This window comes from Neolamprologus brichardi, chromosome 7 (assembly GCF_056152115.1).
Source record: "Neolamprologus brichardi isolate AB-2024 chromosome 7, ASM5615211v1, whole genome shotgun sequence".
Classification (NCBI taxonomy): domain Eukaryota; kingdom Metazoa; phylum Chordata; class Actinopteri; order Cichliformes; family Cichlidae; genus Neolamprologus; species Neolamprologus brichardi.
In genome coordinates this window covers 35,944,012-36,014,402 of record NC_142110.1, presented here as the reverse complement: position 1 = coordinate 36,014,402, position 70,391 = coordinate 35,944,012, and the positions used below count along the sequence as shown (strand labels likewise).

General features: G+C 42.8%; 4 protein-coding genes and 1 pseudogene across 6 annotated transcripts in view; 4 read left to right on the top strand and 1 right to left on the bottom strand.

The window, feature by feature from the left end:
- Nucleotides 1-4,620, top strand: part of LOC102800264 (uncharacterized) — an 18,625-nt gene extending 14,005 nt beyond the window's left edge. Inside the window, exons 19-28 of the mRNA XM_087842697.1 lie at nt 48-212; nt 321-455; nt 1,167-1,205; nt 1,287-1,427; nt 2,016-2,095; nt 2,220-2,243; nt 2,474-2,736; nt 3,744-3,860; nt 3,935-4,056; nt 4,148-4,620. Coding sequence (XP_087698823.1) covers nt 48-212; nt 321-455; nt 1,167-1,205; nt 1,287-1,427; nt 2,016-2,095; nt 2,220-2,243; nt 2,474-2,736; nt 3,744-3,860; nt 3,935-4,056; nt 4,148-4,222 — 1,161 coding nt within the window. The 3' untranslated portion in view covers nt 4,223-4,620. The remainder of the gene's footprint in view (nt 1-47; nt 213-320; nt 456-1,166; nt 1,206-1,286; nt 1,428-2,015; nt 2,096-2,219; nt 2,244-2,473; nt 2,737-3,743; nt 3,861-3,934; nt 4,057-4,147) is intronic.
- A 40,463-nt stretch (nt 4,621-45,083) lies between these two features.
- On the top strand, nt 45,084-48,549 carry LOC148102114 (uncharacterized). Its single transcript, XM_087844396.1, has 6 exons — nt 45,084-45,663; nt 45,748-46,406; nt 46,653-46,731; nt 46,951-47,491; nt 47,627-47,838; nt 48,524-48,549. Exons 1-6 carry the CDS (start codon nt 45,084-45,086, stop codon nt 48,547-48,549), a joined length of 2,097 nt encoding a protein of 698 aa, XP_087700522.1.
- Nucleotides 48,550-48,724: 175 nt separating this feature from the next.
- Nucleotides 48,725-56,593, bottom strand: LOC102800143 (uromodulin-like). Its single transcript, XM_087843556.1, has 11 exons — nt 56,412-56,593; nt 56,197-56,284; nt 56,023-56,085; nt 55,611-55,786; nt 55,349-55,480; nt 55,068-55,255; nt 53,342-53,493; nt 52,995-53,240; nt 52,750-52,912; nt 51,052-51,138; nt 48,725-49,917 (listed from the first exon to the last, which is right to left on the bottom strand). Exons 1-10 carry the CDS (start codon nt 56,572-56,574, stop codon nt 51,052-51,054), a joined length of 1,458 nt encoding a protein of 485 aa, XP_087699682.1. The 5' UTR covers nt 56,575-56,593; the 3' UTR covers nt 48,725-49,917.
- A 42-nt stretch (nt 56,594-56,635) lies between these two features.
- LOC148102113 (uncharacterized) lies at nt 56,636-57,282 on the top strand (annotated as a pseudogene).
- Nucleotides 57,283-58,782: 1,500 nt separating this feature from the next.
- LOC148102112 (uncharacterized) lies at nt 58,783-63,498 on the top strand. Of its 3 annotated transcripts, none has more exons than XM_087843559.1 (9): nt 58,783-59,354; nt 60,032-60,070; nt 60,152-60,292; nt 60,877-60,956; nt 61,081-61,104; nt 61,335-61,597; nt 62,605-62,721; nt 62,796-62,917; nt 63,009-63,498. In XM_087843559.1, the coding sequence occupies exons 2-9, from the start codon at nt 60,038-60,040 to the stop codon at nt 63,081-63,083; spliced, it is 855 nt and encodes a 284-aa protein (XP_087699685.1). In that variant the 5' UTR covers nt 58,783-59,354; nt 60,032-60,037; the 3' UTR covers nt 63,084-63,498. The 3 variants fall into 3 exon arrangements, with proteins under 3 accessions (XP_087699685.1, XP_087699684.1, XP_087699686.1); XM_087843558.1 differs by having other exon boundaries at nt 58,831-58,864; XM_087843560.1 differs by lacking the exons at nt 58,783-59,354; nt 63,009-63,498 and adding an exon at nt 59,483-59,886 and having other exon boundaries at nt 62,605-62,896.
- Nucleotides 63,499-70,391: the final 6,893 nt, after the last annotated feature.

Below are 70,391 nucleotides of genomic sequence, written 5' to 3'. Positions count from 1 at the left end.
AGTTTCTCTTCAAATAAACTTTGGTTCTTGAACCTTGTGTCTTGTAGAAAGCCCAATCTCAAGGTTCTACGTTCTCCACGATCATGTTGACCGGTTTGCCAGAAGGAAACTACAGTCAGGAGGATGTCACCAAGCTGGTGTGGCGTTACGTCCCTGATCAGACTGTTCAGACTCTGTACTACAAAATAATCGTTTTATCACTGCAGAGGAGGGTGAGGAGTAGACCCAGCAGGCCGATACAGAGAAATTTGCATTTGCAAATTTAATTCAATTTAATGATTAATATTGAATGTTTCCTCTGCATCATTTTTCCCCTCCAGGCCTTTGTGTTTTTTAACAGCTGGGATGCGTGCTGCGATTTCGCCAGGGATTACCTTAAAAATCCAGTTACTGTTGGAGAGTGGACGCTCAGAATCCACATTGTTTTACAAGACATGCTTCCTGGTACAAGTGAGGTATGAAAATGGAGCAATCGGGGGCTGTTAAATCAGGGGCATGCTCCTGTTTCACTCAAACTATTCAGATCCCAATCAAAACAGATTTCTCCTCTAAGGAGTGAGCACAGCATCATCCTTCTCTGGGCTAATATTAATAGAATGAGACTCAGAATACTTTATTGATCCCTAGGGGAAATATATTGGTTACAGTACAAACAGTAACAAAGACAGATACAAGAAGTAAGGAATAGGACAATATATACAATATATACATACATATAAGTCACTTATTGATAAATATCTGAATAAGAAATGGAAAAACTAAAAATATGCATGAATTTCAAATCAACTATTTATTGTTACTTTGTCTGTATTTGTTCCTTCCTTTTTGCAACAGCAGCACAAAAGCTGCATGAACTTTATCCACTTTTCTGTTCATAGGCGACAACCCACGTCATTCCGCCACCACTTTAAATTTCCACAGAGCTCCTTGTGAAGTCAGCCCCGTGTAAACTTTAAAGACCCAGACATAGGTTATAGAGTGTTTTACTGACTATTAAGTAATGCCCTTACTTATTTTGAAAATAATTTATCTTATTTATCTTATTAAATGTGGTCAATAGAAGATTAAAAACACTCTAACCAGGAGGAGAGTTCTTCAATATTTATTGTACAAACAGAGGATCAGTGATTGATGTAATCCCCTTTCATCTTCTACTCTTTTCACAGGAGAGCATGTATAGAAGCATGATGAAATGGAGCACCACTGTAAGTCAGCAGTCACATAAATCTGTCTTGTAAAAGCAGCAGGCTCGGGTCTCCCTGATCTTAACGCTGGTTGTTTTTCAGCATGTTCCAGAGTCGGAGTCTCTGGAGGACCGGCTGCTGAGTGTGGAGGTCTCCGAGGTGAATGTGGACCTTGTCGTGATGATCGTGGAAGTGGTGGCGTCCATTGCTGCTTTTGTCAGATTCTTGCCGCTTGCCAACAGGGTACGATTTCATAAACACGTGCAACTTTTTTATGTTTTACAGAAGGCTGCAAGGCTTGTCATGGTGTCTGCTGTTCTTTTCATATTGACAAACATTTTAAATGAGTCTGAAGGAGACTTTGTGGGGGGTTTTTTAACACTAGTTGAGCAAGTTTAAATATTCCCTGCGGCAGGCAATCTGAATTTGACATGCCTTTGCAAACACTGGTGAAGAAGGACTGCCTGAAATGCACCAAGTTCTCAACCAAGTAGTAATCTTATGACCTGTTCAGCCTTTTGTCCTGGCCCATCGAGCAGGGGAGATCCCTGCAGTTTGAGGCAGCGCTAAGTTATTCTTTTAGTGTTTCTTGCTCAGTGGTTTTATTGTTCAATCAAAAACTTTGCAAAAGTATAGAAATATGTTTGCACTTATTTCCCATTTGCAAGTTTAAAACCCCAAGATTTTCTTTCTTTGCCTTGTACTATCGTACAGGGCAGTAAAGAAACTCACCAGGACAAATTCTTTATGGCCCTGTACAATACAAATCGTGCCTGTAGCACACCCATTGAGTACCACTGTGTTGCTCAAATATCCTTTCTGTTTTCTCAGATATGCATTGAGATGGCCGAACCTGGTGGATTAACACAGGTGATGGAGAGCAAAGTCACCAAGGACTATTTATCTGCTTGGTAAGTGTGTCCCACAATCAGAAGTGAGAAAAAGAGGAAATTTCTTTTACACTGTGTTTTTTCATTTTCTTTAAAGTGTCTTCATGTCTGTCTGACCTTGTGCTTTTTTCTCTCCTCTTCATAGGAGTAAAGCTGGACGTATTGAGTCGTGAGTATCTTTCTTTTTCAGGTTTAGTGGCAGAGTCAAATGTACCATACGCTCCTCAAGGTCGTCTATAGTAAACAGTTCCCAAAGATGCAAAAAGAGAAGAATGTGATTTAGATATAAGCAACTCTAGATTAGGAATTTGAAATGGAATTTCTTCTTTCACATGAACATTTTGTGACAACAAACCTCTTTTCATGGTAACCTACTGGCATCTTTGCTTTTAAATTCAGTTTGAAGAGCCTGAAACAGCGTCTGCAAGACTCTGGTGACAACAAAGTTAACCTCAAAATGAAAACCAAGAAGACCGCAGAATCGACTGATGCAGTGACCAAAGGTGACTGCCAGGCGGAGAGCCAGAGGACCGAGGAGGAAGCAGTGACCCAGCCCGATGCTGCAGCCGCCCCTGCTGGACAGCAGCCAGAGCCCAAGTGTCCTGACGACGAGACGCAGGAGGGAGAGGAGAATGATGGATGGAGCATGGCCGACATTAAAGGTACAAAGAGCTGCTTTAAATCAGCAAAATACACCGCTCTGACAGCCAAAACACAGTAAACTGAATATAAAGAGAAAAGTTGTGATATTTTATGGCTCTGATCTCATATTTGTGCTCCTCACTGTGCTACAGACATTCAGCCTGGTGGTACTAATATATTTTACATATGTGGTGTTTAAAAAATGCTCCGTTGGTGCGATGACTATATCCCACACCATCACCAGCCTGAAATTTGGATACAAGGCAGGATGGATCCAAGATTTCTGACCCTACCATCCTAATGTCACAGCAGAAACTGAGATTCAACAGACCAGGCAGCGTTTTTATTTTACAGCGTTGCTGAGCCTGTGTGAATTGTACCCTCAGCTTTGCGTTCTTAGCTTAGAGAAGTGGAACCCAGTGTGGTCTTCTGCTGCTGTAGCTCATCTGCTTCAGTGTTGGATGTGCTGTGCGTTCAGAGATACTCTTGTGCATTGTAATAAGTGGTTGTTTGGCTTGCTCTGGCCTTCCGCTCAGCATGAAGCAGTTATTTCATTCTCCTCTAAACTCAAAAATGCATTTCCTCCAGGGAACTGCCACTCACTGGATATTTTCTGTTTCAGACGATTTGATGTAAACCCTAGAGATGCTTCTGTGGGAAAATCCCAGCAGATCAGCAGTTTTTGAAATGCTAAGATCAGCAAACATGCCACGTTTAAGTGACTTCAATTATTTTTCTTCTTCATTCTGATGCTCAGTTTGAATTTCAGCAGGTCATCTGACCATGTCTACATACCTAAATCACTAAGTTGCTGCCATGTGATTGGCTGATTAGAGAGTCACATTAATGAGCAGTCAAACAGGTGTACCTAATAAAGTGGCCGATGAATGTTTCAGCTTTTCAAGTAAATCGAAATCATTTGTTCAATTATTATTGAGTTATAATTGAATGTTTAAATATTTTATAAAGCCAGTGGCTCCTGTAGCAGATTTGTTGATGATTAACGTGTCGCTCTTTTCATTTTCAGTTGTGGGTAAACGCAGGAGGGAGCTTGTCGGACCTGAGGCAAAGCGATCTCGCTCTCAGTCTCCGTGTGTTGTAGCAGATTTCAGACTGCCTCAGTTCAACCCTAACAGCCCCATCGGTCAGACACACACACTCTAAATTCAAATTTGTTGTTAATACTTGTCTAATCCTCCTGTTTCTGCTTCTCTGCAGGTCAGGAGTTTGTGGTCCCTAAATCAGGATTTTTCTGTAACATCTGCTCTGTTTTCTGCCTGAATGAGAAGACCGCCAAGGAACTCCACTGCTGCAGCCAGAAACACTACGACAACCTGCAGGTACGCACGCACATACATATACACGATTCAGCACACAAAATCACACTGTTGGCCTAACGATGTTTGTTTTCTGGCTTTTCCCTTTGTTTAGAAATATTATGAGGAACGTCGACAGAGAGCTACAAAAACTTTGTCTCAGACGTCTCCAGGCTCCGTTTCTGACTGATGGACCTGATCTACTGTATTTTTAACACATAACTGTGGAGAGTGTATATATATGTATATGTGTGTGTATGTGTGTGCTGGATGACTGTGTATATGTTTGCGGTTTTGTGATTTGTTTCTTATTTCCTGTTTTACTTTGAAAGTTCATGTCTTATGTCAGTGTGTTCAGTTTTACCTCTCCCCTGTCTCGTTAGCCTAATTTCTCCCAGCTGTGTCTCCCTCCTGTTGCCCATTCCCTAATTACTCCCCTGTGTATTTAAGCCCTGTGTTTTCCTGTGCTCCCTGTCGCGTCGTACCCTCAACCTGCTGTGTGTTTGTAATGTCCAGTCCTCCAGCACCTCGCTTTAGAGTATTGTTTTCAATCGTTCGTCCAGCAATAAAGCTGCGTTTTCAGCTTATTCCCGTCTCCAAGAGTCCTGCATTTTTGGGTCCACCGCTTCTGCTTGCCTGCCACACAGCCAACCATGACAATAGCAGAATCTAGTATAACATGGAAACACCTACCTGAAACACAGACTTTATGTATTTTAAGTACTTGAGGAAATGTTCCCACTACTGTCTGCACTCACGTCTGAAGATATTTAGACTAGTGAGAGAACTCTGAGCTCCTCAGCTTCATGTGAGATTCACTTTCCACTCTTTCTTTTCTTTCTTTCTTTTTTTTAAATCCCTTTCCATTGCATTAATGTCTTGAAATACCAGGAAACCAAGCATCTGCCTCTGGAGACTTTTGACTCAAAAGGCAATAAAAACCAAAACAAATGTAAAAGGAAAAAAAAAAGATGAATACAGGAAAAATTACATTTTCACAAATGTCAAAACATTTTTTAATTAAAATTCCTCTTTTTTCCTATTAAAAAGTTGTAAAAGTGAGTCCAAGGCCATGATGCCAAAACAGAGGATGTACTTCCACCTACAAGCAAGAAGCAGAAAACAGAAAAGTATGTTTTGTTTTGTTGTTTTTATTGAAGATGTGTTCACATGTACTTAGCAAGAGTGAATACACAGCGTTAAAAAACTGTACTTAGTGTAGTGAGAAAGAAAGGCGAAAAGCAAAGAGAGCGAATGAAGGTAATATTGAAGTAGGCGCAGTTTTGAAGTGGTGAAAGGCAAAGGCATGAGTGTAAGCGTGATTGTGATTTTCTTCGGGTAATAAAAGGTAATAAGAGAGATGTAGAGCGGGCGGAGGACTTGGCGAGAGCAGGAAAAAGCAAAAAGGGAGCGGGAGTGCGCGTCTCCCCGCCACCCCAAGCGAGGGTCGTGGCACTGAGTTCGTGGGGGGGGTTCGAACGGGCGGTGCTCTGTACCAGAGGCTTCCGCCACATGTCATAGGCCAAACGGCCGGCCGAGAGAAGGCTAGAAAAAAAGGCCATTTATCTTTTCTTCTTCAGCCAGCTTTTTTTCTCATCGTTTTTACAAAGTACACATTAAGCTTCTCAGTCCGCATGTTCACGGTGCCAGCATTTGTTATGGAATATGTTGAGCAAACCTGGAGAAGCGTCAGCTCAACATATTATTGTCATTGCTGTGGATCTTTACCTGATACACTGACTTGGTGAGTAAATGTTTACTCTTATTCAAACTGATTTTGTGGCTTCTCTTAGTTTAGCACCAGGATTATAATCTTGCTAGCTAGTTAGTGTTAGCCTAGCGTTGCTGCTGCCGCTGGGCTCATGTTACTTCAAAATTAACAGCACAGCCTTAAAAACCTTACATAAAACTATGTCTGTGAAATTTTCTGTTGATTGTTTGAAATAAAAAAGTGAGATAAGAGCCCAGACAAAATTCTTCGGGAGGTGTAGGAGACGTCCATTTGTTGTTCATGCTTTGTGGCAGCTTTTGAACATCTGTGGCATCTATTAATGTCAAATCTAGGCTTTATTTAACAACACAAGCAATCTCTATGTTACAATGATTGCACAGCCATTAAGGATCAAATCAGTTTCTGAAAACTGTTCTGCTTTTTCTCCCTCTGCTTGCTTCTTCCTGTCTTTGAGGCTCGGGACCAGCACTCCTGTTGTTGGACAGAAAGACATCAGTAAGTATTTTGCTTTTCCAATATATTAGCAACTGTCAGTGACATTTCTATAAATGAGGCTGAACTTTAATCATACTTTAGAACAGCCTGTTTTACTTATTGTTTTATTTGTGCTTTGGTTTGGGGAAGTTGTTTGGAGAAGTAGTGGATGCCCTCCTCCTCTGGCACAATGATAACTCACAAAAGCTCCTTGGAGTAAGGAGATCAGGCTCAGAAGTGGTTCTTTCTAAGAACGTATATCTGTATTCATAAATGACATACTAAGGATGAGTAATGCTTAAATAATGAGGAAAGTAAGCAGTGACCAATGACACGTTTAACAATGTGTCATTTGTATCCACTATTCTATGTTTGTTTATGAGTACAAGATCCTTTTTTCTATCAAATAACCTAAAAATGACTGACTTCACCTTTAAAAATACTAACTTAAATAAACCAAGATAACCCAGCAGTCCATAGGAAATAATGTGTGCACTATGTCACTAAAGTTATTGTCACTGCAAATGTAAAAGTAAACATAAATGAACCACAGAGGAAGTGACGTGACTTTGAGGACAGACGTGATCAGGTGGAAAGTGCAGAAAGCTGACTGATGTCCATCTGTGGCTGCATTAACTGTTGGCCTGTCCTGTATTAGGCATTCAGGGTTTTCTTTGATGGCCATTTAGCTGTTATGGCATGAACGTGCTCGGTGCATTATTATTGGCTTTTCTACAGCCTGATATTTGTTTAATAATTGATTGATACAGTGTATTAAATAAGTTGATAAATAAGATGTTAAAAACGTCATCATCATATCAAACATGATCGATTTGGGGGGAGTTTGTTTGGCACATGCTGACTGCATTCTAATTGTAACTGTAATTGTAATATTATTGACTATAACATATAGTCAATAATATTAAAAAGCTGCTGTTACTGAGTGAAACAAAGATTTCAGGTGTGGATTTAGCCCCAGCGTTTTAAGATCCCAGCAGCGCTCGTATTTATGGCCACATTTTTCAAAGAGACGAGCTTTCTGGGTGCTGACTCAGAGGGACCACTTTAGTTCATTGAAGCTTTAATGCCAGTTTAAGACAATAAACTGGACACGTTTGAATCAAATTGATAATAACAGAGCGATGCTGGACATAAGCAGCTGTGTTAGTGTGACGCCCTGCATATTTGAAGGAATAAACTTCTGTTCTTACTGAATCTGTAACATTGCCTTGATCTGCCTGCATCATTTTTTTAATAGTTTATGTTGTTAAATGAGTTTTGTGTCACTGTGCACAGAGAAAAACTCACCTGATGTAGTGGTAAAGCAATGTTCACCACTAGATGGAGCCAACCTGGCACAGGTATTTTCTCTACACGCTAAATTTCACACTGAAAAGCCTTGGTGGGAATTTTTGTTTACATAGAAGGTAAAGGAAAAATGTCTTGAGGTCTTTCCAGTGTTTTCAAAATTGTGCTTTTCAGATACACATCAAAACTTCACACAGACAAACACACACACAAAACAACAAAACAACAACAAATTACATCACGTCTCATTCGATTTTTGAGAATTTCACCACTTTTACTTTTCATGGAAAATAACTTGTGTTATTCATGACATGATATCATTTAAAATAACTTTGTCAGGCCAGTGAATAGCTGCCACATAAGTCTAAATCTAAATCATACATGTGGGTAGGGGTGCATAGTCAGTAAGTCACCAAGACTCTGCAGAGCTCCAAACCTCCTCTGCCACAGACAGAAGCATCAAAAATGTGCGCTGGGAGCTTCATGGCAGGATTTCTACAGCCAAGTATATCTATATGTATGTGGCCAAGAACCTTGTAGGGCATCTTAGCACAGTTGTGTCAGCTAGGTCAGCTAGTGGGAGGGCAGAGAGGGCAGCCTTTACATTATTTGATTGTAGAGTGACAGGAAGTGCCTATGAGCTTCTGATCAGGCAGAAATATTGACAGAAAAATACACTGATGAAAATCAAAGAAGAGAAAATGTATGTGATGTTCCATTTTCCTGAGAGCTGATTGGCTGTGATGACTCCTTCAAGTACTACATGCTACTTTGTCCTGTTAAGCCTGCTGTCTGTTCTCAGGCCTCCTCCTGTTTCACTGGCATAAATCCATCACCAGAGGGCTCCACTGACCTGCCTGCTGACATCAGACCACACCCCTGTGTCATGTGACCTGGCAAAGCTGGACTCAGACCTGGCCCAGGCAAGTTCAAAGGCAGAGAGCAGAGTATAGTAGAGCACTGGAAGGATGAGGTGGAAACAGGAAGCGTGTAGATTCAGTGGATTTGGATCCTCCATCTGTCTCCATGCTCTCTTTACTGGCCTTCTAAAAATCACTTCTAAAAACTGTAGCTGTGATTTTTTTGTTTAAATGTTTAGGATTTAGAATTCCACTTTACTGTCATACATGTCTAAATACAGGGTAACAAAATACAGTTTGCATCTTATCAGTAAGTGCAATAAGAGCAAATATACAGATGTACTGATATATCTGATATATAAAAAGAATGTGATGTCTACGGTGACCTGTCCAAGATGGCGCCGGTGTGTGTGGCTTGCCGTCTGTCACTGCCAGTGTTATGTTTGTTTGTTTTGATTTTATTGACTATTGTACTAAATGCCAACTCTCTCTTGGTGCATGATCGCCAAACCCTACTGGATCTCCGACCTTCTGCCAAAGGCTGGGCAAAGTGGAACCAAGCTGGATATAAAACTTTGCCCCCGCTAAATTCGGAGATCCCGGCTCACCTGTGCCGTGTTCCAGATCCACCACTCCGGCAAAAGTGCCGTCGCCGGGGTCGAAGGGCTGGCTTCCTGGTGAAGCTGAAAGCTTCGTTAAGGTATTCTCTTAAGCCCTTATCCAGAAAACAAGGAGCGGTGCCAAACTTCTGTTTCTCTCGGCGATCGTTGGAACCTGTCTGTGCCTGGCTGGTACCTGTCATCGGCCTGGATGGGATGTTCCAGTCCCGAAAACCCTGCTCTCCTCGCCCCCGTCGGCGTGGTGTGAATCTGCGGAACCTGCGGCCTCTGTGTCGGGCTTCTAGGACGGCTAGCGACGGGGATCCGCCGCTTACCGCCAGGATTGGCCTGGTAAATGCTAGGTCCCTAGCGAACAAAACTTTTATCCTGAAGGATTTTTTCACATCCCGAGGACTGGATTTTCTCTGTTTGTGCGAGACGTGGCTGAGCGCCGGTGAGTGCAGCATCTTCTCAGATCTTCTACCTGGCGATTGCTGCTATTTTAATTCCCCACGTATGTTGGGCCGAGGAGGAGGAATAGCTACGATCTTTAAAAGTCATTTTAAATGTAAGCAGCTATCAACCCCGTCGTTCACCAGCTTTGAACTGTCTGTGTTTGAGCTGGGCTGCTCTCACACAGTGTTGTGTGCGGTGGTTTATCGGCCTCCAAAATACAATAAGGACTTTGTGAGTGACTTTGCTGACTTCTTGGCTGAATTCATGCCAAAATATGATCGTGTTCTTATTGTTGGGGATTTTAATATTCACGTGTGTTGTCCTGATATGCCCATGGCAAAGGGCTTTTTAAACCTTATTGATTCGTTTAATCTGGTGCAATGTGTGACAGGTCCCACACATGAACGTGGACACACACTTGATCTTGTTTTATCTCATGGTTTTTCTGTTTTTAACATAGATATTTGTGATGCTGTGTTTTCTGACCACAGTCCTGTGATGTTTGAAGTTCCTCTTGCCTGTGCCTCAGTTAAACCTCGCGCTGCTGCTCTGCGCCGTCGTGTTTTTAACTCCTCCACTGCTGAACACTTTTCAACAGTCTTTGACCAGATCTGTAAGATCCCGGATTTTTTATGCAGCCAGACTGAGGAACTGAGCTCATGGTTTTATTCTACCTGTCAGACTGCTTTGGACACTGTGGCTCCATTAAAAACCAGACGGCCTAAAACTAAATCTGAGCCCTGGCTGAACGACATGACCCGAGTTGTCAGACGCGACTGTCGTCGAGCTGAGCGCAAGTGGAAAAAGGACAAACTAGAAGTGTCGTTCCAGATGCTGAAGGATTGTTGGCGCCAATATCAAAGAACTGTAAAAGATGCCAAAAGAAAACACTTATCTGACATTATTTTGTCAAACTGTCACAACCCGCGTGTTTTATTTAAAACTATTGACTCTGTTCTTAATGCACCTTATACTGACTGTATCGAGCCCTCATCAGATGCCTGTGAAAAGTTTTTACACTTTTTTATTGAGAAGGTCTCCTCCACAAGGGCTAAAATCTCTCCCTGTGCTCATGACCTCTCAGTCTCTGTTTCCTGCTCTGCTGTCTTTGACAGGTTTGAGCCTGTGACTCTGTCCTTTTTAAAGGAGACTGTTGGTCATCTTAAGCCTGCAGGGTCTCCAAATGATGCTGTCCCTCCTCGACTTTTAAAAGAGGTGTTACCTACAGTTGGTCCTTTGGTTCTTGAGCTGGTAAACCATAGTCTGATGTCAGGTGTTGTCCCTAAAGATTTTAAACATGCAGTAGTCAAACCCCTGATTAAAAAACCTGCTCTTGATCCTACGGTTCTTGCAAATTACAGACCTATCTCCAAACTACCTTTTATTTCCAAGATTCTTGAAAAGGTAGTTTACAGCCAAATAACGGCCTTCCTGGAAAAGCAAAATGTTTTAGAGGTTTTCCAATCTGGTTTTAAACCCTTTCATAACACTGAATCAGCCCTTTTAAAAGTTTTTAATGACATATTTTTAGCGACTGATGCTGGGGACTGTGTTGTTCTTGTGCTTTTAGATTTGACAGCTGCGTTTGATACAGTGGATTATGCCATTTTATTCTCTCGTTTGGAGCACTGGGTGGGCATTAGGGGCACAGCACTGGAGTGGCTCAGGTCCTACTTGGCGGGGCGAACTTTTTGTGTCAGCCTTGGTGACTATGTGTCGTCCTCCGCTCCCCTCTTGTGTGGTGTCCCACAGGGCTCAGTTCTAGGCCCCCTCCTCTTCTCTTTATATCTGCTTCCTCTTGGTTCTGTACTGAGAAAGCACGGCATTGCTTTCCACTTGTATGCTGATGACTGTCAGATCTATGTCCCTCTAAAGAAAAAAGGCAGATACCTCACACAGCCATTACTTCAGTGTCTTGATGATATTAAGACTTGGATGTCTGTTAACTTTTTAAAATTCAATGATAAAAAGACAGAGGTGATGGTTTTTGGTAGCCCCACTGAGACCCCCAATGTGTATGTAGATTCCCTGGCACAGTATGTTAAGCCAACTGTCACAAACCTGGGGGTCAAAGTGGACTGTGATCTGAAGTTTGATAATCAGATAAAAGCAGTGGTAAAATCAAGCTTCTTTCACCTCAGGCAGCTGCAAAAATAAAGCCAATTCTTTCACGGCAGCACTTTGAGACAGTGATCCACGCCTTTGTTAGCACTCGGCTGGATTACTGTAATGCACTTTATATTGGGGTCAGCACATTATATATTAGTCATCTACAGAGGGTGCAAAATGCCGCAGCTCGTCTTTTAACTGGCACTCGAAAGTTTGAGCACATTTCCCCTGTTTTAGCTTCACGTCACTGGCTGCCCATTTCTTTTAGGATTCATTTTAAAATTCTTTTATTTGCTTTTAAAGCTCTCCATGGCCTAGCCCCATCTTATCTCTCTGAGCTGCCTTATACACCCACCCGCTCTCTCAGGTCAGCTGATCAGCTGCTCCTGCATGTACCCAGGACTGGGCGTAAACTTAGAGGTGATCGTGCTTTTGCTGTAGCAGCTCCCAAACTGTGGAACGAGCTTCCTTTAGAGATCAGACAGGCCAGTTCTTTATCTGTTTTTAAGTCACTCTTGAAAACCCACCTTTTTACCCTGGCCTTTGACACCACGTGAGATGTTGGTTTTTATTTTTATTTTTATTTTTTTTATTTCAGTTGTTTTTAGGTGATTCGATGCTGTTTTATCTTGTTTTTGTTTTAATAAAGGGCTGTTTTAATTTTACGTTCTATGTGTTTTATTTATTTATTTTGCTGTTTTCTGTTATTCTATTGTTTTAACTTATTTTCTGTACAGCACTTTGTTCCTGTGCTGGGTATTTTAAAGTGCTTTATAAATAAAATTGGATTGGATTGGATTGGATTGGATAAACCCATATGGCTGGCACTACTTTCAAGATGTAAGCTAAAGGGATGTGTTTTAAAAAGGTGCAAGGACCTAACTCAGTGAGCGATGTGTGTTCAGTGTACAGTAAGCTGTCACTTATGTTGTGCATTTGAACTAGCAGACTGTACTGTTGTTGTTTAGGGGCTACGAGCACACACGGGCTGTGTCCCAATCCAGCGACCGCACGTACGGCGCGTAATACAAAGTACGAGAAGCGCGGAGGTGAGAGGCTCGTGAAACGAGACGGTCCAGCCGTCGTCGCGCTGCTCAGGTTGCCTAGCAACCATGATACTAAGCGCGAGAAACGTTTCATACAGCTGTGTTTGACAGAAATGAAGGAGAAAAATGTTTTGTTGTTCATTCATTTTTATGACATCACTTTGATTAGTTGAGGCTGAGACCACAGGACTGTAAAACCTGGTTGTTGGGCTTCATTTCTGTACTGAACAGTCATTTAAGATTAGCTAGTAAATAACAATTAGCTGATGTTGTTCATGAGACTAAAGTCATCTCACTGTGGTAATGTAAATATAATATGGCCAATATTATAGTTATTATTATTATATGTATCATGATTAGTTATTACAGCAGTGAGCCTGAACTCTGTGTCAAACACTCAGTTCAGTTCAGAAAAGATTCAAGTTGCAGTTATTTATATTTCCTGTCACCTTAAATCTTCACTCAAAGACAAGTATCTGTGACAGTGTATATATAGATGTATTATGTAACAAATGTTGTTCGTTTAATATGTTGGCATTACTAAATTTGGCTCAATGCTTACATATATGTGTAAAAAGCAAATGTACGAGCTGTGATAACTGTGTCTGATAGAATGAAGAGTAGACTGATATATGAAATATTCCTTTATTGGGTGAGAAAATCAGACCATGTCATAACTGCTTTAAGTCACACAGAATAGATATCAGAGCCTTAAACAGGCTGACTTCTGCTAAATGGGTCAAACTGGGCAGAAAGTCTACAAACACATAACATCCTTATAGAATATGATGTAACACTATAGATCAACTTACCTCAGAATATATAAAGCATATAAACAATTACAGCAATATGATGCAACAAACACAGCACTGCTACTGATCCAAAATACTCAGCTTCATAGAACTGAAACAAACATTTATTTTTAGCTCCATTCTGCTGCTGATACATACTTTAGGTTTCTGAACATTAAACTTGTTGCTGCCTTTCATAGTGTGTAACTTGAAGGCCCTGAGTACTTTCTCCCACACTGAAAACACTGGATGATAACATTATTTGAACATTACCTAATAAGACTGATTCAGGACAGACAGTTAGTGATGTTAAACTTTCCTAGCAGTCCTTCACAAACAGGGAACAGTCTGTCTATTCTCTCCATCTGTCAGCTGCTGCTGGCTCTTCCTCCTCCTCTTCCTCACACACTGCTGAGTTTGTCCTGGTGGATCATCAGGGCTGCAAAGCCTCACAGATGATGTGCAGCAGTGGGTCCCTCAGTCTGTCCTCACTCTGGACACTTGCAGTCGTCACACATGGAAATCAAATGCGTGATAAGCTGCAGGATTCAAACACAAGTGTAACTTATAAACACATGTTCATACTTTTATTCCACAATCAGAGAGAAAGAAACAGAGAGAGAGTGCAGGACAGACAGGTGACAGTCTCAGGTGTACACACTGCTACAAACAGGAGGATTTAGTGTTATTACGAGTGCTGAACAAGAAGAGTTCCAGATGGTACAGCGGACACATGTGTGACTCCTGTGATTAAAGCATCTTTCTTTCAGCTTAACGAGTGAACCGTCAGCTCGTTCAAACACACGTTAAAGTCTGTTTGGCTCGACACCACCGAACAGAGGCAGCAATATAACAGAGCTAACATTAACAGTGCAGTGAATCCTGCTTGTGCCGTGATATTCAGGACTGCAAACCGAGCAGCATCACTGACTTTCAGCTTGTTGTGTTTGTGGATATATGACTGACTTTAATTATCCACAAAATCATCACATTTTCTGTAGGATTAAGGTCAACTATCGAACGGCGTAAAGTAAAGGCTTTAAAACAAAGTTAGTACAAACATCTCTAATGTCACATAACTCTGCTGACATGTGGCCAACAATAATGTTTTAATGTTCTTCATTATTAAACATTCGCACATAAATAAGTGTGAAAGTTCACTCTTCGGCCGCTCCGCTTCAGCCCTCTACCGTATTTTTCGGCAAAATTATCCACACCCACCACTGCGCTATGAATTGTGGGTTAATTGGGACCACGAAATGTACAGCGGACCACGCTTGACATTTGGGGAAGTCGACAGTGCATTTGGAGTACACTTAGAATTGGGACAGCTGTCGTCGTGTCGCTGTGACGTAATAGCTCTCAAAATGCGTACTCAGGAGCGTGCGGTCGCTGGATTGGGACACAGCCAAGGTCTGTAGCTGTGTCAGAGCAAGCTTGTGTGAGCCAGCGGTGATATCTGTACACGCAGTACCTTTAATATACTCATGTTTCTCCTGCTAGCAGTGGAGGAGACTTCTGCTGAGGAAGAGGCCCTGCTGTCCTGCCGTCTTACTGGTGCCATTGAGGGATCAGCGGTTGCTATATATTCTTCTCGACCTCGAGTATTTGGACCGAAGGACTCACAGACACGTTTCATATTTAGCTCTATACATTTTTACATTTAAAAATATATATATTTTCCTGGCCAGCCATTTTCTTATTCACAAAGGCTGTATGGAGACATTTTGGTTATTGCCACAGACACTTTCTCTTACTACGGATGGAGGATGTTGTGGTTTTACAACCCGTGGACTGAGAAAGGACTCAATAAGTAATCTGTTCACATATTCCAGTGTTGAACACAAGTGAGTCTCAATTGAGTGAAGTGTTGGTAACTGATGCCAACATTTTTCTTCTTTCTCCCTGTTTAAATCCCATCATATAAGGGAGCCTAATGTTATCCTGCTACAAACATATTCAGCCAGTGTTATTGAAGTTTCCTGTAAACTACACATGTGAAGATGTGAGAGAGGCTGTGATGAAGTCCTGGAGTTTTTAACGATGTACGTGCTCCAGTCCAGAAATGTGTATGATATGTTGGACACAGGTGGTAAAGTGCTGTCACACCCTGAATAAACTGTCCTCTGTTCTTTGGTAAGCTGACATATTTGTTACATGATCATGTGGTTTATCAGAGGGGAAGTGCCAGTTTTAGAATACTGGAGCCTAAGGTTAGGTTAATATTCAGCCGTAATATTAGTTTTTAACTAGGTCTTGTCAGTTAGCTGGTGTTGTGTCAAAAAGTCATATCTGCCATAAACTCATTTCTGGTATTTGTCAAAAACCAGTTGATCATATTTAAACTGCTATAGACAACTTTTTGGTCTCTAATATGTGAAACATGTCACATGTATCCCTCATGAGTGATATCGAGTCATCTTGTGCCACAAACAACATTCCTGTCACAAGGTAGAAGCTGCAATCACGTTTTGGCTTTTTTTACTTCTTATTCATTCATTTGACATTAAAATGACTTTTTAAAGAGTAATCTGGCCAAGAGGAGCAGAAACTGCAACAAATATAATAATAGTTCTCTAAACATATTTTAAATGTCCCAAAAGGACTGGGTTGGTTTTGATATAGTTACAATAACACAGAGTTATAAATATACTTGAAAAAATGGGTGGTTATTAAACTTGATATAAACCCTTTTGTAAATCATGTTCACTAAAGTCTATTTACCAACATAAGTAAAGACATTGGAAATCAGTTTTTGTCAGACGATGACTTTTTGGCACAACACTGGAGGTAAAACAGGTATGATCCTTCATATCTGGAGTGTGAAGGTGCAGACATAAATTCAGACATCTCTGGATGTTTAAGAGTTCACAATTTCTCTGGTTCATTAGCTTTAGTCAGATAACTCAGTAATCACTCAAGATTAGTTCACTAGTCCTCCTGAATTCAAAGAAATAGTCAGGGGATTCAGCGCTGTGCTTTCCCACAGGTGAACTCAGGTAACATGAAAGAAGTAGTGGATGCCTTCCTCCTCTGGCACAATGATAACTCACAAAAGCTCCTTGGAGTAAGGAGATCAGGCTCAGAAGTGGTTCTTTCTAAGAACGTATATCTGTATTCATAAATGACATACTAAGGATGAGTAATGCTTAAATAATGAGGAAAGTAAGCAGTGACCAATGACACGTTTAACAATGTGTCATTTGTATCCACTATTCTGTTTGTTTATGAGTACAAGATCCTTTTTTTCTATCAAATAACCTAAAAATGACTGACTTCACCTTTAAAAATACTAACTTAAATAAACCAAGATAACCCAGCAGTCCATAGGAAATAATGTGTGCACTATGTCACTAAAGTTATTGTCACTGCAAATGTAAAAGTAAACATAAATGAACCACAGAGGAAGTGACGTGACTTTGAGGACAGATGTGATCAGGTGGAAAGTGCAGAAAGCTGACTGATGTCCATCTGTGGCTGCATTAACTGTTGGCCTGTCCTGTATTAGACATTCAGGGTTTTCTTTGATGGCCATTTAGCTGTTATGGCATGAACGTGCTCGGTGCATTATTATTGGCTTTTCTACAGCCTGATATTTGTTTAATAATTGATTGATACAGTGTATTAAATAAGCTGATAAATAAGATGTTAAAAACGTCATCATCATATCAAACATGATCGATTTGGGGGGAGTTTGTTTGGCACATGCTGACTGCATTCTAATTGTAACTGTAATTGTAATATTATTGACTATAACATATAGTCAATAATATTAAAAAGCTGCTGTTACTGAGTGAAACAAAGATTTCAGGTGTGGATTTAGCCCCAGCGTTTTAAGATCCCAGCAGCGCTCGTATTTATGGCCACATTTTTCAAAGAGACGAGCTTTCTGGGTGCTGACTCAGAGGGACCACTTTAGTTCATTGAAGCTTTAATGCCAGTTTAAGACAATAAACTGGACACGTTTGAATCAAATTGATAATAACAGAGCGATGCTGGACATAAGCAGCTGTGTTAGTGTGACGCCCTGCATATTTGAAGGAATAAACTTCTGTTCTTACTGAATCTGTAACATTGCCTTGATCTGCCTGCATCATTTTTTTAATAGTTTATGTTGTTAAATGAGTTTTGTGTCACTGTGCACAGAGAAAAACTCACCTGATGTAGTGGTAAAGCAATGTTCACCACTAGATGGAGCCAACTTGGCACAGGTATTTTCTCTACACGCTAAATTTCACACTGAAAAGCCTTGGTGGGAATTTTTGTTTACATAGAAGGTAAAGGAAAAATGTCTTGAGGTCTTTCCAGTGTTTTCAAAATTGTGCTTTTCAGATACACATCAAAACTTCACACAGACGAACACACACACAAAACAACAAAACAACAACAAATTACATCACGTCTCATTCGATTTTTGAGAATTTCACCACTTTTACTTTTCATGGAAAATAACTTGTGTTATTCATGACATGATATCATTTAAAATAACTTTGTCAGGCCAGTGAATAGCTGCCACATAAGTATAAATCTAAATCATACATGAGGGTAGGGGTGCATAGTCAGTAAGTCACCAAGACTCTGCAGAGCTCCAAACCTCCTCTGCCACAGACAGAAGCATCAAAAATGTGCGCTGGGAGCTTCATGGCAGGATTTCTACAGCCAAGTATATCTATATGTATGTGGCCAAGAACCTTGTAGGGCATCTTAGCACAGTTGTGTCAGCTAGGTCAGCTAGTGGGAGGGCAGAGAGGGCAGCCTTTACATTATTTGATTGTAGAGTGACAGGAAGTGCCTATGAGCTTCTGATCAGGCAGAAATATTGACAGAAAAATACACTGATGAAAATCAAAGAAGAGAAAATGTATGTGATGTTCCATTTTCCTGAGAGCTGATTGGCTGTGATGACTCCTTCAAGTACTACATGCTACTTTGTCCTGTTAAGCCTGCTGTCTGTTCTCAGGCCTCCTCCTGTTTCACTGGCATAAATCCATCACCAGAGGGCTCCACTGACCTGCCTGCTGACATCAGACCACACCCCTGTGTCATGTGACCTGGCAAAGCTGGACTCAGACCTGGCCCAGGCAAGTTCAAAGGCAGAGAGCAGAGTATAGTAGAGCACTGGAAGGATGAGGTGGAAACAGGAAGCGTGTAGATTCAGTGGATTTGGATCCTCCATCTGTCTCCATGCTCTCTTTACTGGCCTTCTAAAAATCACTTCTAAAAACTGTAGCTGTGATTTTTTTGTTGAAATGTTTAGGATTTAGAATTCCACTTTACTGTCATACATGTCTAAATACAGGGTAACAAAATACAGTTTGCATCTTATCAGTAAGTGCAATAAGAGCAAATATACAGATGTACTGATATATACAGATAAGGGTAGTATAAATGGTGAAATAGGTATGAACAGAGAGACCAAACATACAGCTGAACTACAGACAAATGTACAGCATACAGATGTTCTATATTGCTGTACAGGTGGGCAGATATACAGGTGTACTGTGAACAAATATACAGATGTGCTACATATATACAGATGTAGCGGTGTGAGGTAAACAGATCTACAGAGTGCTATGAATATATCTACAGCAGTGGAAGCGTAGCTCTCTGAACAGACTATAATAGTCACTATAACAGAGACTCTGTCAGTGTCCTAAAACTACAGCAGTAACCGATGTGAGCATGTGGTGAATGTTGAGAATGATCATGGTCACTGGGAGGAGGAGTGTAGAAGGGTTCAGTGAGTGTGGATGGAAAGGCTCAGCGGGGGCTGAGGTCAGTAGGGTGACAGCTGTGGGGGAGGAGCTCTTCCTAAACCTGCTGGCTTTAGTCTGAAGGCTCCTGTAGCACCTTCTGGAGGAGACAAGAGTTTATTGGCAGGATGAGAGGAGTCCCCGGGAATGATGCGTGCTCGGCATAGACATCTCTTCCTGTGGACATCCTCAATGGCAGGAAGCGGAGTCCCCGTGATGCGTTGGGCGGCTTTCACCACCCGCTGCTGTGCCTTGCGGTCAGCAACAGAGCAGTTCCCACACCAGACTGTGACACAGTTGGTCAGGATGCTCTCTATCACACAGTGGTAGAAGTTAACCAGTATGTCAGCAGACAGGTGGTTCTTCTTCAGGGTCCTAAAGAAAAAGAGGCGCTGATGGGCCTTCTTGACCAGGCTGGAGGTGTTAGTTGACCAGGACAGATTCTCAGAGATGTGGATCCCCAAGAACTTGAAGCTGGAGACCCGTTCAACAGCTGTGCCATTTATGTAGATGGGGACATGGGGGTCTCTGTTCTCCCTCCTGAAGTCCACAGTGAGCTCTTTGGTTTTGCTGGCACTCAGGAGCAGGTTATTGTCAGACCACACAGCTAGGTGCTTTACCTGTAGCAGACTCATCGTTGTCTCTGATGAGACGGTCACCGTGGTGTCATCTGCAGACTGGATGATGGAGTTGGATCCATACCCAGGTCTGCAGTCATAGAGGAACTCAGCACACAGCCTGTGGAGTGCAGTGTTGAGTGTGATGGTGGTAGAGCAGTTATGACCTAACATGCTGGGGTCTGTTGGTCAGAAAGTCCATGATCCAGATGGAGTTGCTGAGTCTAAGAGCCCAATGTTTGGTGATCAGCTTGGAGGGAATGACTGCACTGAATGCTGAGCTGAAGTCAACAAACAGCATTCTTACATAAGTATTGCAGGAATATCTGAGTACACGTTGCAAGAAACTACATTCCCAGATCACATCCAGTGTGTGCTGGAAGATTTGCAACGATTCTACAAAAATGTTCCACGTGGTTGTTTTTTCTTCCTACTGGTGATGATCCAGTGGGGCTCCAGTCACTACAGGCTCCCTTTTGGTGCCACAAAACAAACAAACTCGTGCGTCCATGACTGATCCTGCTGCTTCTAGGGCTGGGCCATATCATACCGTTCACGGTAATACCGGTATAATGTTGGGCAACGATAAGAAAATGAGATATGGTGATAGAATATGGGTAAAACGTGCATGCGCAGTGCCTTTGTTTTCATACGCACACGGCGGAAAAAGCATGGCAGCGACGGAGAATGAGAAGAGCGAAAGCAGATCGTTGAATGAAACAGATGAACCGGAACTGGTTTGTAAAAATGCTGCAGCTTCACTGGTGTGGAACTGGTTTGTAAAAATGCTGCAGCTTCACTGGTGTGGAACTGGTTTGTAAAAATGCTGCAGCTTCACTGGTGTGGAACTGGTTTAGCTTTCGTCCGTCAGATACACAACAAAGCTCTATTTTTGGTAGAGCATGCTAGCGGGCCGTCGTTATTACCGTGTTGTTTGGAAAATACGGCACACTTAAAATCAATCCTTTGATTTTTCTGAAAGTCGACAGAGCCCCTTATAATCCCGTGTGCCTCATGTATGAACTCTGGTTGTGTTTACTGACCTCGAGACGATTTTATGTGCACGGCGCTCGAAAATCTGTCAAATGTTTCAGGACGACTTTGCTAAACTACGAAGCCGCACCGCTTGATGGATTGTTGGAGCATTACGGCTATCGTAGGCGGAGCCTCGCGGAGTGATACGTACTGTGCTTCAACATAATATTACCGTATTGTGTGTGTATAACCTCTTTTTAAGTTTTGTGGATATTATACATGGTTATGCTGAGGATATGTCGGCCAGTTTCCACTGGAAATGCCTTTTGGTTAAACTGTCAGCGAGGAATTTGCACTGTTACATGTTTATGTAACTTTAATGCAGATAAAAACAGCTGCTTGTTGAAGTGAAAATACATTGATGGTTTTTTACACGAATAAAGTTGTGGAGTTGTAAAGTATTTTGTCTCATGTCAGTTATATCGTTATCACAAATTTTCAAATGTATATCATGATAAATACTTTTGGTCACCCTGCTCTAGCTGCTTCCACTGCACTTCACTTCTGTATGAATTGATCTTTTCATCACGGTTCACTTTGGACAAGCAGGAAACAGAGGTGACGCTGACTTGTGGCTTCGCAGGATGATTCCCTTTAACAACAGGAGCACACAGTTTGTTTAGGCCACCATGAACAGCTCACATTGTAAATGACAAAGAGCCAGTATCTGATACTGCAGCTTCCACTCACTGTGACAGGATGGCTCGTAGGAGGTGATCACACTCTGCTTCATTGGGTTCCAGTTCAGATTAAGGGACAACACATGGAAAGACAGAAACTGGGAACAAATGTTTGACAAATATTTACTGTTAGAAAACATTCAGTGAAAACATCGATTTTTCTGTTTGGCTTCAAATCTGAGTCTCCAAAAGCCAGTCAGACAGTAGAGTTGGTATAAACAGAGAGAGGAGATGAAGCTTCTTTTAGACAGAGGAAGGGAAAGATTTAGATTCACTTAAAAGGATAATTCTCTATTTTTAGCACTTTCCACTTTTGCTTTCTTGCCATTAAGCTCTAATTAGCTTTAATTTCACTTCAAATACACGAACACAGAAAAGTAAGAGTGCGATTCTGCCAAAGGTAAAAACTAAAATGCAGCATTGTGAAAGGTCCCTGCTCACTCACCCCTCTGTCTCTTCACTGCTGTATATGTGCTGGATTATTTGGACTACATTGCATTGTACAGTTAGACTATGATTGTATCTGTGGGGCTTAAAACAATGACATGTGTTCACTCACAGTGGATTCATTTTCACGTCTTTAGGGCTGGTCTGGAGACATTAACTGGCTCTAGGTGACAGAAAGCGCTGCAAGGACTGAGAACAAACAGGATTAATCCCTTTTTGGTGCACATTATGACAGCTGGGATTTGTGTATATTATGTGTTGAGGTTTTCTCTTTGTGACTGAGGTCCTTCCTGGCGGTGAGATTTGTATTGAGCGTGCAGTGCAGAGTGATCAGACACATATGTGCTGTTCCACAAACAGGATGTTTTTATTGTAGTCACTGCAGCAAGTGAGATCAGTGAGAATAAACCAGAGAGGTGGAAGGAAAAGATCAAAGAACAGATCTTAAGTCCATGATACAATCTGAATGAGGAGAAAAGGCTCACTGTGTGGAAGGCTGAGATACTCTTCTGCAGACGAGCAGCAGAGACAGCTCAACAGGCCACAGAGTATTTTCCCAAAAGTCTCGGGGATCATGGAGATGCTTTCTGGCAGAACTGAGAGCAGCCTTTGTTCCTTTTGCTCAGCAGGGTTTCCATCTCACAGTGTGATTTAGCAGGTGGGGGAAGCTAAAATCAGCTGTAGTGGCTCTTTGTAGAAACTGAAATCAACAAGATGATAATCAGCAGGTATTTCATGAGCTGTCCTGGCTGATTTCCAGCCTCTGATAACGGTCTCCCCAGCTTTTCAGGTGCACCTGTTATTTACGGCCGCGGAATAGCATCTATTTTTTCTAAATTATTTAGATTTGTAACCCCGTTCATAAAGAGGGGTGTGAGCATTGCAAAGCCTCACCTAAAATCTGCTGTCAAAGGCTTTGCTTCAGATATTGTCACATCCTCACTCTCAAATTTGACTCGTTCAAACACACAAGAACAGCAAGAGGGTTCGGGATTGACCCTAATTTCACGCAGACCCTTGAAGCGGCCCCCTGGTCAGAGGTTGGGAGAGTTTAAAAAGCGGAGGAAAACGGTGAAAAAGAGACAGAGTGGGAAAACCATCAGAAGGACAGGACGCAAGCCTAAGACTGATATATTCTAAAAACAAGAACAACTAAGAAGCAAACAGCAATGTCTTTACTTCATGAGAGATCAAGCGAATGCACCTTGAGTGAGTTGGATCTGTTTACAGCTCCACTGACCCAAATGTCAATCGAGGACAAATGTTATTCAGAAATTTTACCAGTAACAGCGATCACAGATCGGGGACCTCTGGAATTTTATGTGCCTGGAAATGGCTTGCATTACTTAGATCTGAATGATACACTGCTGAGTTTAAGGCTGAAAATAACAAACCCTGATGGTAGCGATATTGAAGCAGACGCTAATGTTGGAATTATAAATTACCCTTTAAACACCATTTTCTCCCAATGTGACGTCACATTGGGCGACAGACTGATTTTACAAGCGAGTTCGACACATGCGTGTAGAGCGATAATTGAAACATATTTACATTACTCAGAGGAAAGTCTGAAAACTCAATTTAGTGCAGGTCTTTTTTACAAAGATACTGCTGGTTCACACGACTCCCATGTTGTGAATAACGGCCCGAATAGGGGCTTAGTCCGCAGGGCAGTTTACAGTGCACGCTCGCGAGAGTTCCATGTGATGGGCCCGCTACATTCAGACATATTTTTCTGCGAAAGACTCTTATTAAGTAATGTGGATCTACGGATTAAACTCACAAGAGCTAACGATGCTTTCACCCTAATGGCGCCTCAAAATGCCAATTACCATCTCAATATTGTGGGGGCCTCATTGTTCGTAAGAAAAGTCACGGTCTCCCCCGCTGTGCGCCTTGGCCATGCCTCCGCTCTGATGCGCGCAAATGCGCTTTACCCAATCTCCCGGATTAATGTAAAGACATTTTCAATACCCGAGAACTCGCGGATATCACATCATGAGAATCTGTTTCTGGGGTCACTTCCCCGTTACCTAGTGATAGGCATGGTTAACCATGAGGCTTTTACAGGTCGATATGATTTATGCCCTTTCAATTTCCAACACAACAATCTAGAGTTTTTGGCTTTGTGTCATGAGAGTAAGCAAATACCAGCCAAAGCGTTTCAACCTAATTTTGCTGAGAATCAGTCCGTAAGAGAGTTTTACAGCCTGTACACTGCTACCGGGAGAAACCTGAAAGATCTGTCCTTGTGCATTGACAGACAGGAGTTTGAACAGGGATATACATTGTTTGTTTTCAATCTGAATCCTTCCGATGATACCAAAGCATTGTCACCTGTGATAAATGGCAACTTGAGACTTGAAATGCGCTTCAGAGTGCCACTGCCTCACACCACTACACTGATCGTTTACGCCTGTTATGATTCCATTCTCGAGATCAATTCCAAAAGACAAGTTTTGGTTGATTATTACTGAGGTTTTCACTTTTTGAATCATGAACAATCACCAATTGGACAGTATTATGAGACTCCTGGTGGGCGATAGTTTTTTTGGAGTATATGCAGAAGATGAATTATTAACATTACTCAAACGCTCGTTTAAACGCCCTACATATATGATCATAAATACAGATCCTAGGAACAAACCTGGAACTCACTGGCTGGCTATTTCTTTAGATGAAGATGGAGGTGCTAGTTTTTATGATTCGTTTGGATTCCCACCGGATTATCCTTTTTACCCCAAAAGCATTGTAACATTTTTGAAAAAGCATGCTAAACGAGTATCTTTTCATCAAAGACAGCTACAAGCCACGCTTTCCACGGTATGTGGCCAACACTGTATATTTTTCCTGGCTAACAAATCGCGTGGAAAGAGTTATGAGGATATACTTGCTTTATATAGCTCTGACCAAATCAAAAATGATAGCATGGTCTCGTGTTTTGTAAAACGATTTATCAGATGTGTATTGATATGTAAGGCTAGCAATTTTAATCAAACTTTGTGTTCTCTGAAAGCTTTTAATGATTGTCATTTGTGCTAAAAACTATTTCAATAAAAACGTTTCTGGGGAATAAAAAAAAGTGGTGTATTGTGCTTTTTTTAATTTTGTTAAATAAAAAAAAACATGAGTGAGAATTAACTTTTAAAAAATCATAATGGTTTATTTTCAATTCCATCAGAAATTCACCCATTTGGGTGACAATACAAATTTCTTGCTTCTTTTTTTTCTTGACAATAACATCATCCTCAGATGATGTCTGGTATTCTCCTGTTTCTCTTGAATCTTTTAACGCTGCTATTTCCCTTCTGGCCGACAAGTTTGTAATAGTGGATAGAGGTATTTTTAGATCCGCCAAGGTTCGCGCGAGCAAGCTCCAGCCTGTTGGTTTCACACTTGCACGGGAACTTGCTAAAAATTTCATCAAGTCCAACATATGACTTCCTGGTATGGGGTTTTGTCTATGCATCAATTCGCCGTCGTCACTCCATCCGATGTGACCTTTTGATGCTAATATTCTACGCATTAGATATTCAGTGTTTCTCTTTGAACGTGGATTTATGTGGGTTAAAACATCGTGTAAAACCTTATTCACACTTCCCATCTTCTCCCCCTCCTCGCTTTCTCCCTGCTGATAATCATCAGATGTCTCACTCTGGCTCCCTTGACGCTCTGCGGGGAGTCTTAGGGTAATCTCTCTGCTTTCATCTGATTTCTGTCTCTCAAGTACTAGGTATTTTTGTAAAAGCATGTTATACTTTTTAATTTTCTCATCGGGGGTTAGACCTTGAGTCTCCAATACACGTCTCACTTGACTATCCAGATCATCCTCGGCCTTGTCTCTGATGCTTACTCGAGAAGCATTTGAATGTGTCTCATTTAAGCGCTTGATCTGCTCAGGCGAGATCAGATACATTTTCTGCATTTTTATTTGCGAATGGCTCCTATAGCTAAATCTGCGACCATGGGTAACACCGTTGTGAGGAGAGGCAGGAGGAAACCACCTTTTTGAGTCATTAGCTTCCTTTTCTTCCTAACACCCTCCCTTCTGTTGGCCATCTGTCTGATTTTCTCTCTGTGCCGTTTCAACTTCTTATGTTGGCATTGTGTGACTGGAATATTTCCTTTTAAAAGGTTCATACAGATCTCACAAACAGACTGAATAAAATCGGGTGAGCATTCTTCCAAAATAACCTTACGAATTTTAGGGGAGCTTGTGGTTAGTGTTTTCAGCAAAGCAAAGTTTCTTCTCAATCTTGCAGACATTGTTTCTCTTATTTTTTCCTGGGTAGGAAAACACACAGCTGTTCTGAGGGTAGTATCCCTGTTCTCAGTCTTAGTTGCTCTGGACAGGTGGGGGTTAAATCTAACAATAAATATCCGTGTGGCTCTCTCGTTGCTTCTTCAAAACTTTCCAAAGAGTATTGCACACGGCCTGGGCATATTTGTCTAGCTAGTGTATTAACTTGTAATTTATCACGAGGGTTTTTAAATAACACCATATAAGTGCTGTTCAGACTGATCGTCCTGCTGTGTTTACCCTGTAAAAACACGTTTTGGCTCAACATCATCACACTCATATTTTTATGGTGTCTGTATTGAGTGAAAATCCGGACCACTTCTGGATGATTAGCTGCTTGAAAAATAACATCGTCCAGTACAATGAGATGACTTTGTTGTGAGGGAAACAGGCTCTCATCTTCAAAAGATTCAGGGAGACCTTCAATGAATTTAATGTTTTTATTTTTCTCCTGAGGCTCAGAATACAGAGGTTGAAAAGATGTATAAACCCACACAACATTGTCAATATGCTTGTTCAAAACATGTACACAGTTTTCCAATACAGATTTCACAAAAAAGGTCTTTCCAGAGCCACTCGGCCCGACAACCATACAGGAAAATGGCACATGAAGTCTGGGATCAAACTCGATTAAAGCAGGCTGAAACATTTTTTAAAAAAAAACAAACAAAAACAAAAAACAAAAATGTTCAATAACCAAAGGGTAAAGTCAGACCTCCTGGCAGCAATCTGCGCTTGTCATAAACAACTCGGAATTTTTTAGGAAATGATGAATTTTGTAGTGAAAATGCTGCTTTATTACGCACGATACTGTGCTGAGGGGCCCCAAGTGTAGACCCCCCTTCACAGTTATCAATGTAATTGTCAACAAGAATCTTTACAGATTCAAAGTTGACCTTCTCGCAGACATCATGTGTTTGTGTGATTCCTTTTGCTTTCAAAACTACTTTGCCTTTTCTGGTCATGTAACCATAACTTTTTGGTCCAGCTGCAACAAACTCTGTAATGAAATCATCCTGGTCTAACTCATTTGTTAGATCACCTAAATACCTGCCTAATTCTAGTTCCGATTGGTTTTCTTTTGTGAGATAAACAACACTATCAGTGTCGTAGTAAATAGCTCTTTCTTGTAGCTGATCCAAGTAACTATAGAGTTTGATACGCCCATATGAAGTAGTGAAGGCCGCAATGAAGATGTTATCTGTGGAGTTTGGGAGTGGAGTGCAGAGATCACCATAACACCATTGAATAAGAGCCACATCATCGCTGACAAAAGAGAAATAGCTCACTTTGTATTTTGGAGAGAACATGAGGTTAAAGAATTCCTCGGGGTCACTCACCAGTTTGCTTTGTGTGAGATTATTTCTCTGACCAAATTTTCCCCAAAAAGAGTTTAAACACAGTTTGGCCATTTGTCTTTTAGCAGGGTTTAGTTTTATGTTTTCATGGTCTAAAGTGATGCCTTGCTTAGCCTGGTACTCTTTAATGTAAACCTGTTTAGCCTCCTCAGTTACAGCATCTGATGGGTAGCCTGAAGCTTCTTGTTTTTTGCGAAGAAAATGATGTACATACTCTGTGAATATTGTGTTACTCTCTTTCTCAAAGTGCCATACCTCAGTGATTCGACTTGTTTTATAGCCCTTTTCTAATGCGAGGTTAAATTCGGGAGTGGTCCAAACCCCTCTGAGTGCTCTCTCATCGTTGCTATGGTTACAAGAACCCTCTTGGTTGTTTATTTCGGCACAAGTGCGACAGAGAGTAAAGAGAAGCTTTCCTGAGTTTGTTTTATAAGGTAAAACGGGAAAATAGAGCCCTCTGGGTGGGTAAACAACCGCTTTGATAAACCCAAAATAGTTTTTAGGGTCCTGAAAATCTCGAAAGATTATTTGAGGATGACCTAAGGGGTAACTACAGGTGCTGTTTACAAATGGGTAAAGAGATGTCACGTCAACATAATTAATTTTTTCACCGGACCCAGCGGTACAACGGAGCTGTGCTGGGCTTGTACGGCCTCCAAAGAGGGCGTGACGAGGGTTCAGAGGTTCTGGTGGATCATAACGTTTCAGAAAGCTGATTACACTCTCATCACTACGTTTTAACTCTGTCCACTCATGCTCCCAAATTGTCACAAGACACACATTATGCTCAGCTCTCAATCTAGCAAGCCTGTCTTGAGTGGCGCTGTTTATGTCTGCAAAGGAGGAACCTAGCAGGGGATTAATATCGGTTTGATTCAAAAAACACTTAACACACCCATGGAAGTAGCAGCCTAAAAATTCCCATGCGTATGTTTTGCCATTATTTTCGGAATATCCATCTACATAATAGCTACCGAGCTGTTTTTCTCCTTGATTGAGCGCATGTCTGATAAAAACACCTTGCGTGTATGAGAGATATTCGAGCCATTGAATTGAGGATGAGGAAAATGATTTGACCTGATTACTGTAATTTAGAGGGCACGGTAATGCTAAAGAATTTGCTGGCATGAAGTTTGTTAAATAAGTTTTAAGACAAGCGCTTGCAAGAGTGTTGCGGCTGAAAGGGTCTACTCCTGTCTCTTCAACCCGTTCATAAACAATGCGCAACCCCGAGCTAGAATTTCAACATCGTTTTCACAGTATAAAAGTGCCTCTTTCATGAAATTGAAGGTACCGGAGCTGACTGAATCATACCATTCGTAAAATTGCTGCCTGCCATTGCTCGTCATACGTTCCAGGCTATAAGCGGAGGGGGGAGGGTAAGGGCCTGAATAAGCAAGGTTTTGTTTTGAACTGAAACAATGGGGGAAAAAGCCTTTAATGCTGTCTGGAAACCCCATCGCGTTAGGTATAGCTGAGAGTGGCATGGGGAGGAAGCAGGAGGAGTCAATATAACGATGATTAAAGTCTGGGTCTGTAAAACTTATCACTTTCGACCCTTGCATGATCAAGTTTGGTTTTAAACCCTGCTTAACCATAACCCTGAGAATAATGTATGCGTCAAACCCCTTAGCATTATGAGCGATAAAGATAGAACCCTTAAAGAGGGGGCGTCTAAAATGAGCGAGAAACTTTTCAGCACAATCCTCACCCTGACAGTTCCAAGATTTACCATCTGATGTTTTTGTACACACCAGAAAAGGAGCGTGTTCGCCGTGATCGTTTACAAACGTTTCAAAATCATAAAAAATCAACTTGTTGTTATGTTCTGTTTCGCGTTCTATAACCTGCATGTAGCACTCATGTGTTTGATGATCACTAGAGATTTCCTGGCGACAGATTGGGCATTTGCGCTTTTGGCATTTGTGAGCTTTTTCATGTGATGCTAAACAATACAGCCTCGAACACTTGACACATTTTTTATAGAGGTCGCAGTTACTGGCGGACCTTTCACGCCTCTCAACGATTTTTTTATGGCTCTCAAAACAATAAGGAGATCTACAGGTGCGATTACAATCGGTACATAAGATAGGAGAGAGTAAATACTCATTGCAGTTAGGCTGCATACATACTGAGCAGCGAGCAGGGCAGAAATGGGATAAGAATAGAAGAATAGAATAGCCTTTATTGTCATTGTACAAAGTACAACGAAATTGGAGTGCCACTCCCTTGGTGCAAAATGCAAAATAAATATAAATGTAAAATATAAAAAGTACAATAAAACAACTGTAGTACTCAGACAATAAATAAGTACAATATATACAGGATAGCAGCATAATATAATGATAGTATGAATAGCAGCATAGTATAGTGACAATGGCAAGTATAGTTAAGCAGGTTTAATTGTTTTGTGCTTATTTACTACGGTGATAGCTCTGGGAAAGAAGCTATCCCTGAATCTGTTTGTCCTGGTTTTATGTGACCTGTACCGTCGGCCTGACGGTAATAGTTCAAACAGTTGATTACTGGGGTGAGAGTAGTCCTTGATGATATTGCCGGCTCTGCTGAGGTATCGGGAGTTTGCAATGGCCTCCAGGCTGGGCAGAGGGCAGCCAGTGATCTTCTGGGCTGTGTTGATGACCCTCTGCAGTCCTTTCCTGTCTGCAACTGAGCACCCTGCATACCACGTTGTTATGCCGTACGTTAGGATGCTCTCTATGGTGGCTCTATAGAATGTCACCAGCAGCCTCTCCTCCAGGTTGTTCCTCCTGAGCACTCTCAAAAAATGGAGACGCTGCTGGGCCTTTTTTACCAACGCCGTGGTATTTGCAGTCCAGGAGAGATCAACAGAGATCTGCACGCCCAGAAACCTCATGGAGTGTACCCTTTCCACACAGTTCCCGTGGATGTAGAGTGGGGCCGGGTCTGCTCTGCCCTTCCTGAAGTCCAAAATAAGTTCTTTAGTTTTCGTGGTGTTCAGTTGGAGGTTGTTAGCTGAACACCACTCAGTCAATCTGTTAACCTCATCTCTGTAGTCCGACTCATCCCCCCTTGAGATGAGTCCAACCACTGTGGTGTCATCCGCGAACTTTATGATGGTGTTTGAGAGATGGGTAGGGGAGCAGTCGGATGTGTAGAGCGTAAACAAGAGGGGACTCAGAACACATCCTTGTGGAGACCCGGTACTGAGTGTTATGGAGCTGGACAGGTGGGGGCCGAGTCTGACAGACTGTGGTCTATTTGTCAGGAAGTCCTTGATCCAGAGACAGATGGAGGTGGAGAGTCCCAGGTGAGACAGTTTCTGGACCAGGATCTCCGGGATGATGTGATTGAATGCTGAGCTGAAGTCCAGGAAGAGCATTCTCACATAGTTTCCTCGGTGCTCCAGGTGACTCAGCGCAGTGTGGGGGGCTGTCCTATAGGCAAATTGGTGGGGGTCCAGAGTGGAAGGCAGACCGGCCCTGATGTGCTGACAGACCAGTCTCTCAAAGCACTTCATCACTACAGGCGTAAGTGCAACAGGCCTGTAGTCATTTGGGCTGTCCACAGCCGTCTTCTTAGCGATGGGGATGATGATTGAGGTTTTGAGGCAGGGTGGGACGGTGTTTAATGACAAGGAAACACATGGTTAACACATGGTTAAACCCTATGTAACAGTTACACAGAAAGTTTGTGCCCAAAAATCCTTTTAAATTTTTAATAGCGTAGTAATGATTGTCAAATAAAAATAAGCATAGGGATTTTTCTGTATTTGGTGTACTAGTTTGAAATTTACAAAGGCTACGATCATACTCGTTACGATAAAATACTACAATCTTACAATTAAGTAGGATTTCAAATGTAATGATTTGATGAAAGCCCACAGGCGTTTGATCGTTTAGCCCAGCTTTTTCTTGAATTTCTCTAGCGAACGCTTCTGCCTGCCGGTCATTAAAATCGGGGTACATAAGGTGGGCTAGACTTATTGCAAAACATAACTTATTCGCTGGGTTATGCACCACGTATAAAAAAACGTCTTTTCTTTTTCACAATTTCGCTGTTGAGTATGTGTTTAAGCATTCTCTTACCACTACCGGCTGGTGGTCTAACAATCTGAGCTACGAGCTCAAGTGAACCATCACACATTACTGCCCAGTTGGACTGTACCGCTCTCAAGAATAAGTTTTCAAATTCACTCAAATCACGATTGTCCCGTAAAATCACTGAAACATTATTTTGTAACTGCTGCCCTGTAAAAGATCACCTGGGCGTGCGTGGGAGGACACACTGTTTGATATTTCGCGTGCACTTGCCATTACGCCTTGATAATAATGTGCGTAATCAGGTATATCGTTTGGAGGAGGGAAATTCAAAATTTGTCTAATTTCAACGTTATTAAATTTCTTTCTAACAATTAAAGATGGTTCTGGTGAATTACCAGAGCAAGTATTCTCAGGATTACCCCCTTGCTGAAAGGGGTGATCATTGTTTACTGGGTTGAGCGGGTGATTCGCAGAGATGTCTGGGGAAGAGACTAGCGAATGCTGGCTTTGATCATCAGCGAAACGATTTTGATTTAACCTGTTTATTTGGCTCAATAACTCTGGCGGTATTTGAACCTCATCTTGTGTTTGGGCCAAAGCTTCTAAAGCTCTATTAATGGCTAAAAACGGATCAGAAGAGGAGATGTTTTGTGTCAGACTCATTTGAGAATGAGCCGCGTCTGACTCTGTTTGAATTTCATCTTGATCCACTCCCAAACTGAGGGAATTATTTTGAAAGGCACTTTCACTAGGCGCTAATCGGGCAAGAGCTAAATTAAGCAATTCCAAAGGGTCATTACTATTGATCACCTCAGGTTGCTCACTCTCTTGTGAATGTGTATTCTGAGACTGGTGTGTATTTTCATTTAACCTAGCTAACGCTGTTTCTATAGCAAGAAATGGGTCTGTAATGTCTTGTTCCTGGTTATCCATTTTTATTGTTTTTAACAATTATATATTAAAAGAACAAAAAACAAAACACAGTTCGTTTGAAAAAAAAGGAAAAATTAAAAAACACACACAAAAAAAAATAAAAAATAAAAAATAAAAAAAAGCTTTATAAGATGAGCTGAACTAATTCAGCGAAAAGGGAAACCAGACGGATACCAATTGAAGCTAGCTTCCGTCTGCGCGTTTCCCTTGTCCTTGTTCTCCTTGAGGTCCTAACGCTCCTCCTTCTCCTCCTCATGAAATGCCCTAAGAATTTTAGGGTAAGATACAAAACAGTTAGTAATGTTAAATAGAAAAGGGATAGTTTTTATAAAATGAGAAAAAAGCGAGAAGCTAGAGAGAGACTAACCGTGATTGGATCTCAAACGGAGGCGCGGTGCATCTCGTGTGCCTGATTGCGGAGAAGAGGAAGGGCTTGTGCTGCTCCGATTCGCCGTAGCTCGGGGACCGAGCAAATCGTGCCTCTCCGGGGCGGAGAGAGCATAGTTTTTCCCAGAGGGTCTGGGGAGAGCAGAAGCTCCGGCGGGGTTGGAACTGGGTCCGGTAGAACAAGAAGCAGGGCGACCCAGCGTAGAAAGCAGTTCTTCTCTTTCACGGGTCGATAGGAGGATATTCTTACCAGTCGAGCGTTGGAGCACTGGCGGAGACGAACTCGGTGAACTAGAAAAAAGAAAGCTCTCAAAGTTTGCTAGATCTAGAAAGTTTGAGAAACACGGAAAAGAGGGTAAATGTTTTGTTTTTCTAGCACAAATAGCACAAATAGCTGTTAAGAGTGAGAACAAGGATGAACCATACCATTTTGATCGAGAGAGTAAAAAGGAGAGGCGTTGAGCACACTTATTTCAGAGTCTAAAAAGAAATAACGAGTATTTAAAAACAGGAAAAACAGGAAAATATAAACATTATATGAGCAAGAGTAAAAAAAATTGAGGTACCTGAGGAGGACATGTTTGGCTGGTATTGTGTACTAAAGCACTTTTAGCTCAGAGTGTTAGAGGCTAGCTTATATATATTTTAAAAAGTGTATTACAGGTGTTACAGAGCCTATTTGCATGTCTTTTGAAGATGAAAAAGCTTTTTTGAAAGAAATCGTTAAAAGGAAAGTGTAAAACTTACCGTTTTGATATGGATATAAGGAAAAAGGCGCCAGCTGTTGTTGAAATCGGTGGGTCCTTTGCAAATTCGCAAGCAGCCTGAGCGGCGCCAGTTGTTAGTATGGCTCAAATCAGAAGTCTTGTGGGAGAGCGCCGGCAGTCTTAACCTCAGCGGGAGAGCGTAAAGATCAGACCTGCAGCCGATTGGCTAACCGGGGTGCGAAGGGAGCCGCCCCATTGTTATGTGATTGGCAGCGGGGCTAAGTTAGGCGGAGTTGGTCTCTGGCGGAAAATTTCAAACTAGGAAGCAGTATTCGGGAGTTGAGCCAGGAGCGAAGAGGCAGGAAAAAATTGTGCTCTGGTAGCGGATCGATTAAGAGCAAAGGGAGAACTTAGACTCTGTGTTAGAGGTAGCTGGTAAGAGGGGTCGTTTTGAAGAAAACAGACTAAGGACTTTCCAGGATTTTTCCCCTGTTTTCGAATATAAGGTTTTTTGGGAATAAAAGGGGTAGCAGGGTTTTCAGGAGTTTTTCCCTGGTTATTTAGTCTAAGGATCGGGGTGAATTTGAGAGAAAAGACTAAGTTTTTGCTTTTCCTGCGCGGAGGATCGGGGTGGGAGGGGGGACAAAAGACTAAGGATTTTTTCAGGATTTTTCCCCTGTTTCCGAAATATAAGGTTTTGGGGAATAGAGGGGTACCTATCGGGGTTTTTTGGAGAAAAAGAGTTTTTTATGTTGGGAGCCGCGGTGCGTTTTTCGGTGAAGTTTTTTTTTTGTTTGTTTTTTTCACGATTCTGAGTTTTATTCTAAATCTCCTTGTTCGGATTAAACAAATGCATATAAATTGAAATAAAGTTTTGCCCCAAGGCATGCAGCCTGTATTTCTGGCCATACTGAACGTTACAAAGCACAAGTTTAACTAAACAGTTTCACTATTTTACTATGTATTAACACGTTTTTCACACATAAGCACGGAGCCCGAAAAACACAGAGTCCGGAGACACAGGCGCACGCGCGCGCCCTGACACACAGCCTCGGGCACGCGCCCTCGCACACACGCTGAGCCACCACCAGATGGCGTTTTTAAGCATAAAAAAAATAAACTTTTTTTTATTGGATTAAAAAATAAAAGAATGCTATTTGATATAAGAAACTTAAATAATCAATTAGTTAGGGTTAAGGGGAAAAAGCAATGAGCTATGAACTAGCATATTTTTATGAATATCATATTTTTATTAATATCATATTTTTATTACTTGCTTTATTACTTTATTACTTCCTAGGGCCATAAATCACTCTAGGGGGCCATAAATCACTCTAGGGGGTCATAAATCACTCGGCTTGACATAAGGGGTATAATATCACTCTCTCATGAATTACAATAAAGGAGGTTTTTATCACTAGGAAAGCTGTAAAACTTATCTCGGGGGCCAAATATAATTGTATGAAACAGTTGTGGTTTGGAGCCTGTTTCTACCCAATAAACCATCACACAGACCCACTGAAAGCTTCACACATGTCTCAGGTTATCTGTGTGCAGTTACCTGGAGCGTCAGAAGCTTGAAACTTGCTCCACTCTGTCTTCATCGCTGTGCTCTGCACACTGGTTGCTCACCGCATCATGTGCATGTTCTCAGGTGCTTTTGGCTAGAATTCATAGGATAGACACAGACAGGGTTCATGAATGCCTGTATCATAAAATAATGGAACGGGCAGAATACATATATTCTCAAAATCATTCATATATTTCCTGCTTTTCAGGAATGGAGGTGGTAATTAGCCTTTGGCGCAGTTGTTGACCCATAACCAATGATGAGCAGCTTACATCACTGTCACTGGGACAGTGCTGCACTGATCCCTTCCTGAGAGCCATCTCAATGCAAGCACAGAGAGTTAAGTCAGGAGTTTTTTCATGCGCTTTCATTATTTCTTTTGACTAAGGGGGAGTGAGGTCAAATTTGACCTCAGGCATGTCATGAATACTGAAACCTGGGCTGACTGAACTGACCACAGCTTCTGACTTCAGCATCACTGTGTCCTTTACACAAGAGGCCGACTGGCCCACAGATCTTGAAACTTCTCCTCAAAGTTGAGGGCATACATATTAACTAACTCAAAGGCGGTCGATATTTTTTTCCTGAACTTTTTATTTATTCATGCTATCAGTGCGTATGTAAAATATAAACATTTTATTGTTTTGTGGTCCGACAGAAATGATCTCCGGTCCCCACCCCTGATTATAATAATAATAATGCATTTATAGAAAGCTTTTCGAGACCCTCAAAGCGCTTTACAATTCCACTATTCATTCACTCTCACACTGGTGGAGGCAGCTACAGTTGTAGCCACAGCTGCCCTGGGACAGACTGACAGAAGCGAGGCTGCCATATCGCGCCATCGGCCCCTTATCACCGGTAGGCGGTAGGTGAGTCATGTGCCCAAGGACACAACGACCAAGACAGACAGAGGGGGGAATCAAACCGGCAACCTTCCGGTTACAAGATGAGCTTCCCAACCCCTGAACCACGGTTACCCCGATCTATACCATTGAAACCGCAGCACTTCGACGTTAACGCTGTATTTACGTTCATCCGGTTGGTTGAAACAAGTGATGGTGAAAATCTCGAGGCTTCAAAATGAGACGTCAGAAACCAGCTGATGATGTTACCGTAGCTACGTTCAGCTTTGAGATGGCGTGGGTGTAATTCAAGCACGTAGGTCAGGGGTTGCAAACATAAGGCCTGGGGCCCAGAATCGGCCTGGCAAAGACTCCAATATGGCCCACTAGATGGCTTTAGAATATATGAATATATGAAGGACTTTGAACTGTATTTTAAAGTTTTACCAGATTTTCCTACTGATAGAGACCTCTCCCATTCATATTACACCAATTAATTAGATGATATATTTTTCACTTTGGAATAATCTCCCAGTCGAAATCTGTACATCAGAATCAAATAATCGTTCAAATTGCACTTGTGTAACTTGTTTAACTTGTTTAACTTAGCTTTTGAAACAAATTAGCCCAACTGTAAGCCTCATCTTAAAAACACAGAAAGCAACCTGAAAGCTGAAAACTGTGAAAAAACTGAAGCTGCAGTGGCCAACAGAACAGCTGACGTGCAGTTAAACATAGGATCCAGAAGGCTGCTCCAAAAGGTTTATTGGTACATTTAACAGATGGAGGGTGTGTTGATGGACTAACGGATGGATTTTCTATACATTTGAATTAGCATTTCCATTTCTTTAAAGTGAACAACACAACCAAACATTCAGCTGAGGAAATATCTGATTACATTCCATGAAAATCAGGTAAAAGTGGAGTCGTCTTAATTTACAGATTGACAGGTGACAGGATATGATGTATATATAATGGAGCAGGATTTAGAACATGTGATTTATTCTTTGTGAATGGATCATCAGACAGTTTTTAAGCCAAGCTGATAATAATAAATTACAAGAGAAGTAACTGAAGCTTTAAGTAATAATTGCAAAAACAAGCTTTTCAGCATCACTCTGAGGCAGGATGTTTCTAATTTTAGAGATATTACACAAATGTAAGAAAGCTGTCCTACGTATTTGTTCAATGTGCACTTTGCAGCACATATCCTGGTCAAAAATGACTCCAAGATTACAGATCATATTTAACCATATAAACATTAAAATGATGTGTAACAGCTGGGGGAAGTCCAAAGGAAGGCTCCAGTCACTCCAGGCTCCATCATGGTTCTGACACAAAACCTTGTACCTCTTGATTCGCATCAGCAGATTTCACTCCTGCTGGCACTGAGTGACACGTTTCTTCTGCACTGATTTAAAGTCAAATCCAGAGTCACAAAGTCAATCAGACAATAAATTTGGTATAAACAGAGAGCAGCCATAAAGAGAGAGGAGCTGAAGCTGAGTACCTGCATCAAGACTCAGTATGAGACTAAACAGGTGCAGCTTGAACTGTACGTCAGGCAAAAGTCCAGATGAATGTAGCAATGAGAGTGATTAATGATTAATAAGATTAATAGATTCACTTGAAAGGATAATTCTAGATTTTCAGATCAATTTCACTTTTTTGCCATTAATAAGAAGCTGTACATAGTACTTAGTCCTGTGCACTGACCTCTCTCTCTTTTATTCACATGCTTGATTATTTGGATACAATCTTTAAAATGAGTCAAATAATGACAGAAGATCATATATGGTGGTTTTGCACCTGTATGTCACGCCCATCCCTGTCTCCTCTATGTGTGTGTCGTAATTAGCTTTTAATGTTTTATCTGTGATATCGAGTGCGTATTCTCGTCTTCAGTGGGAATTTATACTGGGAGAGCACTATCGCCATCAGGAGAAAATACACTTGATTCTCTAAAGCATTTACTGTTGGATTCCTTAGATCCCTTGAGTGGAATTTGATTGATTTATATGCTTTTTGGGAAAGCCAGGATTTTTGAATGGACACATTATACTGTGACATCTTAGTGTTATGTTACTGTCAACATGTAGCCTAATGAACATCTACCTCTGCATGTAATTTGTGCTCTGTTACTTTGCTGCTATCAACAGTATCAGCTCTGACTGGCTTTAGCTGAACTAAAAGCTAGTTTGCTGCTAGTTTGGAGCCATGACGCTTCCTCCTCATCAATGTGACTCACCACCAGTGTTGTAGAGCTACATATGCTTCTTCCAATGATAACTGGGAGACAATTATTGTCACTCACTAAAATATATTCTTTATAATCAAAAATAATGCAGCTGAGATGCAGATACACACAGCGACACAACATCCTTTATTAGTGTCAGCTATCTGAAAATGAGTTGCAGTAAAACAGCACATGTATCTTTATTTAGTTCTTTTTAGTTTGTGGCAATGATTTTTAAAACATTTAGGAGTAATTAAGATTGAAAACATTATCAAAGCCTTTGCTTGATTTGCAAATCAATGAACTTCTGTTACTCATAGTGGATTCATAGTGTAATATTTTACAATGGAGACACAAATTCCTCAGGAAAAGCATCTGATGGAAACCAAAAGCAAACATCAGCCACCTGCTGTAGTGACCCCGTGAGAGTAAGGCAGCTGCCACAAAAAGTGTAAAAATGTAATCTGAGTACTTCTTGTAATTCATTACAACCAAAGCTTGTCATGCTCATCACATTATAAATTTGAGTGTATATAACTTTATTCAGACTAATTTTAAAATGACCAAGTGCTGAATTTAAAAATATTTTCCCCAGAAATTTCTAATTTTGTTTTTCTGTACATATCCAGACGAACGCACTTGACATGAAGTACAATATTCTTAATTTGTTGAACAAATATTATAATGTGAAAGTTTCTTGTTGTGTTAGCAGATTTACTTTTTTCTTATTTAGCGTCACCATGCTTTTTATTTGTTCGAGAAGGCAAACAAAAATGGTTACATGTGTTTGACAATTTTAGTACAACTGAAATCAAGAATAATCTGGAAAAAATCTAACTATATATGTGTGTGTGTGTGTGTGTGTGTGTTTGTGTGTGTGTGTGTGTGTGTGTATGAAAAATAACTGACTGACAACAAACAAAAAGAAGATCAAATCTGATATGTCGTAATACGAGGAAAATGAAAGTAAAAACCCATCAGTCATGTGACTCTTACAAGACGAGCATATTTATCAAACTTGATTACAGATGAAAGGCATGCAGCCCCAAAATCTCATTATGGAGATGGTTTATATTGGTAACACCAGTCTCCTGTGAGATGTGAGTGGCATTGAGAGTGGCCTTGAACTCATAGCCACCAATGTCAGCTGTAAATATACGTGGCCTCTGAGTTGGACACGTGTCACATGATCCCAGACGATCATCATAGAGCAGATCCTCGTCCCATACTTCAGCATACATATAAATAGCATATAAATGGTAAATGGTAAATGGCTTGTATTTATATAGCGCCTTACTAGTCCCTAAGGACCCAAAAGCGCTTTACATATCCAGTCATCCACCCATTCACGCACACATTCACACACTGGTGATGGTAAGCTACAATGTAACCACAGCCACCCTGGGGCGCACTGACAGAGGCGAGGCTGCCGGACACTGGCGCCACCGGGCCCTCTGACCACCACCAGTAGGCAACAGGTGAAGTGTCTTGCCCAAGGACACAACGACCGAGACTGTCCAAGCCGGGGCTCGAACCGGCAACCTTCCAATTACAAGGCGAACTCCCAACTCTTGAGCCACGATATAGAATTTAATATACTGCTGACGGACACATAATATGCTCGAGATTTTGCACTTTAAACAATAGTGACAATGGTAATTCAATTCCAATTTCTTACTTAAAATAAGGAGGAACTGTGCAAGATTTGCATTCAGTACTTTATGACACACGTTGACATTGTTAAAGCATTCATATTAACCCAAATCATTACCTTAAATTTTTAAATATAAATCAAATCAAATCACTTTTATTGTCACATCACATGTGCAGGTACACTGGTACAGTACATGTGAGTGAACTTCTTGTGTGCAGGCTTCACAAGCAACAGAGGTGTGCAAAAATGCAATACCCTAAGAACAAGCAAAATATAACAATGGCTAAATCTGAGAGTTATATGAATAAATATATGTACACTATAAGAGTGTATGCATATTACTGAATGTGTATACTAAACATTAGGGGTGCAACGATACACAAAATTCACGGTTCGATTCGATACTTTGGTGTCACGGTTCGATATTTTTTCGATACAAAAAAATGTTCATGGCTTTTTAATTTGTCATTTATTAAAATTATAAATATATATTTTAACTCAAAAATACAGTTTTTAAATTTAATGTTAATGTTTAAAGTAATAAAAAAATAAATCTATCTGATCAAGAAATCCCTCATCTTTGGAAAAGAGAGTTTATTACAGAGAAATGTCTCTTTCAAAATAAAAGCTCTACTATACGCTTCTTCTGGGCTATATTCTCAGCAGCATATTAAACATATCAGGTCCCCATGAGGAGAATCATGTGCTAACGGCTGTCTAAATGACTCGGGTAACGTTTGTAGCATGCGTGCTTGTTGTTTTTGTCTGCTTCCACTTGTCTTTGCACTAGGATGATGTCGGAGTAAATGTGCAGTCATATTCGTTGTGTTCCCACTAGTGCTGTCAGCGTTAATCTGAAATGATGTTAACGCCACAACACGGCAAATCTCCGTTAACGAGCTACCGCGGATCGCCCCGTGCGTGGGGCTGGACGGCAACACGTTAATGAGCTAACTGCGCTAACGCACTAGTTCCCACCAATTGAGCATTGCTGGCACATCCAACATACTGTTTTACTTTAGTCCATGACGCGCTTACCTTCAGGGTCAAGATAGTTCCAAACGCCAGATCCGAATGAGGGTGGGGGAGGCTTCGGGTTGCGTTGAGGCAGTTGTCATGTTGCAACGAGCTTAGCTTCTGTCTTGCTAGCTTGTGCTGCGCTCAGTGGATCTGCGCTCGACAGTGCAACCTAGGCGGAGTAGTCGAACGCAGATCCACTGATTGCGTGTGTGTGCGATTTTTTTCTCAAACAAGGCATTTCTCTAACACGTGCCTTTCTCATACATTTCTCTGGTTGTGTGTGTGTTTTTATTATGTTTCCCAAATTTTGATTTCCCACCTTAAATAACAGCATTCCATGAGTTAGAGCTTGCTTGTGAGATTCAGGGACACATGGTGCTAACAACAATTCAGCCAAAAACTTGCCTGAAAATTTCCAGTGATGGTAACCGATAACTGGAGGAGAAGATGTCCTTTAAGCTTCTTTTCAGGGTGGGGACAAAGTGAGAGGTCAAGCTGTAAAATTTTGAGCCAGAGCTTGGCCTGTCTGTCGTCCCAATTCTGTTAATCTGTCCTTTTGCCGCTGTACTCAGGTCTCCAGGTTGAGAGAAATCCACCTGTATTAACAAACTAAAACATCCACGTACTATTTCTTTTCTGAAAACATCCATTCGCTTCATCTGCCCAGATTTTACTCTCTCTCTCTCTTGGTGCATACTTCACACAGTCAGGCAGTTGCCTTTTATGGGCATGCAAAGTTCTGTCACACACACAGCTACTCACCCCCAGCAGCTGCAAAGCCGTCTTCACGTCCTCTATCCACACTCTCTTATTTTATATTATATTATTTAATATACATACACACAGATAGACATTTGTGCGCTAATTTGTCACGAAGTATTTCACGGCCACTTCTAAAACCAGTCTAAACACAGTTCCTTTTTGGCGAACTTAAACCTATTTTGTCACGAGGTATTTCACGGCTACCTCTAGAACCAATCTAAACAGAGTTCCTTTCGGCGAACTCAACCTATTTTACGCGTATTACGAAGTAATTGCGGCTACTTCCAACCTATTTTACGCGTATTACGAAGTAATTGCGGCTACTTCCACCTGTTTTGCGCATTTCTCGAAGTAATTCCGGCTACTTCTAACCTCTTTTGCGCATTCTTCTAAACCTTTCCGGCGGTTTAAGACCAAACAGTGTTTTCTCACCCTCAGTCGTCTTTTGCTGGTTGTCAGGTCGTCTGGCTGAATCCCAGCGTCGTGGAATTAAAGCACCGGCCTGGACCCGAATTTCACGTCCCATGTCTTTCACCTCTACCTGGAGAGGGCTGTCGACAGACTTCGGTGCTGGCTTCCCACGACTTCAAGATACAGCGGTCAGACCTCATTGGAGTCACAGAAACGTGTCTGTTGTTTCCATCGCTAAGCTCGAAGGACCAATTTAAATGACAGGGGATTTCTTTAAATCACCCCGCAATTCTTCAGCTGAGACACTTGAGTTAGAAAACACAAACACTGCAGTTGTCTTTACTCGCGAGGACGAGTGACAGAGCGCTCCTACACGTAAGAGACACTCACGGACTTGTGCTCTGTCACCGTCTGCGTTCTTTATTTTTTCTCCTGTTTTGAGTTAGTTAAGGAGGTTAGACTCTGTCTTTATTTTTGACTTTGTTTTGGTAAGGTCAGGGGTGCGGGATTTGTGTAGATTTGTTTTGTTTATTGTTTTGGCCTTGGCTCACCCTGAAGTGTTGACACTCCCGTTTTGGTTCCCTTTTTTTCACATTGTAAATAAATCACATTGAAACTAAAGGATTTGTTTCTTGTGGCTGTTTGGGTCTTGGGGGGGAAGCGAGTGCCTCACTCATGTTATTGCCTGGCCCTAGACGGGTCGTAACAGGTGCTTTTGGCTAGAATTCATAGGATAGACACAGACAGGGTTCATGAATGCCTGTATCATAAAATAATGGAACGGGCAGAATACATATATCCTCAAAATCATTCATATATTTCCTGCTTTTCAGGAATGGAGGTGGTAATTAGCCTTTGGCGCAGTTGTTGACCCATAACCAATGATGAGCAGCTTACATCACTGTCACTGGGACAGTGCTGCACTGATCCCTTCCTGAGAGCCATCTCAATGCAAGCACAGAGAGTTAAGTCAGGTGTTTTTTCATGCGCTTTCATTATTTCTTTTGACTAAGGGGGAGTGAGGTCAAATTTGACCTCAGGCATGTCATGAATACTGAAACCTGGGCTGACTGAACTGACCACAGCTTCTGACTTCAGCATCACTGTGTCCTTTACACAAGAGGCCGACTGGCCCACAGATATAGATTAAATAAGAGACACTTATTATATAAGAGACACTCACGGACTTGTGCTCTGTCACCGTCTGCGTTCTTTATTTATACAAGAGAAATGAATACATTCGTTCAGTGACATGAGCATGTGCGTATGTGATTGTGTGTGTGTGTGCAAGGTCAGAACAGCTTGTTCAACTTCTTACTATCGCTGTAGAAAGATTCAGATACAAATATCCGAACACGTTTCATAAAGAACAATCAGTTCTAAACAAGAAAAAGGTCATCATGCAGTATTCTATCATCAATAAACTTATATCACTAAAAGCTTATACTGACTACTCAGTACAATTTTCTATTTGCTCCTGCTGAAGACAGCAGCAGCGCTGTGTGCATAAATCCAGCTTTTCACCTTCTGTATGTGTACTGTTGCAAGGATTTTTGACCTAAACGCAAACGGACCTGGCAGGGAGGCAGGCAGGTGAAGTTCCACGATGAAGGGAGTGCAACCTGTTTGCACTCCCTTTACAAACAGATAACTGTTTGTAAAAAGTTCTTTCTGAAGGATTTTCAAAGTTGTCTTTTACAAGATGTCCAGTATGTTTGGATGATGAATAACAGGGGTGCACATAAGTGGTCCTCAGGTGCGCATAGGCTGTCAAAATGAGACGCGTGTTTGCGTACATAAGATTTTCTGGAGGAGGACAGACATTTGTTTAGAACTCTTAAAGATGTTGAAGAAGCTCCTTTAAGCAATTACTTTGGTGTTCCTCCACCTCCAAAGAAATATCAGCAGGAACCGCAAAAGAAGCGCGTATTCTCGGAAAAGTGGTTGCAGGAGGTGAGCTGGCTTCAAACAAACGATGAACGCACAGAGATGTGGTGCAGAATATGCTGTGAAAATCCCACTCTAGTGGACAAAAACAGCCTTTTATATGGACGCAAACGCCTGTTGCACCTTCTTATCTGGTGCGCCTCTTTTATTTACAGCGAATGCGCACCTGCAGACCACTTATGTGCACCCCTGTGAATAAACCATCTGTCAGCCTGGCTGTAGAACAGCAGAAACCCTGCTAAAGCAGTTTGCGCCTATTTATAAGGTCCATGTGTCCATGTGAGAGAGGTTTGGTCTCTTATTGTCTTTTAGTTTTGATTGATATTTGAAAGAGAATGACTTGTTTTGGTTTAAACTCTGGTTTACCGTTATGCTCTGTACAAATTACTCATGGGGACAAAAGGAACAAAAGTTAACAGAAAGAAATATCTAAAATTGGTCATTGTCCAGTTTCTGTCCTTCTGCACTTTGTGATTGTGTCATGGTCCTGGGTCATTTTGACCCAGCGTTTTGTGTTTTCTGGAGTTTAATGTATATTCAGCCCTACCTGTGTCTGTCCTCGGTGCTTTGTTCATGTCCCCGTGTTGTTATGTAAAACAGTCTGTGTGTTTCCTGTTTTACTTTGTAGGGTTGTGTCTCGTTATGTCCATTGGTTCCAGCTGTGTCCCCGCCTGTCTGCCATTACCCGATTACCGTGTGTGTATATATATAGTGGGTGTCGGTCTGTGTTCGTTGTCGGCTCGTCTGTGTTTCATGGTGTCTGTTCCTCGTCTGTGTCTCTCTGCCTCCCACCCCATTTGTATGATCCGGTTGTTATTTAGCTCACCCAGTTTAGGTTTATGTTCTGTCCTGCCCTCAGTTCTGTTATTTGTACGCTGTAAATTAATCCCTCACTCTTATCATCAAATCGGCTGCCTGCATTTTGGGTCCTCCGTTTCCTCCACACCACACGGCTCACCCCGCCAGCCGTAACAGTACGAGCCGACCACAAGATGGATCCAGCAGCTTTGTCTGGGGAGAGCGACCTCGCACGCATCCAACGCCTGATGGACTGGGTAACCCACACCACCAACGCAAGTGCGAAAGTGGTGGGGTTAAAAGCCATCGAGGCAATCCTGGAAAGGAATTCCTACCTCTGCCAGTTCGAGGGACTTTCGGACTTAATTTGCAACCTGCGTAAAGCCCGGGAGGTGGTGCAAGCTCGGGAATCCACAGACTTTGTCCAGCAGCAGCGGACTACGGCCGCCCCGGAACAGCCACGTCAGCTTCTCCCGCCGGAGGTTTTGCCCGGCCCGCCGGAGGTTTTGCCCGGCCCGCCGGAGGTTTTGCCCGGCCCGCCGGAGTCGTCCGCAGGGAGGAGGCGACGATCGCGCCGTCGGCACGTCACCCCACAGCTGGATATTAGGACTATAGCACTGCAGGCTGTGGTGAGTGAGAAGGACCCTTTTTCTGTTTTGGACTGTGGGACGGTTTATTCAGGGGCTGTGTTTTGTGCAGCAGATGACAAGGAGAACTGCTGGTTGCCTGTTCATTCTCCTGCTCAGCTGTCCCAAGCTCGTTCAGCTGCTCAGCTGTCCCAAGCTCGTTTAGCTGCTCAGCTGTCCCAAGCTCGTTCAGCTGCTCAGCTGTCCCAAGCTCGTTTAGCTGCTCAGCTGTCCCAAGCTCGTTTAGCTGCACAGCCGCAAGCTCGTTCAGCTGCACAGCAGCATTCAGCTCGGCCCCCGGTATCCCCACTAGCCCAGTCATCTATGCCATCTTCACCGACTCCCTCTGTACGGGAGGCTGCGTCTGTGCCCCCCGTTTTGGACTCTTTTTCTATTACGTATTTTTTGCAGAGAGACACACCAAACAATCCTGCAAACGTTCCTCAAGAGCTGGCCAGTTCTGAGACTGAGACGCACTCCAGGGCCTCCCCAGAGGCTGGGTTTCAGCCCCCAGCAGACTCTGGACCCCTGGAGGTAAAGAAGCCAGCTGAGGACTGCACCCGGCTGTCGCTGCCTGAGCTGAGTCAATGCTCGGTGCAGCCGCAGTCGGCTTTGTGTTTGCCAGAGGCCACCGTGCCTGCAGGTTCTGATCTGTTCCTGCCAGAGGCCCGTGCGCCTGCTGGTTCTGTTCTGCGCCCGCCAGAGGTCTCCACGCCTGCTGGTTCTGTTCTGCGCCCGCCAGAGGTCTCCGCGCCTGCTGGTTCTGTTCTGCGCCTGCCAGGGGCCCCTGTGCCCGCTGGTCCCGAGACTCTTCTCGCTGGAGGGCCCGAGGAGCGCGTCCAGCCGCCTGTCTCGTCCGCTGGAGGGCCCGAGGAGCCCATCCAGCCGCCTGTCTCGTCCGCTGGAGGGCCCGAGGAGCGCGTCCAGCCGCCTGTCTCGTCCGCTGGAGGGCCCGAGGAGCCCGTCCAGCCGCCTGTCTCGTCCGCTGGAGGGCCCGAGGAGCCCATCCAGCCGCCTGTCTCGTCCGCTGGAGGGCCCGAGGAGCCCGTCCAGCCCCAAGACTCGTCAGCTGGAGGTTCAGGAGAACCCAGCCAGCTTCCTGCCTCGTCAGCTGGAGGGCCCGAGGAGCCCGTCCAGTCTTCTGCCTCGTCAGCTGGAGGGCCCGAGGAGCCCGTCCAGCCGCCAGCTGCAGCCTTATCATCCTCGCCGCCGGCAGCAGCAGCGGCTTCATCCTCGCTAGCTGCAGCCTCCGTGTCTTCATCCTCGCCAGCTGCAGCCTCCGTGTCTTCATCCTCGCCAGCTGCAGCCTCCGTGTCTTCATCCTCGCCAGCTGCAGCCTCCGTGTCTTCATCCTCGCCAGCTGCAGCCTCCGTGTCTTCATCCTCGCCAGCTGCAGCCTCCGTGTCTTCATCCTCGCCAGCTGCAGCCTCCGTGTCTTCATCCTCGCCAGCTGCAGCCTCCGTGTCTTCATCCTCGCCAGCTGCAGCCTCCGTGTCTTCATCCTCGCCAGCTGCAGCCTCCGTGTCTTCATCCTCGCCAGCTGCAGCCTCCGTGTCTTCACCCTCGCCAGCTGCAGCCTCAGCTTCACCCACGCCGTCGCCTGGTCCAGCTCCGGCTTCTTCGTCGCCTGGTCCAGCTCCGGCTTCATCGTCGCCTGGTCCAGCCTCTGCATCAGCTTCGCCTGGTCCAGCCTCTGCATCAGCTTCGCCTGGTCCAGCCTCTGCATCAGCTTCGCCTGGTCCAGCCTCTGCATCAGCTTCGCCTGGTCCAGCCTCTGCATCAGCTTCGCCTGGTCCAGCCTCTGCATCCGCCTCGTCTGGTCCAGCCTCAGCTTCCGCCTCGTCTGGTGCTGCAGGGGCCACGCGACCTTCAGGTCCCAAACTGCCGCCTCGACATCGGCGGTCATCTGCCAGGCCGCTTGTTGGGCGTCATCGTCGATATGGACGTCCTCCCAAACGCCGCCGCTACCTTCCGCGCGGCCGGCCTCCGGACTTGTGTCGCCGCCGCCGTTGCTGTCTGCACGGTCGGCCGCCTGAACTGTTTCCCCGTCGCCGCCGCTGCCGTGTGCACGGTCGGCTGCCTGACCTGTTTCGCCGCCGTTGCTGTCCGCACGGTCGGCCGCCTGACCTGTTTCGCCGCCGTTGCTGTCCGCACGGTCGGCCGCCTGACCTGTTTCGCCGCCGTTGCTGTCCGCACGGTCGGCCGCCTGAACTGTTTCCACTTCGCCGCCGCTGCCTCCCGCGCGGTCGGCTTTTGGACCTGAGTTGTCAGCCTCCGGGCCGGCCTCCTGAACTATGTTTTGGGACCCTGTTCGGGAACTCCAGTGTGTGGTGTTTTGGACAATTCGTTTGGCCCACTGGAGCTTGTTTTTTGTTTGGTTGTGGTCCCTCCGTCCTGGGCCCCCCGCCGCCCGCCCTGGGTTGGTCGTCTGTTTTTGTTTTGGGCTGTCTGGAGCCAGCCCTTGGAGGGGGGGTACTGTCATGGTCCTGGGTCATTTTGACCCAGCGTTTTGTGTTTTCTGGAGTTTAATGTATATTCAGCCCTACCTGTGTCTGTCCTCGGTGCTTTGTTCATGTCCCCGTGTTGTTATGTAAAACAGTCTGTGTGTTTCCTGTTTTACTTTGTAGGGTTGTGTCTCGTTATGTCCATTGGTTCCAGCTGTGTCCCCGCCTGTCTGCCATTACCCGATTACCGTGTGTGTGTATATATAGTGGGTGTCGGTCTGTGTTCGTTGTCGGCTCGTCTGTGTTTCATGGTGTCTGTTCCTCGTCTGTGTCTCTCTGCCTCCCACCCCATTTGTATGATCCGGTTGTTATTTAGCTCACCCAGTTTAGGTTTATGTTCTGTCCTGCCCTCAGTTCTGTTATTTGTACGCTGTAAATTAAACCCTCACTCTTATCATCAAATCGGCTGTCTGCATTTTGGGTCCTCCGTTTCCTCCACACCACACGGCTCACCCCGCCAGCCGTGACAGATTGTAAGTTCCTGGGTCTTCTCTGATTTACCAGTTAATGCTGGCAAAGAGATGAGCTGATCTGCTGGGACTGTGGCATGAGCTTGACTTTGAAGTCTGCATAAACCTGCATTATACTCAGTGTGAATAGAGTCGTGTATCATATGGAAAATCATTGTCAAAACAGCAGTTACTGGAGTTCAGGCTGAATAGTTCCTTAGCCAGAAAGTGGAAATTATAAAAGAGCACTTGAAGCTTCTTTTTTACCCTCACCTTTTATTTTATTTTTGGTCTTTCATGCAAACAGTAAAACAACAACAAAAAAATGGAGTTCAGCAAGAATTCTCAGTGTGGCCTCTAAAACCAGGAACAAAAGAAAGCATTTTAACTTTGTGCTGAAGTTTCAGGCTCAGGCAAATCTTTGGTGTTGATGTTAGGTTTGTATGCTGTCACATAGTGATTTTATCTTTACTTATATGCTTATATGCATCTATAAATCCTAGCAACCCTACTGATCTGTCCACACTGAAAAACCAACTTTTCTAACTTGACCTGACCAACAGCACACAGCTGGTTTCCTACCTTCCTTTTCTCTGTCAAACACTCAAGCTCTTTTCTCCACTTTGTGCTGTATCCAGTGACTTTTTTAATCAGCAAATCCAAACTTTAGAGACAGTCAAAGCTTTCTACCCTCTTATTTCCCTTATGTTGATTTTACTTTAATGATCACTTAAAGGCAAAAATCAGAACACAGCCCACCCACAATCAAATTAAAACAAAAAGGCAGCTAGAAAATCAAGATTGAGAAAATAAATGATACTACACCCTGGCAAAGAATCAATTACCTATAAAGCATTTTATGCTCCCAAAAAATGTTTTCTTAAAATCTCCTCCCATCCTTTCATTTTCCTGTCAAATGAATAAAAATATCTTCACCTAAAACAACTTGAGAAGTAGAAATGTTTCTTTGGTAGAAGGCATTACTGCTTGTGGATGTGTGGGACCTGTGACCACAGACGTGTTTGTATTTAGCAGGTCACAAGTCAAACAAGTAGTCAATAGCAAATCTAATACATTTGACAACCTACATGTGTCCAGGCCTCCTGGGAGGTCCTGAAGTGCTTTGCTTTTTGATGTTTGGGGAGTGTTAATGCACCACAAATATATTCATTTGGTTAAATATCAAAAACACACTTCCCTTCACCAAGTTACTAATAAAACAGTAAATATCAGGTGTAGAATCATAATCTGTCAGACAACAGTTTGGCCCTGCCCTCAAAATACTTCCACTAAAACAGCTTCTTTGTCCAGCTGTGGGAGACCACAAAATCTCACAGCAGCCAGCCTAACCTATCACACATCCAGGAATTGGTTTAGGACCAATCAAAAGTCAGGGATCATCATCGAGGTCGGCAGCCTGAAATCAGTCCGAGTCCCCGTGGAAACCACCTGAGAAGATAAACCAGATCACACTGTGACTGCTGAAAAACACTCATGTCCTCACTGTCAAATCCCTTTGGTTTCTTATGAGTCTGCTCATCATCTGTATTTGAGGCCCCATCTTATCTTAATGACCTTGTAGTACCATATCACCCTATTAGAGCACTTGGCTCTCGCTCTGCAGGCCTACTTGTTGTTCCTAGAGTATTTAAAAGTAGAATGGGAGGCAGAGCCTTCAGTTTTCAGGCCCCTCTTCTGTGGAACCAGCTTCCAGTTTGGATTCAGGAGACAGACACTATCTCTACTTTCAAGATTAGGCTTCAAACTTTCCTTTTTGCTAAAGCATATAGTTAGGGCTGGACCAGGTGACCCTGAATCCTCCCTTAGTTATGCTGCAATAGACGTAGGCTGCCGGGGATTCCCATGATGCATTGAGTTTTTCCTTTCCAGTCACCTTTCTCACTCACTATGTGTTAACAGACCTCTCTGTATTGAATCATATCTGTTATTAACCTCTGTCTCTCTTCCACAGCATGTCTTTATCCTGTCTTCCTTCTCTCACCCCAACCAATCACAGCAGATGGCCCCGGCCCTCCCTGAGCCTGGTTCTGCCGGAGGTTTCTTCCTGTTAAAAGGGAGTTTTTCCTTCCCACTGTCGCCAAAGTGTTTGCTCATAGGGGGTCCTTTGATTGTTGGGTTTTTCTCTGTATGTGTTATTGTAGGATCTACTGTACAGTATACAGCGCCGTGAGGCGACTGTTGTTGTGATTTAGCGCTATATAAATAAAATTGAATTGAATTGAATTGACATGGACCTTCATCCTGATCCTGGACTGTCAGGCTACAGGGGACCAACTAGGACATTTTACTAACTCAGATCAAACTCATCAGATTGCAAGTTTATAGACTTAGTGGGAGTAATAAAAACATTAGATTTGCTTTTAGTCAGTGCAAGAACATGAACAGTATACCTGGAATCAGTAATATTTCTGTAGGTTTTCTTTCAGCCTCCATCGGTGAGGTTTGATGTGTTTCTATTAAATTGAGGCATTTCTTTGTCTTAATCATCTCGCTCATAAACACCACAAATTCTCAACACAGGTCTCAACATGATGTAATTGAAAACAGCAGAGTGTGTCTTACCTAATGAGTCCAGGCCATGCTGATGAAGGCTTCACCTTCATATTTGGACCTGGCAGATCTGCGTCTGCGAGCAGCTGCAGGACAAGTCTAAAGACAAAGAGAGACAAAGTCCAGACTTTAGAAGATCAACGCTGATCCTTTCATTCAGAATTGAATCTGCTGAGAGCCAGGATTTGAGCTTTTGTGTCAGAATCCTTTCATTTTAATGTTTTATTCTGCTTTTAAAAAAGAGCAAGAAGAATAAATGAAAAGAATGTTTAATAAACAGATAAGGGCTAAACCCAGTTATATTGGAGTGTGGTGAAACTAAGACATCCTACTTAAGTTATGGAATAATACATTAAAAGAGTCATGGTCTGTTGGTTTTTATTGGGTTATTTTGAGTTGTCTAGTTTTTATTGAGAGCTTTTAGTGTACTTTTCATTGTTATCTTAGAGCTTTAGTGTGTACTATTTTAAGTTGGGTTTTGTTTCTTCTAGTCTTCCTGTATTCTGAATTCTGTTAGGATTGTCATTTGGTTTTCCGTTTACTCGTGTTCTGGTATTTATTAGCGTAGCCTGTGTTTTCTTTTTGTCAAGTCTATGCACATCTAATGCGGTGTTAGAGGTTTTCCAGTTCAATTACTTCCTGTTTTATTTTGTCATTTTCAGTATCCTGTGTTTTGTATTTAGATTTACTTTCTTTGTATCATTTGACTTAACTAGTTTCAGCTCTTCCTTGTTCCCCATGTTTCCTCTTCTCTTAATTGCCTTCAGTGTGTCCATATTTGTTTATATAGTTCCAGTTTCCATTTTTTCATTGTCAGTGCATCTGTTAGTCTGTGCCTTTAAGTTCTCTGTCACTCTGTATTCTGTATGTCCTTTGACAAAGAATTATTAAAGGAGCTCTTTATTTTGTGCCTTGCCTGCTTTCTAAGACTGCATTTGGGTCGTCATTTCAAACCTCATGACTAAAATCATTAATGCTGGGAAGAATTTTAGAGATTAAATTGAACCTGTGAGTACAAATACATTTTTTTAACTGGTATACATGTACATGTTTTTAATTAAGTAATGTAGGAGTAGTAGCATGCAAAGAGCAATGGTGTGATGAAGCCGTGTGAATGTGTTGAATCTTTCTGGCCAGTTGTTTGGAAAAAAGGGAGATCCACAAAGCCCCGTTCTCTGACACTGAATGAATTATTGGGAGATATTATGTAAAATGGTCCCAAACTGCTCATCATTTTTGCCTTTTTGGTGGCTCCATAATGTGCTTGCAATCTCCTGCTTGTGACAATCCTGAGAATCACCTCAGATCCAGATCATGCAAAACTGTAATTCCCACATCTTTTCAATAGCTTAAATCACATAATGAGGCAGCCACGTCATTTCAGACAACAGTGCCTTGTTTATCTTTGGTTACGTGACTTTCTGAAGAACAATACAAGCTTTGACATGGCATTAATGTGGACCCTCTGCTCAGCACAGACCTTGAGGTTTCAGTGTTAGACGTGACATCACTATTTGCGAAGAAAGGATGGGCAAGAGTGAAGCAACATCAAAAATAAAAATAACTAGAATGTGTATGTGAAGGTGTAAACTTGGTCACATATTTTTGAAAAAAAAAATTCAGTAGCAACAACAAAGTTTTCAGATGTAGTTTTGGTATTTTTAGTGAGAGCTAAGCACATGCAGCTCAGTTTGTGTGTGTTTGGTGTACCGGGAGGCAGCTGCTCTCCTGTTTGGGGCACAGGTGGAGTTTGCAGTGCAGGTAGACGTCACCAGAGCTCCCAGTAAACTGGAACATACTGAAGGAGAAGTAGTTGGAGGTTCCCAGTCCATTTTCCTCCACCTGCACAGTCTGGTCAGCAGGGTTGGCACAGCTGCTCACAGACAGGAAAACACACTTTGTTCAGGAGTCCATGACAGAGATCAAAACCACATGACTGTCTGAGTCTGTCTCACCCCTTTATGATCAGGTCGTATCTCGGAGTGCTGTCGGGTGATGGCTGGTCAGTTGCCCAGCAGGAGCCGGTCACCACGACGACCACGTCTCCATCCAGCCCGTCAGTCTTCAGCTCCACCCAGATCTTCTGGTTCAGCTGCACTTCAGTGTTGGACTCCACAGCTTGTGTGCGGTCGACGTCAGTGAAGCTCTGCATGGTCAGAGTGTAATCCCAAACTCCAGATGTGATGTGCTGGATCACAGAGCTGCAGAACACAAACACACTTCAGCTTTCTCTGACTCACAAACCTCAGGAGAAGCTTCACATCTTAAAGTAACTCAAAGAAAACCAGCAGCCACCACACACCTGTCTCTGATCCTGAAGGTGGCAGTCTTGATGTCCGGCTGAGTTTGGACGCAGGAGAAGTCGATGGAGATTTGGTCGAGACGAGTGATGATGTCAGAGGAGCTGTTCTGGGTCATGATGGTGTTTTTATAGATCACTTGGCTGTTGCTGGTCTGCAGAGTCACACAATCAGATGTGTGACAGTTTTTAGTAGGTGTTAAAAATGAGACATCTTGTGGGAGCAAACCGAAGTGTCATACATGGGGGCTTACCCAGGATAGAAAGTTTTAGAAAGTAAAAAACAAATAGTGATCTGTTATCTTCAGCTGCACATGCTGCCACTTTATTTTGTTTATTTACATACACAAGGCATTAGTTTAATGAATTTAAATAAATGATTTGATACATTAATTTGACCTTTATTGCTCTTTAGGCTCTTAGAGCAGCCACTGGTAACTGGCTTTGTCAGAGAAGAAAATTAAACACAAAAGTAAGTATCTGAATTCACAGAGGCTTTTTTTTTTTGTAAAAGTGTGCTTGTAGTCTTTCAGACATTATTCAGTTTTTATTTTATTAAAATCATTTTTCACACACTGTGCTTGAAATGAGCTATATATCATTTCTAAGTAATTTTGCTTTATTGTTTTTCATTTAGTTTTAAACTGCTGTAACAAAGAGATTTCCCAGCGCTGGGATAAATAAAGTATCCATTCATCCATTCATTTTCTTCTGCTTATCTGGTGCCGGGTTGCGGGGGCAGCAGCCTAAGCAGAGAAACCTAGACCTCCCTCTTCCAGCCACCTCCTCCACCTTGTCTGGGGAAACACCAAGGCGTTCCCAGGCCAGCCAATGGATATAATCCCTCCAGCATGTCCTGGGTCTGCCCAGGGGCCTCCTCCCGGTGGTACATGGCCGGAAAACCTCACCCAGGAGGCATCCTAGTAAGATGCCTGAAACATGTCAACTGACTTTCAATGCGGAGGACCAGCGGCTCTAGTCTTAGCCCCTCCCTGATGGCCGAGCTCCTCACCATAATTTTCACCAGTGGATAAGTGGAAAAAGTTTGATATCTGGTTTAGTGGACAGTTCGTGGTCTAATAAAAAAACCCCATAAAAATCAGTCAACATGCTATGAAGAAAAACTTATTTAAGGAGGTTTGTCAGCTTTCTTTATTAAATAAAGGCTCTATCTTACTACACCACTTCCGCTTGAGAAAAAATCTAAGTTGCCCCTAACTTTTTTCTTATTTTCTTGTTTCTAGTTGAGAAAGTAGCATTATATTGTGATCTCACCTTAGTAAAACTGTTTTTTAGTTATTAAATACAAGAGTGAAGCATTTAAAAAAATGTCATCCTTGTGGTGGGGCCTGTTTGGCAGGTGGGTGTAGCTGCTAGTTGTCTTCATTTCAGCTAACTGGAGTCCCTGAACTGGACCATGTTTGTTCTTTTGGTGCCCTTTGGATACTTTTCTAATGCAATTATCTTACACATAATCTCATTTGCTGCTGTGCATTGTGCTAACATGAGTGAATGATAAAAATTCAAACACTAATAAAAGTACTGTAAAGTTCATGGCTGCAGCTTGTTGACCAGGCTAGCAGTGTGAATTCCTGCTTTTTTTGACTGGTTAGTGACAGAAGCTGATTGACTTAAATAAACTTCACAGATCATCAACATGATGAGAAGCAACAGAGGTAAAGCTGAACCCACAGAAAGATCCCAAACTGGAGGGGGAGATAATACTCACCGTGACCACCGTCCCACAGCTGTTGCTGCTGTCGAAGTTGAAGGTCACCATGTGGGTGAGCTCGTCCACCTGAGCCCTGCAGGTCGGGTCGTTGAGGTGTAAGGCAGAGTAGTCGATGCCTTTGTCCTCCAGGAGACAACCGACCAGAGTGACTGAAGCAGAGTCCTGCATGCAGACTGTTGGATCACCTGAATGTCACAATATCAGTCAGAAAAATCACAGTTAGAAGTTTTCCTCCATTATTCAGCCCTGTTGTCATGAGGATATCACAGCTGTCGTACCCAAAGAGTCGTTTTCTTGGTACTTGGAGGCAAAAATGGCCCGACAGAAGCAGTGAGTGTCACCATCGACCGTCTTCTCACCACAGAACTCGTGATTGCTGCAGGTCCTGTCCTGACAGAAGGCCTCAGAGGCTACAGAGGAACACACTGGTGTATTATCCTGAAAACATGTGAGCTCTAAAAATCCACAGTTCAATTTTTAAACAAAGAGAGCTTATTAAGGTCTTATTAATGTCTTATTAAGGTCTTATTAAGGTCTTACAGCAGCCAGCGTTTGACTTCCAGCCATCCAGAGCGTGGTTGTGTAGACTGCAGGCTCTGGCGTAGGCCTTCAGGAACTGACAGTTGAGTCCGTCCACTGCAGGATATTTACACAAAGTGTGGGTGCAGGCGGTTATGTAGGGGGAGGAGAAGGGCGCCTCCTTCAGGAGATTACAGCTGTACCACAGATAGAAAATCAAATTAATATAAAAAATGTCTGTAATTCCAGAACTGTTAATAAAAGACTTTCGTTGAACCCCTGAAAATTTTCACTTCAGTCGAGTCTGTTTTGTTATTCATACAATGAAATGTGGTGAAGTACAGGGGAAAACTTCCAAAAAGAAAAACAGTCATGCTGAAGTAAAAGTATAACACAGACAGATGTTTCCTGCTGTGTGGATCAGTCTGCTCACCGTTCAGTCACGCTGTTGCAGTTGATCGTGCTGTCAGCAGGCTCACTGTACTGCATCTCACAGCTAGGGGGCGACAAACAACAAAGTTCAGGCTCATTCATGCAGACACAGAATATCTGCAACATCAGCAGCAGCAGCAGTCAGAGGGACTCTGAGCTTGTGATGAGGTCTTACCTGGGGGAGCTGTACTCAGAGAGCCTCAGGTCACTCAGAGACATGCTGGAGGTTCCACACAGACCCCCCACAGATGAACCAGCAGGTCCTGCAAAGGATCAGGACAGAATGAGTCAGATCAGCATCAATATTCAAACTGGACGAACACAGCAGCTCAACAAATAACAGCACAGTTTACAGTTTATGTTACATGAATCAAACTTTATTTTCTGTACCTTGTAAGAGGATCTGTGCGGTGTAGCCATCAAAGAAGACAGAGATGATGAGGTTGGAGAGCGACAGCTTGGCAGTGACTCCAGTTTGGTCCTTAGAGAGCTGCACACCATGAACCAGCTGAGGCGAACTGCTGAGGGTCAGTGTGGAGTCGTCCAGCTGCATCACAGCAGAGACAAAGTGGAGGAAACACTGAGTGAAACATGTCAAACACACAAACAGGCTGATGGTGAGACATTTGGACATGATTGCACCCCTGATTGAAGCATCACAATCAGCTTCTCTGCACGCACAACCCGCAGCACAGCAGGCCACTACGGGCCGGATTGTTTCTGTCACAGCACAAGTTCATGCTCCACGCACAGTTAACACCGCACCCAAAACTACGACTGCTACGACGCCTGACCTGATTGGAGGTGAACAGTCACCCTCCAGCAAGACGGATGAGGGGAGAGACGGCGATCTGAGACCTGCCCCTCCTCCTGTGGATCTACAACAGCCAGGGCCCAATCAAGCGGCACCGAGAGACCAGAGGGCGAGGAGAATCCCTACAGCGTTCCATGGGATTTCTGCTGAGGGGAAATCATCTCCCGCCATTCAGCTACCACAGAACATGGTGGCGATGGACCTCATACAGGGGGAATCCACCCCCAAGAAGACCAAAATAGCTTCAGCTGGACAACGACTATGCACCCCGACGAGACATCCAAGCACAAAGAAAAAGCTCAGAGAGTGGAGACTTCACACAAAGGAAGCATCGGTCATCATCGGAGACTCCAATGTGGGCATGATTCCTCCTTATGTAGCAGAGGGAGTCCAAATTGACAGCTTCCCAGGGGCCAAATGGGCCCATGCAGAGACCCTTCTGGATAAAGCAGATATTGACACGTCGGTGGAGAAGCTGGTTCTATCCTTGGGCCTGAATAACAGGCGTCAGAGGGATAAAAATGCACCAATAACGGAGCTGAGAAGATCGCTGAGGACGGCACAAGAAAAATTCCCTCAAGCTGACATTTATATCCCAGTGATTAACTTCTCTTCTGCTCTTTCCAAAACAGAACAAGACACATTATTGCACATGAACAATTTTATTACAGGTTTAAAGGAGCACATTCCTGCTCTACCTGCTGATAAGTTCAGCACGGAATCAGACGATCTTCGCTGGACTGACAAGACTGCAGAGCACATGTTGGATCATTGGAATGATCGTGTTAATGGGGCATCTCCATGAAACCAATTTGAGTGTCTGATTTCATGTTTATTATGTATTTCTGTGCTTGAGGGAGACTTCAGGAGCCATTATGTGAGAGTATAATCCCAATACAACCCACTAGAGGGTGCTATAACTTCAATTAAGGGAATTTTCCCCTTCTCTTTACTTTCCTTTTCTCCACAATTTTTACTGGTATAGGCCTTTTCATGGCCATCCCATTATAAACTCCTGGCCCTGAGGCCTTCCCTAACCCTAACCTCTCTTAACCCCATGCAGGGACTTTATTCCGGCCCTAAACCTAACCGCCTGGAGCCCCAATTGGACATTGGGCCCTAATTTCAACCCCCATCTTCTTCTAGCCCTAAACCTAACCTTTGGGTTCCCTAAGCCCAGCCTCAAACCCCTTTATTCGGGACAAGACAGGACATTTCCCTCCTGGAGAGCAATCTGTGAGTGACGCGGGGGCCCGGGATGGGAACAGGTGTGGTCTGTGCATGGAGTCTGGCCACCTTCGGTGACCAGCCTCCCAACTTGAGCTCCCCCTAACCCGCCCGTGCCGCCTGGCCCCCCACTCGGGTCACCCTGTGTCCTCACATTGCAACAACTGAGAGGAAAAGGAGTCCCCAGTAAGGGGCATCTGTTGAAATGGACAATAAAAACATGTGCCTTTTGTGTATTTTGATTATGTACATGTCTTGGAGGATCATTATAAACTGTATACAGTCCTTATTGTTTACAACCCGAAGCCCAATCCTGATTTGACGTTTTTTAACCCAATTAGTGGGACAACTTATGTTATTATGAAGACTCTTTATGGACTAATAAGATGGGCTCAACCTAAAAGAAACTATTTTGAACAAGCCCATGTCATGGCAAACTGTTTTATATGTTACACTCATGATAATTGTGTTTATATACATTTTACAGACTTTGTATGGCTATTTTGCCCCGCTACTGTTTAATGATACGGTTTCGTAATATGCGGATCGATGTTTTGTTTTCCAACGGTTCCTGAAAGCAGCATATATGTGTGCGACCAATCAGAACGGTGTCTTATAAGGACCTTTGACCCTAAGCATGAGACTCTTTGTTATTGGTTATTTTAACCGGGAACTCTAAGCATTATGGGAAATGTGGTCTAATCCTCACAACACCGCATGAACCTTCTGTTGAGCGCACACCTCCTGCTTCGAACCGCATGTTTGGACTTTTCTATGTTTTTTGCAAGCCAGCCTGATGAAGGTACATTCAGAACCGAAACGTTGCGACATATAAGGCTTGCATATTTATGTAATTTGTGATTTATGGAGTAAAAGCTCATTAAAGCGCTCTTTAATCACACGAAAACGGAGTTTATTTTGCTGCATACAGCCGTTAGCCTTTATTATTAGGCGCACCAGTGCTAACATAACATAGCTAAGGCTAGTATACGAGCTTCAAGTATGCCCCCCTGGCACGAGAATGAGCCGTGGATTGTGGTGGAACACCGGAAGAGACGGGGTACGGACCGTGGATGGCCGGACAGACGTACACCGTCCCCCCGCCGCAGCTATCGCACAGCCTACACCTCGGTTACCAGGAGAGGGCGAGACGGAGGTGAGAGAGACTTTTTCCACCCGCGGCAGCGAAAATGGAGCGGAGAGCCACGGATCGTGGACCGCTACGCTGCCCACCAGAGGAAACGACCTGACCGGGACCGGATAACGGACCGGGAATCAACTCAGCATAAGCGGTATGTAAATTCCTCCCGAACGGACCGGACCAAACCTCCACAGAAGAAAATACAGTCAGATGATCCTGACTTCTCAGCAAAGGTTCGCATCATTCATAAACTCATTAAGGCAGTGCACCACTTAAAAAATGTTTCGGGGGACGTTCCTCCTCCTCCTCTGAACAAGATAGCTCACAATCTAATGACTGTGATTAAGCCAGCCATCCCCACTAGAGAAACGCAGACTCTAATTGAGGGCAATGCTAAGAGCTCAGAGCGGCAGCACTTCCGGGTCGGAGATCTCCCGTTGCTACGCGACCGCGTAACAATGGCAGCGGAGCAGGAGAGGAAAAAACAGAGCGAGAGAGAGGAGAACAAACACACACATACACACAGGTCGCCGGTCGGGGCACCGTCAGACCTGACACTGAGACTCAAATAGCATCAAATAGTTCCTGCAAAACCTTGGTTGTATGTTGTGTCGTTACTATCCTGAAGTATGAATCCTTTGCCACAAAGATGCAAACCAGGATCGAGTCACTTCTCACTTACAGTGGAGTCCAATATTTATCTTATTAAATGTGGTCATTAGAAGATTAAAAACACTCTAACCAGGAGGAGAGTTCTTCAATATTTATTGTACAAACAGAGGATCAGTGATTGATGTAATCCCCTTTCATCTTCTACTCTTTTCACAGGAGAGCATGTATAGAAGCATGATGAAATGGAGCACCACTGTAAGTCAGCAGTCACATAAATCTGTCTTGTAAAAGCAGCAGGCTCGGGTCTCCCTGATCTTAACGCTGGTTGTTTTTCAGCATGTTCCAGAGTCGGAGTCTCTGGAGGACCGGCTGCTGAGTGTGGAGGTCTCCGAGGTGAATGTGGACCTTGTCGTGATGATCGTGGAAGTGGTGGCGTCCATTGCTGCTTTTGTCAGATTCTTGCCGCTTGCCAACAGGGTACGATTTCATAAACACGTGCAACTTTTTTATGTGTTACAGAAGGCTGCAAGGCTTGTCATGGTGTCTGCTGTTCTTTTCATATTGACAAACATTTTAAATGAGTCTGAAGGAGACTTTGTGTTTTTTTAACACTAGTTGAGCAAGTTTAAATATTCCCTGCGGCAGGCAATCTGAATTTGACATGCCTTTGCAAACACTGGTGAAGAAGGACTGCCTGAAATGCACCAAGTTCTCAACCAAGTAGTAATCTTATGACCTGTTCAGCCTTTTGTCCTGGCCCATCGAGCAGGGGAGATCCCTGCAGTTTGAGGCAGCGCTAAGTTATTCTTTTAGTGTTTCTTGCTCAGTGGTTTTATTGTTCAATCAAAAACTTTGCAAAAGTATAGAAATATGTTTGCACTTATTTCCCATTTGCAAGTTTAAAACCCCAAGATTTTCTTTCTTTGCCTTGTACTATCGTACAGGGCAGTAAAGAAACTCACCAGGACAAATTCTTTATGGCCCTGTACAATACAAATCGTGCCTGTAGCACACCCATTGAGTACCACTGTGTTGCTCAAATATCCTTTCTGTTTTCTCAGATATGCATTGAGATGGCCGAACCTGGTGGATTAACACAGGTGATGGAGAGCAAAGTCACCAAGGACTATTTATCTGCTTGGTAAGTGTGTCCCACAATCAGAAGTGAGAAAAAGAGGAAATTTCTTTTACACTGTGTTTTTTCATTTTCTTTAAAGTGTCTTCATGTCTGTCTGACCTTGTGCTTTTTTCTCTCCTCTTCATAGGAGTAAAGCTGGACGTATTGAGTCGTGAGTATCTTTCTTTTTCAGGTTTAGTGGCAGAGTCAAATATACCATACGCTCCTCAAGGTCGTCTATAGTAAACAGTTCCCAAAGATGCAAAAAGAGAAGAATGTGATTTAGATATAAGCAACTCTAGATTAGGAATTTGAAATGGAATTTCTTCTTTCACATGAACATTTTGTGACAACAAACCTCTTTTCATGGTAACCTACTGGCATCTTTGCTTTTAAATTCAGTTTGAAGAGCCTGAAACAGCGTCTGCAAGACTCTGGTGACAACAAAGTTAACCTCAAAATGAAAACCAAGAAGACCGCAGAATCGACTGATGCAGTGACCAAAGGTGACTGCCAGGCGGAGAGCCAGAGGACCGAGGAGGAAGCAGTGACCCAGCCCGATGCTGCAGCCGCCCCTGCTGGACAGCAGCCAGAGCCCAAGTGTCCTGACGACGAGACGCAGGAGGGAGAGGAGAATGATGGATGGAGCGTGGCCGACATTAAAGGTACAAAGAGCTGCTTTAAATCAGCAAAATACACCGCTCTGACAGCCAAAACACAGTAAACTGAATATAAAGAGAAAAGTTGTGATATTTTATGGCTCTGATCTCATATTTGTGCTCCTCACTGTGCTACAGACATTCAGCCTGGTGGTACTAATATATTTTACATATGTGGTGTTTAAAAAATGCTCCGTTGGTGCGATGACTATATCCCACACCATCACCAGCCTGAAATTTGGATACAAGGCAGGATGGATCCAAGATTTCTGACCCTACCATCCTAATGTCACAGCAGAAACTGAGATTCAACAGACCAGGCAGCGTTTTTATTTTACAGCGTTGCTGAGCCTGTGTGAATTGTACCCTCAGCTTTGCGTTCTTAGCTTAGAGAAGTGGAACCCAGTGTGGTCTTCTGCTGCTGTAGCTCATCTGCTTCAGTGTTGGATGTGCTGTGCGTTCAGAGATACTCTTGTGCATTGTAATAAGTGGTTGTTTGGCTTGCTCTGGCCTTCCGCTCAGCGTGAAGCAGTTATTTCATTCTCCTCTAAACTCAAAAATGCATTTCCTCCAGGGAACTGCCACTCACTGGATATTTTCTGTTTCAGATGATTTGATGTAAACCCTAGAGATGCTTCTGTGGGAAAATCCCAGCAGATCAGCAGTTTTTGAAATGCTAAGATCAGCAAACATGCCACGTTTAAGTGACTTCAATTATTTTTCTTCTTCATTCTGATGCTCAGTTTGAATTTCAGCAGGTCATCTGACCATGTCTACATACCTAAATCACTAAGTTGCTGCCATGTGATTGGCTGATTAGAGAGTCACATTAATGAGCAGTCAAACAGGTGTACCTAATAAAGTGGCCGATGAATGTTTCAGCTTTTCAAGTAAATCGAAATCATTTGTTCAATTATTATTGAGTTATAATTGAATGTTTAAATATTTTATAAAGCCAGTGGCTCCTGTAGCAGATTTGTTGATGATTAACGTGTCGCTCTTTTCATTTTCAGTTGTGGGTAAACGCAGGAGGGAGCTTGTCGGACCTGAGGCAAAGCGATCTCGCTCTCAGTCTCCGTGTGTTGTAGCAGATTTCAGACTGCCTCAGTTCAACCCTAACAGCCCCATCGGTCAGACACACACACTCTAAATTCAAATTTGTTGTTAATACTTGTCTAATCCTCCTGTTTCTGCTTCTCTGCAGGTCAGGAGTTTGTGGTCCCTAAATCAGGATTTTTCTGTAACATCTGCTCTGTTTTCTGCCTGAATGAGAAGACCGCCAAGGAACTCCACTGCTGCAGCCAGAAACACTACGACAACCTGCAGGTACGCACGCACATACATATACACGATTCAGCACACAAAATCACACTGTTGGCCTAACGATGTTTGTTTTCTGGCTTTTCCCTTTGTTTAGAAATATTATGAGGAACGTCGACAGAGAGCTACAAAAACTTTGTCTCAGACGTCTCCAGGCTCCGTTTCTGACTGATGGACCTGATCTACTGTATTTTTAACACATAACTGTGGAGAGTGTATATATATGTATATGTGTGTGTATGTGTGTCCTGGATGACTGTGTATATGTTTGCGGTTTTGTGATTTGTTTCTTATTTCCTGTTTTACTTTGAAAGTTCATGTCTTATGTCAGTGTGTTCAGTTTTACCTCTCCCCTGTCTCGTTAGCCTAATTTCTCCCAGCTGTGTCTCCCTCCTGTTGCCCATTCCCTAATTACCCCCCTGTGTATTTAAGCCCTGTGTTTTCCTGTGCTCCCTGTCGCGTCGTACCCTCAACCTGCTGTGTGTTTGTAATGTCCAGTCCTCCAGCACCTCGCTTTAGTCTTGTTTTCCTTTTGTAAGTTTTATTTTCAATCGTTCGTCCAGCAATAAAGCTGCGTTTTCAGCTTATTCCCGTCTCCAAGAGTCCTGCATTTTTGGGTCCACCGCTTCTGCTTGCCTGCCACACAGCCAACCATGACAATAGCAGAATCTAGTATAACATGGAAACACCTACCTGAAACACAGACTTTATGTATTTTAAGTACTTGAGTAAATGTTCCCACTACTGTCTGCACTCACGTCTGAAGATATTTAGACTAGTGAGAGAACTCTGAGCTCCTCCGCTTCATGTGAGATTCACTTTCCACTCTTTCTTTTCTTTCTTTCTTTTTTTTAAATCCCTTTCCATTGCATTAATGTCTTGAAATACCAGGAAACCAAGCATCTGCCTCTGGAGACTTTTGACTCAAAAGGCAATAAAAACCAAAACAAATGTAAAAAAAAAAAAGATGAATACAGGAAAAATTACATTTTCACAAATGTCAAAACATTTTTTAATTAAAATTCCTCTTTTTTTCCTATTAAAAAGTTGTAAAAGTGAGTCCAAGGCCATGATGCCAAAACAGAGGATGTACTTCCTGAGGGAGCTGAAGAAATTCAACCTGCCAACACGGATGATGATGCAATTCTACACTGCAATCATCGAGTCCATCCTCACCTCCTCCATCACCGTGTGGTACGCTGGAGCCACTATCAGGGACAGTGGCGGTCCTAGCCTGTTTGGCGCCACGGGCGAACACTCTCTGCCCAATGGTGTGCTTGGTTATCCTTTCATGAGTTATTTACAAGTTTCTCTTTGTTCACAGCCATTGATATGTCGAAGAGGTTAACATGTTAGGAGCGGATCGAAATTGTGTTGATATCTGGTGAACGCAGTAACCGGGTCATTGCAGCAAATTTCAATGCAAGACCCTACGAGACCACCCATCTCCCATGCTACAGTCAGCAAACTGCTTGCTAAGTTTTGTGAAAATGCTTCAGTGTTTATTTTGCGAGTTGGTTATTAGATGCTGCTCCCCGCCGCCCCGCCCTCTCCTCTCTGCGCCGCAAGCAGCAGGCGTACCTCGCAAATGGAGGGCGCCCTTACTCCCAGCAAATGGGCGATAGAAAACCGATCGGTGCCTGTACCATTCCCAATATGCGCCGGCTGATGTCGGGGCAGCATGAGTACGAGCTTTTTTTTTTTTTTTGCCGATGCCCGTGATGCCGCCCCCCACCACGATGCCGTCCCGGGCAACCGCCCGTGTCGCCCGTATCAAAAACTGCTACTGATCAGGGACAAACAGAGACTGCAGCGCGTTGTGCGCTCTGCTGAGAAGGTGATTGGCTGCAAACTCCCATCTCTGCAGGACCTGTACACCTCCAGGACACTGGGGCGTGCAGCTCAGATCACAGCTGACCCTTCTAACCTAGCTAGCTAGTTAGTGTTAGCCTAGCGTTGCTGCTGCCGCTGGGCTCATGTTACTTCAAAATTAACACCACAGCCTTAAAAACCTTACATAAAACTATGTCTGTGAAGTTTTCTGTTGATTGTTTGAAATAAAAAAGTGAGATAAGAGCCCAGACAAAATTCTTCGGGAGGTGTAGCCGTTAGGGGTAGGGTGGGGTGTGGGGGGTATTTTCAATCCATAGCCATAACTAACTAACTAATTATATATATCATGTTTAACCTGAGTAGCAAAAGAGTGCAGGGGGGTTGAATACAATAAGCCAGGAGTTAGCTGTGCTCCTGGACTCTATCAAGCCTTGACCTCCCGGTGTTCCAGATCTACTGGCGTTTAGATCTACTGGCGTTTCGATCAACTGGCGTTGGTCGAACAGATGTGTGGCAGTCTTGCGTTTCAGGAGCTGCTACCGACAAACCAGCAAAAAAACACCAAATGTGTCATCTGTGACACTTGTGAGGTTATCTCAAATACACTCCGTCAGTCTTGATGCTGTTGAGCAACAAAATGTTTAAAAATGGCGCGAGTTTACCTGGTGATATCCTCACGCGCGACGCGATCGTGAAAACAGAAAACAATTAACAACACATTTGTACCTTTCAAATTTGTCTGTTTGTGCGTCATGCAAATAAACCTTTGAAATGAATAAAATGACACTAATATGTCACTAGTGTTGTAACATCACATGTCATTAGCGTAGTCTGCTGTGTCTTTTCTCTGCAAACAAACATTTTAGAGTTGGTTGTTATATACAGTCTGTATAAGTGTGGTTAATCTAATGAACATTTGTAAGGAGATGGCAGTTACTGTGAATGTACAGCAGGTGATTAGTAATAAACAGTCAGACAATTGCTGTGTCCCAATTCGGGGTCTGCACGCTTGAAGTACGCATTTTAAGTGCGGTTACGTCACCGCCACGCGACGACGGCTGTCCCAATTCGAAGTGTACTTGAAATGCATACTCCAAATGTGCCGTCGATTTCCCCAAATATCAAGCGTGGTCCGGTGCACGCTTCGTGGTCCCATATATCCCACAATTCATAGCGCGGCGGTGGGTGTGGATAATTTTGCCGCAAAATACGGCAGAAGGGAGCGGCCGAAAAGTGAACTGTCAAAAGTAAGTACTGAATATGACGTCACTTATTCATGTAGGAATGTTTAATAATGAAGAACATTAAAACATTGCTGTTGGCCACATGTCGGCAAAGTTATGTGACACTAGTGATGTTTGTACTTTCAGCATTAACTTGGTTTGAAAGCCTCTACTTCTAAATATACATATAGTCGACCTTAATCTTACAGAGAATCTGATGATTTTATGGATAATTAAAGTCAGTCATATATCCACAAACACAACAAGCTGACAGTCAGTGATATAGATTTTATATATATATATATATATATATATATATATATATATATATATATATATATATATATATATATCATAATAATCTGTCAATACTATAATATTGGCCATATTATATTTACATTACCATAGTGAGATGACTTTAGTCTCATGAACAACATTAACTAATTATTATTTACTAGCTAATCTTAAATGACTGTTCAGTACAGAAATGAAGCCCAACAATCATGTTTTACAGTCCTGTGGTTTAAGCCTCAGATACTCAACTAATCAAAGTGATGTCATGACAAAAATGAATGACCAACAAAACAATTTTCTCCTTCATTTCTGTCACACAAAGCTGTATGTAACGTGTCTCGCGGTTAGTATCATGGTTGCTAGGCAACCTGAACAGCGCGACGAAGCATATACCGTCCCATTTCACAAGCCTCTCACTTCCGCACTTCTCGTACTTATAGTACGCACCGTACGTAGTACGCGTAGTGTGCGTACTTCAAGCGTGCATACCCCAAATTGGGACACAGCAAATGACTCTGACAATCTCATTTAATCTTGCAGATTGAATGCACCTTCTGTGGAAAGTGGTACCACACAGTGTGTGTGGACTTCCCCTGTGCAGAAGGCAACTACAAATGTTGTGGCTGCTAAATAAACAGAAAAAAGTGATCCCTGTTGTCTTTGCTTACTGATTGTTTTTAGTGTTGACAATCCACATTGCTGGGATTGCATCTTTCAACATGTTTGTGGGTAGATGTGGATGTACCAGGGGTAAGTGCAGCCACTCAGCCTCTACTCAATGTGATCATAGCAGCAGGTGCAGATGTGTCACAAGTTAATCTAGTAGTAGGCTATGGTATTTGGCCACAGGTGGCAGCAGGTGGCAGCAGTGGACTGACCTCCATTTGAAACTGCTCCAGCTGCTGTGTGATAGTGGATCTGCTACAAATTGAAGATCATAAGCAAGTTTGAGTTTGAGTGCAGAGAGAGTATGAGCGTGCAGCGTTTCAAGCGTGGAAGTACTGACCTTACTTTGAGTTTGATTCCATAAAAAGTGACAAAAACATTAGTGTCCGTTGTGCGTGGGAAGAAAACTTCTTTTTACAGCGAAAAAACCCCTAAACTTCCGAACAAGCACCGAGTAGCTACGACGTAATGGGAAACTCACAGAGAAACTCGCAGATTCTTCCACTGACCGCTGCACACCTGCACCAGGGTAACCCTCCGCCTACCCCACTCCTGCTTTACAGGTGAAAATAGAGCAACAGGACCGCTAGTCTTTGACTTTATTTATTTTCTGCTGTGTTTTACTTGCATCTATTTGAAAGACTGAGTGTAAACACAAAAATATTTTATTTTATGTGCTGGAATGTGCAGAAAATAGGTTTAAATGTTAAACTAATTTCTTCCAGTCAGAGAATGTTGCAGATAATTAAATGTTTGCTTGATGCATAAAGTTAAAAGATTAAAACGAATAAAACAAGTTTTAAAAAGAGACTTTTCCATTTGATTACATTTTGTATGATGATTATGCAGAAAAAGTAGAATTGGGCTGAAAGATCTATCACTTTATCACCTATTCAGGTTGTAAATCGTGTTTTTAAAAGTAACTAAGTAACTAAGTAATTAATTACTTTTGAAAATAAGTAATCAGTAAAGTAACGGGATTACTTTTTTGGGGAAGTAATCAGTAATTAGTTACTGATTACTATTTTCAAGTAACTTGACCAACACTGCCCATGTTTGCCAGGACGTTGCTGTGGCCAGGCGCACATGTTAGCCTTCGCTTGGTCTCTCAACTTCATCATAAAAGACATCACAATGACTTTTACACTCGACATTCTGAAGTATTAGTAGTACATTCTAGTGCCACCTCCCTGCTTTGCTCTCACCTGCTTGGCTATTTTTCCATCACAATGTATCCATCCTATCTCAACATTTCGTGTTGCTTTTTGCTTCTTTGTCTGTCTTATTCCTGCATCTGTATGTGAAGTGTTCTCCTTTGGACTTTCTTTTCTGGTTTTCATTTTCTCACGAAGTTTTTGCAGAAGTCCTAGTTTTCTTTTTGACAGTGGTTGCTTGCTTTTGCAGAAATTGAAGAGGGCAATTCGGTCTCCGTACGAGGGAATGTAGTTTGCCAAAGTTGCGTCATCCATCAGTGCTATGACGTCACAGTCAATCTGCATACAGGAAGAAAGAAAAGACAGTCATTTTCTGCAACATTTACACTGCAAAGCAATATTACGGTTAAGCCTCTTAGGTCACCGCTAATGCCAGTAGGAGAGTACTGACTGTAGTTATCAGAAAAGCTATCTTTTAGAATTTATTTATTTATTTAGGACAGTGCATGTTAATGAACATAAATGTAAAAAAAAATTACATGAATGTAAACATACCAGATCTATTTTATGCCGGGCGAAACACAATAATGAAAGAAGCAAACTAAGGCATAGCCTTTCAGTAAATAATAAATCCTCTCCTGTATTTAAAAAAAAAAGCAGGACTTGATTGGTTATGATGTAGGTAGTACGTCTTCCAAGGATGTTCTACGACACTGTGGTGGCGTCTGCTGTCTTTTATGTTGTGGTCTGCTGGAGTGGTGGAATGGCAACGGACAACACCTCCACGCTCTCTGCATGAGACTGTACGACCACTGAGCAGCTCGATCAGCAGTAGACTTTTGTGTACATGCTTGTGTACATATATCTGTACACAGTGTTGGGGAGTAACGGAATACATGTACCGCCGTTACGTATTTAAAATACAAAATATGAGTAACTGTATTCCGTTACAGTTACCGTTTAAAAAGGTGGTATTTAGAATACAGTTACTTTGTTGAAATAATTGGATTACACGGCGGTACTTCCCTGTTTCATATTGTGGCGGGTCAGGACTGTTTGGGTTTTGTTTGACAGCTACGTTCTGTTGTTCCAGGTGGCAGTGTTATGGTTGCCATGGTTACAGGGTGACGCTCTCGCTCTGCGTGTTTCCTGGGTGAGAGAGGCCTTTTTGTTGTTGTTGTGCTAAGCTAACAGGCAGAATGCTACAGGTATAGCTCTAAAGAATGTAGCATCATGGGCAGTGTAGTCCGTGCTGCAGGGAGAATGGACTGTCATACCCGTTATGTGTCTGTGAGCGAGGGAGGGAGAAAAAGGAAAAGTACGAGCTGTTATCGAGCAAAAACGGGAGCTGGAAGCATGTAAATATAATAATAACCACTGCAGCCAAGAAGAGTGCCTGACGAGCCCAGTTGTAAGTAAGCTATTAAGACTCGACTGTACACCGTGTTCGTGTTTTCCTCCAAAAACAATAAGTTCTGTTGGAGCAGCCTTTTAACGCCTCTCTCTGTCTCTGCTAGCAAAGTTGACCCAGACAACAAAGTAAAGCTAGTTTTCGGCTATGAGCTGACACAGAACCCACCGTATTAGCCAGAGGTCCCTTTACTACGGTTCGGAGCCGTGGACTTTCAGTAACAGTAATAAATCACACAGCAATAGTACATTCATGTAGTTGTAAACAGCATGATAATATATTAAGTAATCCAAAGTATTCAGAATACGTTACTCTCATTGAGTAACGTAACGGAATACGTTACAGAATACATTTTGGGGCATGTATTCTGTATTCTGTAATGGAATACATTTTAAAAGTAACCTTCCCAACACTGTCTGTACATATGAATGTTACTTATGTATGCAGGACTATAACGCAGAGTCATAAATACACAGTCCATTTAGTCATTTAAGCAAAGGTATTACACATAGAACACAAAGTAACATTGTAAATCAGTCTTTGGCACAATATCGGGATTATTTCGTTATTTATTTATTTATTTTGGTGTTTATGCGAACAATATGCCTGATTTGCAACTTTCTGCACTTCTATTGGTTGTGCGAAAAAACGTCACGTCACTCCGAGGTCAAAGTTTAACGCGGCAGCGCTCCTCAGCCAGCACTTTTTATTTTATTGTTCTATAAAAAAAAAAAATCAAATACTGTATTAAGTTTATTTTTTACCGGTAGTGAACTGTAGTGTAGCCTACCATTTCCACACGTAGGCGTTAAGTGCACTGGGCAGCTCAAAGTATAAGATATGATTTCCTTCTTGAGCTGACATACATTACACAGTGCAGGAGAACGATGATGTCATTC

Excerpts from the sequence above, each read along its gene's own strand:
- LOC148102114 (XM_087844396.1), top strand. The coding sequence starts at position 45,084 with ATGGATCCAGCAGCTTTGTCTGGGGAGAGCGACCTCGCACGCATCCAA. Across the intron at positions 46,407-46,652 it reads AGGAGCCCATCCAGCCGCCT|TCTTCTGCCTCGTCAGCTGG; the intron begins GTCTCGTCCGCT and ends GAGCCCGTCCAG. Across the intron at positions 46,732-46,950 it reads ATCATCCTCGCCGCCGGCAG|CTTCATCCTCGCCAGCTGCA; the intron begins CAGCAGCGGCTT and ends CAGCCTCCGTGT.
- LOC102800143 (XM_087843556.1), bottom strand. The coding sequence starts at position 56,574 with ATGCAGCTGGACGACTCCACACTGACCCTCAGCAGTTCGCCTCAGCTG. Across the intron at positions 52,913-52,994 it reads TACGACCTGATCATAAAGGG|CTGTGCCAACCCTGCTGACC; the intron begins GTGAGACAGACT and ends GTCTGTGAGCAG. Across the intron at positions 51,139-52,749 it reads AGGAGAGCAGCTGCCTCCCG|ACTTGTCCTGCAGCTGCTCG; the intron begins GTACACCAAACA and ends CTTTGTCTTTAG.
- LOC148102112 (XM_087843558.1), top strand. Across the intron at positions 61,598-62,604 it reads GAGCGTGGCCGACATTAAAG|TTGTGGGTAAACGCAGGAGG; the intron begins GTACAAAGAGCT and ends TTTCATTTTCAG. Across the intron at positions 62,918-63,008 it reads AACACTACGACAACCTGCAG|AAATATTATGAGGAACGTCG; the intron begins GTACGCACGCAC and ends CCCTTTGTTTAG.